General features: G+C 46.0%; 1 protein-coding gene across 1 annotated transcript; it reads right to left on the reverse strand.

Annotated features, from left to right (window-relative positions):
* Positions 1-8,562: 8,562 nt before the first annotated feature.
* Positions 8,563-33,696, reverse strand: ASPHD1 (aspartate beta-hydroxylase domain containing 1). Its single transcript, XM_069244113.1, has 3 exons — positions 31,376-33,696; positions 11,940-12,053; positions 8,563-11,166 (listed from the first exon to the last, which is right to left on the reverse strand). The coding sequence occupies exons 1-3, from the start codon at positions 32,175-32,177 to the stop codon at positions 11,057-11,059; spliced, it is 1,026 nt and encodes a 341-aa protein (XP_069100214.1). The 5' UTR covers positions 32,178-33,696; the 3' UTR covers positions 8,563-11,056.
* Between the last annotated feature and the right edge of the window lie 38,393 nt (positions 33,697-72,089).

Raw genomic sequence — 72,089 nt, forward strand, 5'->3', positions numbered from 1 at the left:
CAAAGTCTACAGGTAGGCACTTCGCAAAAAACACCTCTGTTTTTTTCCAAAATTTAGGATGTGTCCACGTTGCGCTTTGGGGTGTTTCCTGTCGCCGGCGCTAGGCCTACCCACGCAAGTGAGGTATAATTTTTATCGGGAGACTTGGGGGAACGCTGGGTGGAAGGAAATTTGTAGCTCCTCTCAGATTCCAGAACTTTCTGCCACAGAAATGTGAGGAACATGTGTTTTTTTAGCCAAATTTTGAGGTTTGCAAAGGATTCTGGGTAATAGAACCTGGTCCGAGCCCCGCAAGTCACCCCTCCTTGGATTCCCCTAGGTCTCTAGTTTTCAGAAATGCACAGGTTTGATAGGTTTCCCTAGGTCCCGGCTGAGCTAGAGGCCAAAATCTACAGGTAGGCACTTCGCAAAAAACACCTCTATTTTTTTCCAAAATTTAGGATGTGTCCACGTTGCGCTTTGGGGTGTTTCCTGTCGCCGGCGCTAGGCCTACCCACACAAGTGAGGTATCATTTTTATCGGGAGACTTGGGGGAACGCTGGGTGGAAGGAAATTTGTAGCTCCTCTCAGATTCCAGAACTTTCTGCCACAGAAATGTGAGGAACATGTGTTTTTTTAGCCAAATTTTGAGGTTTGCAAAGGATTCTGGGTAACAGAACCTGGTCCGAGCCCCGCAAGTCACCCCTCCTTGGATTCCCCTAGGTCTCTAGTTTTCAGAAATGCACAGGTTTGGTAGGTTTCCCTAGGTGCCGGCTGAGCTAGAGGCCAAAATCTACAGGTAGGCACTTCGCAAAAAACACCTCTGTTTTTTTCCAAAATTTAGGATGTGTCCACGTTGCGCTTTGGGGTGTTTCCTGTCGCCGGCGCTAGGCCTACCCACGCAAGTGAGGTATCATTTTTATCGGGAGACTTGGGGGAACGCTGGGTGGAAGGAAATTTGTAGCTCCTCTCAGATTCCAGAACTTTCTGCCACAGAAATGTGAGGGACATGTGTTTTTTTAGCCAAATTTTGAGGTTTGCAAAGGATTCTGGGTAACAGAACCTGGTCCGAGCCCCGCAAGTCACCCCTCCTTGGATTCCCCTAGGTCTCTAGTTTTCAGAAATGCACAGGTTTGGTAGGTTTCCCTAGGTGCCGGCTGAGCTAGAGGCCAAAATCTACAGGTAGGCACTTCGCAAAAAACACCTCTGTTTTCTCCCAAAATTTAGGATGTGTCCACGTTGCGCTTTGGGGTGTTTCCTGTCGCCGGCGCTAGGCCTACCCACGCAAGTGAGGTATCATTTTTATCGGGAGACTTGGGGGAACGCTGGGTGGAAGGAAATTTGTAGCTCCTCTCAGATTCCAGAACTTTCTGCCACAGAAATGTGAGGAACATGTGTTTTTTTTTTGCCAAATTTTGAGGTTTGCAAAGGATTCTGGGTAACAGAACCTGGTCCGAGCCCCGCAAGTCACCCCTCCTTGGATTCCCCTAGGTCTCTAGTTTTCAGAAATGCACAGGTTTGGTAGGTTTCCCTAGGTGCCGGCTGAGCTAGAGGCCAAAATCTACAGGTAGGCACTTCGCAAAAAACACCTCTGTTTTTTTCCAAAATTTAGGATGTGTCCACGTTGCGCTTTGGGGTGTTTCCTGTCGCCGGCGCTAGGCCTACCCACGCAAGTGAGGTATCATTTTTATCGGGAGACTTGGGGGAACGCTGGGTAGTAGGAAATTTGTAGCTCCTCTCAGATTCCAGAACTTTCTGCCACAGAAATGTGAGGGACATGTGTTTTTTTTAGCCAAATTTTGAGGTTTGCAAAGGATTCTGGGTAACAGAACCTGGTCCGAGCCCCGCAAGTCACCCCTCCTTGGATTCCCCTAGGTCTCTAGTTTTCAGAAATGCACAGGTTTGGTAGGTTTCCCTAGGTGTCGGCTGAGCTAGAGGCCAAAATCTACAGGTAGGCACTTCGCAAAAAACACCTCTGTTTTTTTCCAAAATTTAGGATGTGTCCACGTTGCGCTTTGGGGTGTTTCCTGTCGCCGGCGCTAGGCCTACCCACGCAAGTGAGGTATCATTTTTATCGGGAGACTTGGGGGAACGCTGGGTGGAAGGAAATTTGTAGCTCCTCTCAGATTCCAGAACTTTCTGCCACAGAAATGTGAGGAACATGTGTTTTTTTTAGCCAAATTTTGAGGTTTGCAAAGGATTCTGGGTAACAGAACCTGGTCCGAGCCCCGCAAGTCACCCCTCCTTAGATTCCCCTAGGTCTCTAGTTTTCAGAAATGCACAGGTTTGGTAGGTTTCCCTAGGTGCCGGCTGAGCTAGAGGCCAAAATCTACGGGTAGGCACTTCGCAAAAAACACCTCTGTTTTTTTCCAAAATCTAGGATGTGTCCACGTTGCGCTTTGGGGTGTTTCCTGTCGCCGGCGCTAGGCCTACCCACGCAAGTGAGGTATCATTTTTATCGGGAGACTTGGGGGAACGCTGGGTGGAAGGAAATTTGTAGCTCCTCTCAGATTCCAGAACTTTCTGCCACAGAAATGTGAGGAACATGTGTATTTTTAGCCAAATTTTGAGGTTTGCAAAGGATTCTGGGTAACAGAACCTGGTCCGAGCCCCGCAAGTCACCCCTCCTTGGATTCCCCTAGGTCTCTAGTTTTCAGAAATGCACAGGTTTGGTAGGTTTCCCTAGGTGCCAGCTGAGCTAGAGGCCAAAATCTACAGGTAGGCACTTTGCAAAAAACACCTCTGTTTTCTCCCAAAATTTAGGATGTGTCCACGTTGCGCTTTGGGGTGTTTCCTGTCGCCGGCGCTAGGCCTACCCACGCAAGTGAGGTATCATTTTTATCGGGAGACTTGGGGGAACGCTGGGTGGAAGGAAATTTGTAGCTCCTCTCAGATTCCAGAACTTTCTGCCACAGAAATGTGAGGAACATGTGTTTTTTTAGCCAAATTTTGAGGTTTGCCAAGGATTCTGGGTAACAGAACCTGGTCCGAGCCCCGCAAGTCACCCCTCCTTGGATTCCCCTAGGTCTCTAGTTTTCAGAAATGCACAGGTTTGGTAGGTTTCCCTAGGTGCCGGCTGAGCTAGAGGCCAAAATCTACAGGTAGGCACTTCGCAAAAAACACCTCTGTTTTCTCCCAAAATTTAGGATGTGTCCACGTTGCGCTTTGGGGTGTTTCCTGTCGCCGGCGCTAGGCCTACCCACGCAAGTGAGGTATCATTTTTATCTGGAGACTTGGGGGAACGCTGGGTGGAAGGAAATTTGTAGCTCCTCTCAGATTCCAGAACTTTCTGCCACAGAAATGTGAGGAACATGTGTTTTTTTTAGCCAAATTTTGAGGTTTGCAAAGGATTCTGAGTAACAGAACCTGGTCCGAGCCCCGCAAGTCACCCCTCCTTGGATTCCCCTAGGTCTCTAGTTTTCAGAACTGCACAGGTTTGGTAGGTTTCCCTAGGTGCCGGCTGAGCTAGAGGCCAAAATCTACAGGTAGGCACTTCGCAAAAAACACCTCTGTTTTTTTCCAAAATTTAGGATGTGTCCACGTTGCCCTTTGGGGTGTTTCCTGTCGCCGGCGCTAGGCCTACCCACGCAAGTGAGGTATCATTTTTATCGGGAGACTTAGGGGAACGCTGGGTGGAAGGAAATTTGTAGCTCCTCTCAGATTCCAGAACTTTCTGCCACAGAAATGTGAGGAACATGTGTTTTTTTAGCCAAATTTTGAGGTTTGCAAAGGATTCTGGGTAACAGAACCTGGTCCGAGCCCCGCAAGTCACCCCTCCTTGGATTCCCCTAGGTCTCTAGTTTTCAGAAATGCACAGGTTTGGTAGGTTTCCCTAGGTGCCGGCTGAGCTAGAGGCCAAAATCTACAGGTAGGCACTTCGCAAAAAACACCTCTGTTTTTTTCCAAAATTTAGGATGTGTCCACGTTGCGCTTTGGGGTGTTTCCTGTCGCCGGCGCTAGGCCTACCCACGCAAGTGAGGTATCATTTTTATCGGGAGACTTGGGGGAACGCTGGGTGGAAGGAAATTTGTAGCTCCTCTCAGATTCCAGAACTTTCTGCCACAGAAATGTGAGGAACATGTGTTTTTTTAGCCAAATTTTGAGGTTTGCAAAGGATTCTGGGTAACAGAACCTGGTCCGAGCCCCGCAAGTCACCCCTCCTTGGATTCCCCTAGGTCTCTAGTTTTCAGAAATGCACAGGTTTGGTAGGTTTCCCTAGGTGCCGGCTGAGCTAGAGGCCAAAATCTACAGGTAGGCACTTCGCAAAAAACACCTCTGTTTTCTCCCAAAATTTTGGATGTGTCCACTTTGCGCTTTGGGGCGTTTCCTGTCGCGGGCGCTAGGCCTACCCACAGAAGTGAGGTATCATTTTTATCGGGAGACTTGGGGGAACATAGATTAGCAAAACAAGTGCTATTGCCTCTTGTCTTTCTCTACATTTTTTCCTTCCAAATATAGGAGAGTGTGTAAAAAAGACATCTATTTGAGAAATTCCCTATAATTCACATGCTTGTATGGTCACCCCGGAATTCAGAGATGTGCAAATAACCACTGCTCCTCAGCACCTTATCTTGTGCCCTTTTTGGAAATGCAAAGGTTTTCTTGATAGCAATTTTTTACTCTTTATATTTCAGCAAATGAATTGCTGTATACCCGGTATAGAATGAAAACGCACTGCAGGGTGCAGCTCATTTATTGGCTCTGGGTTCCTCGGGTTCTTGATGAACCTACAAGCCCTATATATCCCCGCAACCAGAGGAGTCCAGCAGACGTAACAGTATATTGCTTTCCATAATCTGACATTGCAGGGAAAAGTTACAGAGTAAAACGTAGAGAAAAATTGATGTTTTTTTCACCTCAATTTCAATATTTTTCTTTTTCAGCTGTTATTTTCTGTAGGAAACCCTTGTAGGATCTACACAAATGACCCCTTGCTGAATTCAGAATTTTGTCCACGTTTCAGAAATGGTTAGGTTTCTGGGATCCAGCATTGGTTTCATGCCCATTCCTGTCACTGACTGGAAGGAGGCTGAAAGCACAAAAAATTGCAAAAATGGGGTGTGCCCCAGTAAAATGCCAAAATTGTGTTGAAAAATTGGGTTTTCTGATTCAAGTCTGCCTGTTCCTGAAAGCTAGGAAGCTGCTGAGTTTAGCACTGCAAACCCTTTGTTGATGCCATTTTCAGGGGGAAATCCACAAGCCTTCTTCTGCAGCCACTTTTTCCAATTTTTTTGAAAAAAACGAAATTTTCACTGTATTTTGGCCAATTTCTTGGCCTCCTTCAAGGGAACCCACAAAGTCTGGGTACCTCTAAAATCCCTAGGATGTTGGAAAAAAAGGACGCAAATTTGGCTTGGTTAGCTTATGTGGACAAAAAGTTATGAGGGCCTAAGCGCGAACTGCCCCAAATAGGCAAAAACAGGCCTGGCACAGGAGGGGGAAAAGGCCCGGCAGCGAAGGGGTTAATGGCTACCGTAGTGATTTATAAGTATAAAAAAGGAAGGTGTAGGCAGGGGCAGCTGCTGCAAGGAAAGGCTGGTGGGGCAGTGTGTGGAGCAGGGGCAGTAATAAAAAAAAAACACACTTACCTGCCGCCTCGGTGCTTGTCTTGCTCCCCTCCTCACCCAATTCATACGCTTCTCTCATGCTGCTACACAGCATGAGAGAAGCACCGCGATTGGCCTTGAGCAGGCTGAAATGCCACTCAGAAGAGAGTGGGTGCCTGCGCTTGGTCGCCACCCGGCAGTGAAATACATCAGGATGGTGCCTCAGGCGGCAGAACAAACTGACATGGGCAATTAGAGTGCACCACTACTCCTCCTCCCTGATGACATGAAGGATGCTGGCCCTGCCCCGAACTCAGCAGGAAAAAAAAAAAATGATAATAATTTATTATCATTTTATTTTTCTGCTGCTTTTTAGCAGTTTGTTGGTGCTCCTCGGCCATAGCCCTGGCTGTAGGCCTGAAAAAAGGCTTTTTTTTCTTGGTCAAAATGCCAGTTTCAAACTGCAGTACAAGCTGCAGTGGCAGGTGTGAGAAATGTTTTAAACGTCTACTTTAGTGGGTGGCACAGTGAGCACTGCTGTTCACTAGTAGCATTTAACTTACATGCCATGGGTACATATGACACCATTTGCTAGGGACATATATGCAAATAAAATACAACAATCAGGTAGATACCAATTTTAACATGTTTAAGGGAGCTAGCACAGGTACATTACCCCTGGTTAGGAGGAAAAAGTGCAGCAAGTCTTGAAGGCCAACAAAAAGCAGAGTGAGCAAAGGATTGCAGAGGAAGGAAAAAAACAGGTGAACCCTGCAGAAAGGGCCAGGTGCAACAGGAACAAAATCATCATTAGTCTATTCTTGGTCAGACTACCTGTCGCAAGGCAACAGTGAACATTAATCCGACATATTACAAACCTTAGGAGTAGTACACCACTCTAAACAGATATGACCAGAAAACGGAAACATTGAAATGATGGATTCAGACCTGTTGCTATACATAGAATTTGGGACGAAAGGTGTGGAATGGGAACGTAACTAACGTGTTGGACAGGTGTCGGTCAAAGGAATATGAAGCACTGGAATAGTAAACTACTAGAGCCTCTGACTGGAGGAAATGGGTGACAAAAAATATAGAGGCTTAATTGTGACACAAAGCCACAGGCACGAAAACTGAAAATGTGGGGCCCTAAATATCTGTCACTTCCCCCTGAGCCACACGCTATAAGTGTTGTGATGTTCATCTGCTTATTATGGGAGAGCGCAAAGCGCTCCGTCCCATGCTGTAATCTCTCTTTGGGCTTCCAACCAGGCCCATGTCACGTCAGTCACTTTCATTGGTTTGTGGGCTTGCCTTTTAAAATCCGCTTGCTTTAATTTGTGAAAGGCATACATACGTCATGCCTTTTCCGGTGTTTAGCCCAACTACACAGCACAGGTAATCTGCTAAAAACATGTGAGGCTCGATGTTTTCAGCATGGTTTCCGGACTACTTTATCTGTTTATTTTCCACGCAGCGCGATCACGCTGCATTTTACATAGCGCCATCGCGCAGTGTTTTTTTTTTCTTTTAATTTGTGTGTCAAGAAAAGTCTGGGTAGAAGTTTACAACGGTAATAGCTCTAACTCGACCTCTAACTCTAAATGCGAGACCTATTGCATTGAAAATGCTTGCTTTATATGCATTGTCTACAAAATCTGAAAAGGTTATAAAAAACAAGGGCAATCAAACCCCCAATATCATATGTCAGGAGGCATTGCATTTAGGTTGGTCAGAATATAAGGGATATCAGTCTCCTGTCTACCTCAGACATTTAGCGCGAGTTATATAATAGCTTCTCGATTAACTTTCAAACAGACTTCTTATTTTATAATTTATCTGCATTGAAATCATAAGATGATTTTCCTTCAAACCCTCACGTAAAGTACCACTGAAGGTGGTCTATTTCGAAAGAATCACTCAAGCAAGAGTATTAAAAAAATATATGTCCTTTATTAGGTTGTTGTGATCCCATTAAAGTGCGAGCATTAGCAAAATATTAAATATATTTCACAATACTTACACCTCAAATGACATTCACTACGACTGCTGCTTACTTCATGCACTTTTCAGATCCCCCTGTAGCCTTCATACCAGATCCTTGACTAGACGCCAGGCTGATTGCGTGAGTTAGCTGCACCAGTTGTCAGCCTAGGGTTCTTCAGCTCGTATTGTCTGCACTAAGACAGGGACGGTAACTAGTATGGGGCTTTTTTATGAGAGGCTTGCACCGCCAGAGCGTCACTTTTTTTGATACTCCGGCAGCGCAAACCTCTCAACCATATTCGTGAGGCCACAGAAAGTCGCTATGCGTGGCTTTGCATGGCCTCATAGATTTGGAGTAAGACAAAGCAGTGCAAGTCGCTCATTACCGTTATTTGCGCCAGTGGGGTGTTCCATGGGTGTAGAGATGGGTTTCCTCACGCAACACTCATGGATTTTGATGCTGCCCCAGATTTACTCAATCACGTAAACCTGGGGCAGCATCAAAGCCTTACGCCTCCACAGAGCAGGCATAAAAAGAAGAAATATTTTCATTTCTCCTCGTTTTTTTTCCTCTTTCCATGTGTGCTGCATTCTGTAGCGCACCCAAAACAAAAACGCCTATCAGGATTGTTTCTGTGCAGGAGGGTGCCCCTTCCTGCACAAAACTATCCTGCATGCAACGCAGACACCCTTGCACCATGGTGCAAGAGTGCCTGTGTTCCCGCTAGGCAGCCAATTGTGCACCAGCGCAGGGGAAAGGGCAGGAACGCACCGAATTTCAAAAACATGGTACATTCCTGCCCTTTACATCGACATAGGGCAGCGCAGCGAGAAGACTTGCGCCGCTGCCCTGCGCCAGTTCCCCATAAACCCGGGCTGTAGGTCTGTCAGGTTCTTCAGGAACATCAAGATGTCTAGGGGCGAAGTTACTGTTTTTGGAACCAGGATGCTTGAGGTAATATTATCCTGGTTCCGCCACGCAACAAGGTTTGTGGGCCCGGGCTGCTTTCTACGCATGGGTTTCGAATCACTTAAATATCAGGTAGCTTTTAAATGTGCTAAATACCTTTATTAAGTTCTGTACACAAAAATGGACATTTATATTTACATATTTGCACCTTCTCACTGTGACACGACTATACCAAGATGTAACTGTTTTCAAGGAGTGTTCCACTCTTCAGAAAATGTTCAAAGTCCTCCCATTATCCTTGTACAAAACCAAACAGTAATACATAAGAACAATTTCTGCCTACCTATTTGAACCCGTTTTTCAAGATAGCTGTTAGCTTATTTCAACAGCAATAATATTAATATGATAATGCATATTTACATTTTACACATCTATTCAGCTTAATAGCCACATTCTGTCTCACATCGTGTTACTTGTGTTATGCTGGCCTCAGACAACTGAGGAATCCGGAACCGGCAACATGACACCAAAATGCGTTTTTCTCTTTTTTTAATCTAACATTTCCTCACACAAATTCAAGGAGCAATGTGAACATCCTCCTGCACACAATGTAACACCATACTGCTGTCTATGCATCATAAATTGGTTGAATGACACTAAAAAAAAAAGAAACATGCAAAAAATCTAAGAGATTGAATATTGATTACTATTGCACAAACACTAGTGATTTGGAAATCTATTTTCTATAATTTATGGAAATTACATAAACTATGGAAGTAATAGTTTTTAACACATAATATAAAAAACACAATCAGTAACATATTTATTATAATCCAATAGAGCATTTACAAAGTTCCAGAATTCCCTAGAAGCACTGAAAGTCCTAATATAATGGTACCTGTACCACATCTGAAGCATAGTACACAGCACCGACGCATTGCTCCGACCTCATCAGTAACCAGTGTTATTTATCACCATTCTAGACAAGGACAGGTACATACTCCTACCTGAACCCCAGTGCAGTCGGTGTGCCATGTGGGCCAAGAAACCTTGCAATACAAGCACAGCCTTTCTGTTTCTTAATGGAAAATGGTCAACATTATTGGGTTAGTTTTTCAAAGTTACTCTACGGAGGCAAAAAGGTCAACGCATTCCAACACTTTTTCGCCTAAGGAACATATATATATATATATATAAAGGCATAGTCTCTATTCTCCACTCTCCCCTTCAAATTGTGCCACACAATATGTTTTGAAGGGTGCATTCTGCATGCTTGTGCGGTGCCAAGAGCACGGGCCTTATATAAATTATTTTTGGCAGTCGTGCCACTCTTCTGCTGTTGCGATGGAGTGTACATACAACCAAGTTATATACATCGGGCCCTATATTTTTGGAGCTCAGAGACTTTTTCATGATGTTTGGAAGGAAAACGAACTGAAAAGGGGGTTGGATGTCCTTGATTTCTCAGTATTAGCTGATGCCTATTTCAAGGGTCCAGAAATCGAGTCGGCAATGCCACTGTCATTGTCCCAGGCCATACAGTGTGAGGTGGTAGAATTCCGCAAGGACCATAAAGACAGTCCAGAATGTGTTATAATTGCTTTAGGGCACAAACTTGAGCTATGGAGAGGTCAGAGAGCATGTCCACAGCAAATACATAATTTGCAAAATAATTATAATAATAATAATAATAATATAATACGTACCAGGGGCCAGTATTTTTCAAAGTGTACTGCCACTGCTGCTTTATATCTGGATTATTGAATGCCAAGATTGCTTAGACTTAATACCCCCTCAAGCCTCTTTCTGACACCACCATGCACTTCTAGTCTCCTCAGCTTACTCTTGCAGGCTCCATTTCATCCCAGCTTTCTTCCTTTGTCACTGTGTCCCACTCTACCTCTTCTGCCCGCTTTCTACCATCTTGCATTTTTTATGCTCTGGGTCAAAGTCTGATTAATGCAAATAATTCCCATTTGCCAAAAACTGAATGCCGGTGCCCACCCCCTGAAATCACCAGCATAAATGAAGCACTGCCTGGGCTGTGATCATGAAGTGCTTTTAGAGAACCCCAAACAAAATGTTCACTTTTCTCCAGAACCTCACCTCCCTCTTCAAACTTCCCATTGATGCACTCACTCAGGGCAAATACCACTTTAGATCTCTGTTGTTATCTCAAAACAAATACTTTCCGGAAAAAAAGCCTCTGTATGAATTTGTCTTCAGAGTTTTTCAGACGTTTAGCAGTCGCAGGTCCACTGTCCACACACACAGGTAGGTAGTGCCACCCTAGCCCAAATGAGTGGTATTTCTGGTCCAAATGAGTGACCTTCTCGGGCCCTATGAGTGCCATAATTTCTACATGTGATGAGCATTCAGGGTCCGAAATCTTAATGAGATTATTCAGAATATGTAACGTGAACCCATCCATGTTCCAGAAGGGTGAGGTTTCACAATGTCCTAAAAAGGATAGTTTTTGAGTACCAGTTGAGGGAGTGTCAGTCTGGAGCAGTAACACTCTGCAGTTATCAGAGCTTTTCTGTGTCATTGTTGTGGTGGGTGATCTGGGCTCGCGATATGTGGTTTATAGTCCTGGTGGTGACAGTGGCTTATTGTTGTCACCATGTAGGCATCTTTACCGTTCTGGTGCAAAGATGAAATCCAGAGCCTGTCGCTCAGGGCCTGCCACATTAGGATGCCATAGGTCCACTATGAACACCACACGCGGACCATCCTCTGTAGTGCCTGAAATAGAAGACAGGGGAGTCAATAGGTAAAGTACACATATCAGACTCTTTCTTTTCTCTGCACCTTTTTCTATTGTGCAGGTTCTGGTTGGCTTCTGCTACCCATGCGGCTGCCTCTGTTCTCCGTTGCAATTCCTGCCGACCATCTGTTGCCTGTCTTTTAGCAACTCCAACCCTACTTTCACCTTCACAGTTCCTCTTGCTGCCCTTACTTTCCCCTCTCATGCCAGTTCCCTTCAGAAGTTAATTCTTTAACTCAGCATTCCCTGGTATCCCTATTAATTCTTTCCCTTAGCAGATCCAGTTCTCACGCCATTTCCCATCTCTTTACCTTCTCCCCCCCAGCAGTTCTAGTTCTCATCATAATTTCCTGCCGCTTCCACAGCAGTTCCTGCGTTCCCTCTGTTTCCCTCTCTATTCCCCGCAGTTCCTTCTCTTCCTCCTTTTTACTTCACTTGCTATTTCTTTCCATCAGAAGTTTCCATTTGCCCTCTCTGTCCTGCCGCACCCCCCCAGCAGTTCTTAGTTATAGATTCCTGCCACTCTCGCTCACCCCCCTAGCAGTTCCTGCTCCCCTACAGTTCCCCAAGCGGTTGCTGCTCTCACTGTTTGTCCGCTGAGCTGCGTGCTCTCCTGGTACTTCCTGCAGTGGTTCCTTCTCTATCTGCATCCCCCTCTCTTTGGCAATTGCTGCTTTGCCTGCTGTTTCCCAATCACCCTGCCCGCTTTTCTGGTCCTGAGCAGCCCCTGCATGCCCCCTTCTCCTTGTACCGTTGTGGGATGTGGTGTGCAGAAAGGAATCGTCCACCAAGAGGCAGTGTCCCTCAGACCAGCACTGCGGCTCCCCTCCGACCACCAGCTCACACCCTGCTGGGACCTTCACTCCTTCAACGGGAAAATGCAAGTAATAACAATACCAGCAACAACAATAACAGTAATAATACTAATAACAACAACAACAATAATAGTAAAACCATGAAGAAGAAGAACAGTAATAATAATACTAATAACAACAACACAACAAAACCAATGATAGTAAAACCATCAATAATAATAATAATAATAATAATAATAATAAGAGTAATAATAATAATACTAATAATAACAACACAACAAAAACAATAATGATAGTAAAACCATCAATAATAATAATAACAGTGATAATAATAATAACAACACAACAACAGTAATAGTACAACCATCAATAACAATAATAATAGCAGTAATAATAACAGCAACAACAATAATAATAATAATACCGTCAATAATAATACCAGTAATGATAATAATAACAACAATATTAGCAACAATAATTGCAGCAATAATACTAATAATAAATATAAAAAGATTATAGTATGCTATTTGCAGATGCTGAGCGCACGAATGTAGAGCATCTTGGTGCTGTGCGGCCACATAACAAGCTTAGACCAATGACAAAAACTTTAACATCTGGTTCTGCCCATCTCTCACCAGTTAAAGTCATGTTGACACTTGTACTGAGAATGCAGGTAATATATTATGTTGTAAGGTATAAAGTACCCCTTCCCAGAGGTTATGGAGACGTTATTTGTTTTCACCCCCACATATTAGGCAGTGAGATGAGAGTCCCCTTCAGACTGGGCTGTGGGTCAGAATGCGTGGTCACCTGCAGGTAGAGTCATGCCTTCTTTCAGGGAACACCAGCAATGCAGTAAATAATCATGCCGCCATAAATGCCTCGTTAACTAGTTCCTCCTTGTATTCACGTCAGGATGAAGAAAAGCCAAGTCATCCTTGATCAGAGTTGAACAGGAGGCTGCAGGCAAGAGGCAGACCTTTTCCAGCTTGCGCTCATGCTCTAGTTCTCAAATTGTATTTGTTTAGCGCTTGTTGTTGGTGCCATAGCCTGGGAGGTGAGGACACAACTGATTACTCGGGATTACTTCCTCATCGTGTCAAGCAAAGTCCTCAAAAATGTTGAAAGACAAGAAGAGATTGGGTGTTATAGAGGCAGCAAGCGAGGGAATTCCGAAGTGCTAGAGCTATCGCAGAAAAGCTAAGGCGAGATCTGCTGAATTTAGGGACAGATAATAATGAATCCATTACTCACGGGTAATCTTCGTTACTCTGAATGAGTCAGAAGCTCCTCGCCCTGGTTTTAACTACTGAGGCATCATCTCGCTGCCAGTGTCCTCCCAGGAGAATAGACAAACGTCCTTTGTTAGATTTTATGATTCCTCATAAAGCCTCGTCCTGTCTTAAGGAGGCACTACAAGCCAGTTAATTGGTGCCATACTAGAGAGGGAGGGTTGGGAAACTAACTGGGATGAGGAGGTTCTGATTGGGAGTTATGAGGATTATTAGTAAGTAATAGATTCGTCCCCTCTTAACCATCGCTCCTCGGTCTGGTCTTCGTATCGAGCATATGGAGAGGCTCCAAAAAATCTGATAAGCTTTCAGAAAAGATTTTATTGGACCACGAACAGAACATCTTTCACACAGAAAAGAAACACACCATGATTACTTCATTGCACTACCTGTGCAAGGAATCAGCATCATTTGTTCAATGTATAACGTGTCACAAACGGGTTGAGAGTGGACCGATTAGCAGCTTTACCAATTTCTTGCAGACACCACCACCGTTTCTGCTAAATATGTGGACACTGCCCTTGTAGGCCCTCTATTCGGGATCCTCAGGAACCTCACACTCAGCAGAGACGTATGCCTGAGAGAGAACCAGCTTCACCCTCCTGCTCAAAGTCGCAGTGCCAGCCATTTCACCCTTATTTGCTGCCCCACGGGCAACAAACTATTAGAGAAGTAGGTCCCTTGTCCTGTTTAGATAAACCACCAAAGCCCTTTTGACATCCAGGGACTCAGTCAAGACCCCTTCTACATTATCTGGTACCACGGGCAACAGAATCTCTTGTGAACAATGAAACTCCTTTTGTATCAAAGCTTGAACCTGAGGTCAGTACTTAAAATTGTTCTATCAAAAAGAAATTTCAAGTATGGGAAAATAATAACCAATGCCACTAGTCCTCGCAATTTATTTGTAGAAGTGATTGCCAACAGAGAAGCTACCTTTCCAAAGACCAGGGCCATATCTTCAGATTCCAGGGCTCAAACGGTTTCTCCTGCAGCCCCTTGGGCACTATGGACAAATGCCATGCAAGTGAGGGACACTCAAGAGTCTAAAATCCAAAGGAAACATTGTATTAACAGTACCAGCTGGCTCTCTAATAGCTTCTAATCGCTATACACTGAGATGATAGCATTGAAGGGGACGGCCCCATCACAAAACAACACCTCAAAAGTCCAAAATAAGAAACTGGTCTCATGAGCTTGGATCAACACCCTTGTCCTTGCACCATTTACTAGTGACAGCTAGCACCCCAAATATTTGGGGGGTGGGGGTCGGGAAGCCTCTCACCAGCAGTGCCTGGTCTATGCCAAAGCTGTCAGTCATGGTTCGCTATGAACATAGTTTATAACGAATCACAACTGCGAACTCTGGCGTTGAGGCTGAAGGCAGAGCAAGTCTTACAGTGCATCAGTGGGTTAAAAAGAATAAAATACAAATGTACTCACCCACTGCATGCACTGGCTCGCCTCCGGTCCTCCTGCTTCGGTCCCTCGGCCCTGGTCTGGTCTGCAGGCTGCAGCAGTTCTCCACACCAACCTGAACGCTGATGTCATGCTGCTGATAATTTTAGCAGCGTAGGAGCAGTGCCAGGATTGGCTGTAGCGGGCTGCCAAGTCAATCCTCCAGGCACTGGAGGCCTGTGCCAGCTCTCCACCAAGCTGTCTTTGACAGCTAAGTGGAGAGGTTTACACTGCGCATGTCAGGCTGGCCGTCGCAAGACGGCCGGCCAAAGTGAGATATGCACTGTAAACTAGTGGAGTGAGCACCACTCCTCTGCTGCCAGGCAGCAGCAGTGCCCCCCCTCCCAAACATGTCTGGGGCTGAGAAAAAGTAAATGTAAAATGGTAATAAATTCATTTTATTACTATTTTATTTTCCCCCTTTTGCAGCACTGGAAGCAAGGGGGCAACGCTCCTGTGCGCTAATGGAGGGGCTGCTGCTGCCATTTACCAAAATGTTTCCAATTCCTAACATATAATACAAGAGTTGATGGTTTCTTACAAGCTTGAATATCAAGAGTGACCTCCGTTGAACAGCCTAAACTCTGCAAAACCTTCTGCTCAGTCTCCAAACAGTGAGATTCAAGTTTTTAAACTGTGAGTGCAACAGCACTGATGACTGCAGGGGAGAGGAGTGAAGTAGATGGTGAAAAAATTGCCCCTTTGCCAACTGACATAATAATGGAAGTCAGGCCCTTCAGGGCCAAAAAGGAGCTACCGGGATCGTCTGCATCTGCTCGCTTCGAACCCTCTGCAACATCCTTGGCAAGAGAGAAATTGGAGGGAATGCAAACAAAAGGCCCACTGCCCCTCTGGAATTACATCACATCCACTGCTCACACCCCTAGATGTCAGGTTTCCAACAAAAATGCAGCAGAAGAGCATTGTTTGGAGAGGCAAACAGGTCTAACCACAGCCTCCCTGACCTCATCACTATTCCCTGAAAAGCCTGCCTACTTTGTGATAGGAGACTGATGTCAGAAAAGATTTCGACTCAACCTGTCTGCTCAAAAGATTTCCACCCCCAGAATATACATTGCTTTCAAATCCAGAAGATGTTGTTTAACCTTGAGAAAATCTACATGCACAGCCTTGCCAACTCTTCGTTTCTTGTGCTGCCTTGTCTCTTTAGATAGGCATTTGAAACGTTATTGTCTGTCCTGGACAAAACTGTAGCTCCATCTATCTGGGGAGCAAAACAATGATGAGCACTCACTAAATTGCCCTTAGCTCCTTCCAGTTTGAGGAGTTTACACTCTCTGCATCTGACCATTCTCCTTTTGCCTCCAACCTATCTAGAGTGGCCCCTCAGTCCCAGGCACTTGCATCTGAAGTAACTACTTTTGGACCTGAACGCTGAAAGAGTACCCCTTCTTTTAGACTTCTTGGATCTAAGCACCAGTGATCCATCAACTCCTGTGAAACTGGGATCAAACATCAACCTTGCACTCCTAAATTATTGGAGAACAATTGTAAAGAAGGTAATAGAACACTGCTTTCAAGTGGTGGGGGAACTAAGGTTGATGTCTTCCAAGACTTCCATGTGTGTCATGTCTTCTATGACACATCACAGCTGTCATGGACGATATCAATCTCTGAACAACTAACCTGTCTGTCTGTTGCCTTGGGAAGTGAAATAATCTGGGTTACCTTTCCTGAAGAGAGAGAATTCTGTTCTGTGGTAAAAACACCCTCCCCCACTGAGTGTCTATTAGTGCTAAAAACATTTTCTTAACTGTTCCAGGAGGAGGCTGGACTGAAAGTTCACTGTAAATCCCAGATCCTTGAGACAGAAGCACACGATCTTCACATCAGACTCCACCTTCGAAAAAAAGAGCCAGAAATCAAGCAGCCATCTAAATGAGGAAACATATGCACCCCCTTCAATTCTGAAAAAGAAACCACTGGTGCAAGTACCTATGTTAACACTATTGGGAAAGATGAGAGTCTGAAGGGGAGTGGTCCGAACTAAAAGTGAATGCCTTAGATTAACCACCTGAGATATTATCGAATCTCCTCTGCTATCTGGATATGAAAGTCTGTGTCCTGCATATCCAAAGGTCACTAAAAAGTAATGTATTGCAAGAATCAGAATTACAAATTGCAGAGTCAAAATCTTGAATGGGGAGCCATTTCAAGTCCAGGACTGGCCTAAATTTCCCCCTGGTTTTGGGACCAAGAAGATTATGGAATAGACCATGGGGGTGAGGAACCTGGACTATGGCTCCCTTTAGGAACATTTCCTGGACGCCCTCCAGCAATGAATACTGTCTTACCCGGTCTATTGGAAGTGGTGAGGATTGGAATCAAGAACCTAGCAGCTGGTTTGCAAACTCTAGAGAGTAACCAATTGTTTACATCTTCCATAACCCACTTGTCTATCACCACATGGCACCGCTGTGGATAAAATCTCTTTAGCTGTGCACCCACTGCCATGTCCATATAGTCCGGATTGTCAGGTTGTGGTTGGGTTTTAGGGTAAAGCACAGCACCCCCTCCCTTCTAACCTTGGGCTCTGTCTCAAAAGGGATACTTTTTAATTCCGATAGCTTAATTTTGCTTCTTCAGAAATAAATATTTATTTTTCCCCTGAAGCATGAAATGGAAAAAAGCAACTTCCTCTTACCCGCCAACTTTTCATCATGTTATTTGAATGAGAATCAAAGAACTTGTCCCCCAAAAATGGAAGATGATGGATTAAAGATGTTTGTGCTTGAACCGCGGAGCCTGATGCTATAGAAGCTGCACACAAAGAGTCAAACATCGTATCTGACAAAATCTGTACCAATAGTTTCATCTTTTCCAATATCTCCGCAGGGTCTTATCAATCCTCTAAACAATCAGATAGTAGTTGAAATCCTATAACATTTCTTGGGAAGCATATGCAACATTTGTTAGCTCCTAGGGCAAAGTATGAGGCTGAATAACTCTTCTTAAAGGCACTCTCAATTTTATGATCCTTAGCATCTGGAAGAGCAGACTCCTCAGAAGCCAAAATTAATTTTGAGATCTTTAAGAAATTAACATAAAAAAAATTCTAAAGGACATCTCTTTGTAAGAAATCTTGGAAAAGAAGACTTCCCCAAGTCCTTTCACTCCTTTAGAACCATAGACTTCACCACCTGAAATAGGTGAATATCTGCCTGTAGAATATTAACTTTCACAAAGATACCTTTTTTCTTCCTGTTGGGGTTTCTCTTGAAATGTTAAATATATCCTATATGGGCTACCACTTCCAGCAACTGATGACTTTACCTATAATTCCCTTTAGAACATCCTCAGAATCCTCATCAGAGTCCACCTTTCGCTGTTTATCGTGAAGCTCAGCAAATGCAGAACCCACTACCTCCTTAATGAGGGATTTCAACTCGCCTCTGGAATTAGAAAGCAGCTCTTCACTCTCTGCCCCATCAGGAGGATCCTGATGACTCTTTTTCTGCGTTCATTTCCTGGCCTCCACTACCCCATGTATTAACTCCTCGATCTGTGTAATATGGGCAATAGTAGCTGGACCTCAACATGTCCCCCATACAGGGTCATATATTATCAATTAACACCCTAATTAAGAGAAGGGATCTATTAAAAAGACTTTTGTAGGCTCTCTCCTACCGCTTCTTACCCATTCCTTTCTATGTTTTTCAGGAATGCGCAGGGCACTGCAAAGAGCAGGACTTAAGGGGGAAAAAAAAACAACATGCAGAAAGAAACAAGAGCAATAATGGGGGAACTCCAGCATGAAATAACTGGTGAGTACAGAAAGTAACTAATGCACTCCACACACTGAGTTCAACAAATAATTTTCAAATTCCACGTAGTAAGGAAACATAGAAACCAAACGAAGTTCAAATCCTTTATGTGTGACGTGATCAATTCTTTCAACTTAGCAGATTCTTTACATAACAGCTGACACATGTTTCATCACAAGTGTGACTTTTTCAAGGGATAAGATCATGGCCCAGCTGTACCCTCAGGCTCCTCAGGAGGGGCATCCTAGGGAGCCGGTGGTGCCAGCAGAGAGGCCAAGGAGACCAGGGGAGGCACCCCGGGTGGCATTTCTCCTGTTGAAAAAGCAAGGTATGGGTCACATGCCTAGGAAGGAAGAGGGTTCAAGTGCAGATGTTGCCCTAGAGGTACCACCAGCCCGGCGGCATGGGTGAAGGGGTAGAGCAGGGTTGCATTTCTGCTGTGATGGTGCCAGCGGCAAAGAATAGCATTATACAGAATAGCAATAGTTGCATGGCAATTGGGGTCATGTCTGCAAGGGGTGCTAGACAGCTTGATTTGGTTGCAAATTTAGCCAGTGTTTTTCTTGGCTTTCAAACCTAGGGATGTTGTCTGTGCCTTTAATGGGAAGGGAGCTTTAGCCGGCATGACTGAAGGCAACAGTGTGGAATGGGCCAGGAGGCTGGTGGCCCATCTTGAATGTGTAGGGGGACAAGGTGTTCAAGCACAGACTGCTGGCACGCCTATGGGGGCAGCCTGTGGGACAGTGCTGGCTGGTCACGTGGAGCAGGAGTCAACAGTAGCTAGTACCTTGCATGCAAGCAGCGTGCAAGGGGGCCCCACCCCCTCCTCAGGAATCAGCACTAACAGGTACGGTGGCACCATTGCTGGGGAATTGAGTTGGGGGATGTGCATTCTGAACACGAGCAGTTGGGCACGGACATGCAGATGGAGGTAAAAGAAAAGATTTGGAAGGGTAGTTCTATTGATATGTGTGAGTTTTTTGCAGATAGATCCAAGCGGGAGGGGAGAAAGTGGTGCAAGGATTACTCCCGATCTAGGGATTGAAGCCATTGGCCGTACAAAAAGAGGGTTGAGGAGACATTGCTGAATAGGATCAAAGGCTTTCCAATCTTCCAAGCAATCATGGCAGGGCATTTCCCGACCTTGGGGGCACAACTGGCATGCTACCAGAATAGGATAGTATGTGTTCACAATGAGTTTTGGGGCTCAGGCTGGGGGGATTATGACAAAGAGTTTGGGAGCATTAAGGCCAGTAGGCCCATGCTGGCATAGGACCAGCTTGATGTCAGCCCCCTGCTGCAGCTTATGAAGCTACAGGTGCTGGAGACTGCTCCTAGTCAGCCATTTGTGCGGGTGCAGGGGCAAGCAGAAGTCCATGAGGGGCGCAAAAAAGGGTTCCTATTGGGATTTCAATAAAAGATCCTGTTAAACATTGTTGTTCCTTCTGCAGCCTGCCTTCCCACCCGGAGTCAAGGTGTTTTAAAAAGTCAAAGGACAAAGACCCTAAAAAGCAGGAATGATCACTCCCTTCTGGTCAAGGGTCCCTTACCAGTTAAGTGGCAGGAAATAGTGTCATGGTTCAATGTCTACATCAACTCAGTGGTGGCACAATCCTTGTATGATGGTTTTAAAGATGGTTTCAGGATCCTGGCAGCAGGATGTGAGGGGGGTCCCATGCTGCAAAAATAACAGTCCCTTAGGGCCAACCAAAGCCTCGCCAGGGCTAAAATGCTGAAGGAGAAAAACTTGGGGAGGGTGTCGGGTCCTTTTCAGTGAGTCCCGCTTGAGACTTTTGTCTGTTCCCCACTGGGGGTAGTCCCAAAGAAAGACCCAGGAGAGTACTGCTTGATCAACAACCTATGTGCACCTGGGGATCAATCTGTGGACAAGCTAATGACGGGACACAATGCTTAGTTAAGTATGTCTTCCTTGATGAGGTGATCAGGATGCTTCAGGAACTGGGGCCAGGAATGCTGCCAGCAAAGGCAGAAATATAATCTAACTTTAGGTTGCTACCCGTACAACCAGATGATTTCCATTTACTGGGCTTCCAATTTGAAGGATCCTTCTGTTTTGACAAGTGACTGCTCATGGGTTGCTTGGTCTCCAGTGCTTAGTTCGAGAAGTTTAGCACCTTCCTTAAAAAGGTATTCCAGGGCCAGCTTTAGTGCTGGTTGTGCCCGTTGCGACAATCTCCTTCTCGGATTTCCTCACTACCACCCAGCAAAAGTGCACCTCATCCATCCATACCCCCTCTCTCACATACATCTCATTTGTTTTAAAGAGCTGGGAAAGGCTGGCTTTACAAATCCACTCAGCTATCCATGTAAAATACAATCCTGTTCTTTGCAGCAGCCATATTAACCTTGTGCACTACTTTATGGCGAGCCAAAACTGCCACTAGACAAAACTCTGACCTCTCTCTCCAGCAGGAACATTAATCACAAGAGTTATCTTGACATTTGTGTTGCTTCCTGAAAGCTGGACCACAAGGAACTTTCAGCAAGTGGTTTTATATCGTAAGTTATTGCTCAACACAGCGCCCCTCCCTGAGGTCAAGGACCCCCTCTAGGGTAGTACCCAGTGCAGCCACACCAGTCGCACTGCCCTAAAGCTGGCCCTGGGATATTCAGACAGAGGTCGGAGCACCAGTGAGTACTGCATTATTTGGACAACTTCCTTTTCTGGGTTCCACTGGTAGGGCAGAGTGTGGTGGGGCTTACGTATTTTCCAGGAATTGACAGGGAGTTTTGGAGTACCCCTGATGCACAGTAAGCCCTGTGGCCCAGGAACAACTATTGAATTCCTGGGGATTGAATTGGACTCTGAGGCAGGTGGATCTAGCCTCCCTCAGGACAAAGACAAGGCCTTTCTTTTCACAGGCATTGGAGGGCTGCTGTGCTGGCAAGAAGGTGACTTTGCATGAGTTACAGGTGGTGGTGGGGCAGCTGGATTTTGCTCTTCACAACAGTCCCATCGGCCACCTATTTTCCCAATCAATTGCCCAGGCCATGCCTGGGCTGAAGTTGAGGCACCACCATACTAGGTTGCCTAGTGAGGTCCGCCAGGATATGAGAATCTGGGAGGCATTATTGAGGGATTTCAGTACTACAGTAGTGTGGCCAAGCCCTTCTAGGACCGGTGATGAGATAGGCTTTTTTACAGGTTCTGCAGGCAGTGAAGGTTTTGGCACCTTTCTGGGTACCTCCTGGTGGCCTCAAAGGTGGCCAAAGGAGTGGGTGGAACCTGGGTTGGTGGTTAATATTCGTTTTCTTGAACGTTTTTCCATTTTGGTGGCCCTCACAATTTGGCCAGGGCAATTCCGCAATCAGTCCACAATATTCTGGTCGAATAACATGACTATGGTTGAATGTATTAATCAACAGGCAGTCAAGTGCAGGATGATCCTGAGCTACTGAAAAAATCGTACTGCTATGTTTAGAACTGAATTTCATTTTTAAAGCTAAATATGCTTCAAGTGTATTGAACAATGTAGCGGATGCTTTGTCTCGATTTAAGATGCAGGCCTTCAGGTACCACCACCCAGAAGCAGTGGAGTTCCCTACACCATTCCCGGACCATCTGTGGCTGCTTGGTGCCCCAGTTTACCAGGCCTTGTGGCTGCCAGCTTAGAGCCAGGATAAGGTGTGCATATGAGGGGGGCATATTTGCACATATCGCAAGTTTCAGGAGGGCGCTGGGGTCGGGTATTGGCTCTCGCCCAAGTCGGTAATAGTCCTTCTGGGGCCCTTGAGAGAGGAGGGGTGAATGGTATCTTAAGCCAGGCGCCATATCACTGCAATATCCTTCCTTGCAAAGATGCTAGGGTACACAGATGGCACAAACACTTTCCTGGTGCAGAGGATGATGAAGTGTTAGCAGCGTTTGAAGGAAGGCAGGTCAGATTCCAGGAATCCCATAAACACTGTAAAATTAGGTGCCATCATGCCCAGCTTAGATGTCATTTGCAAGTCGTATGATGAGGTCTGACTTTTCAGGGCAGCCTTTTCCTTGGCATTTTTTGGGGCATTGGAGGTGGGGGAGCTTGTAGCCAAGAACAGAGGGGAAAGAAGTAGGGGTTAACAGCGGGCAGATACTTAGGGGGTCATTCTGACCCCTGGCGGTCGAACGACTGAAGCACCGCCTACAGGCTGGCGGTGCTTCATTGCCCACAGCCGCGGTCGGAAAACCGGGTCCGGCGGTTTCCCGCCGGATTAGCCCCGGCTGGGCAAATCCTCCATGGCGGCGCTGCAAGCAGCGCCGCCATGGGGATTCCGACCCTCTTCCCGCCAGCCTGTTTCTGGCGGTTTTCACCGCCAGAAACAGGATGGCGGGAACGGGTGTCCTGGGGCCCCTGGGGGCCCCTGCATTGCCCATGCCACTGGCATGGGCAGTGCAGGGGCCCCCTAACAGGGCCCCAGTATGCTTTTCACTGTCTGCTTAGCAGACAGTGAAAAGCGCGACGGGTGCAACTGCACCCGTCGCACACCTGCAACACCGCCGGCTCCATTCGGAGCCGGCTTCAGTGTTGCAAGCCCTTTCCCGCTGGGCCGGCGGGCGCTCCCTTGGCGGGCGCCCGCCGGCCCAGCGGGAAAGTCAGAATGGCCCCTGCGGTCTTCTGACCGCAGAGCGGCCAATTGGCGGTTCCCGCTTGGCGATGACCCCCTTAGTGGCCAAACGGCTCTCTGGCAATCACTATTGCTCAATCAAAGGCCGACCAGATGGGTAGGGGTGACCACATTCTGCTACACAAGGCCCTGAGAAATGGTGTGCTGTCCCCTAAGGAATTTGGAAGCTTTTCTGGCCCACTGGCTGCAAGGAACTGTTGGTCCTCTTTTGATTCAGGAGGAGGGGACACCTTTTACAAGGCTTCAGTTTTCTGTGCTTAGCGGTACCCTGAGGGCTGCAGGGTTGGACCATACGGATTACAGCTCATATTCATTTAGGATTGGGGCAGCCATCGCTGCTGCAGGGATGGGATTTGCAGGGCCAGCAGTACAAAGGACTAGCAGGTGAAAGTCTGACTGCTACAAGCTCTACTTGAGATTGAACCATTTGTTGGTGTTACGCCACTAATTCTTCATTCCTTTTCTGTATTCTCCTGATGACACAGGTGGAAGATATGAGGAGTTGATGCAGCCACTGGATTAAAGAAGTGCTGGTGCTCTTAAATGATGTGTGCAAAGGCTTTCTATTTCACAGGTGACTATGCAGCCAGTGCAAAAGACGCGGGATATCGACTGACATTCTGTGTTCAAGGAGGACTGCAATTGGCCAGCTTGAAGACTGTACTGGACAGCCTCTTGTCCCAGGGGTTTCTGCTCCCAAGGATTATAATTGTGCATCTTGGAGGCAATGATTAGACAGAGCTTGAGAGAAAGGACTTGTTTGAACTGGTTATGAGATTGGTTGGCTCCCCAAAATGTTTTTTCTAAGACTGTGATCACATAGCCCAACATGGTTCCCAGGTTGAACTGGAGAGGTAGTAAGTCGGTCAGAGAACTCAACAACTCTGTTAAGCAGTTGAACAGGAAGGTTGGTAAGTTATCCAGAATTGCTTGGTTGTCTTCTATAAAGCATGGGCGCAAAAAAAGATCACAGTTTTTCTTGTAGGATGGAGTCCACTTGTCTATGGAAGGTCAAGCAATGTTTCTTGTGAAATTCTTGGCATGGTTAGTGCAACATCCACAGTATGGTGAGGGGTCCAGATAGTAGGTGAACTATGCTGGCCTGTGGCAAGTGATGTCATGATTGGTGGGACCATTTAGAGTCAAGGTATGGCATCCTTTTAGACCAAAATTAATATCGGAATCACTTGACCCTCCAAGAGGTACTAGCAGCAAGTCGAAAGGAGGTTGCAGTGGCGTGGGGATTTGAGGCAATCACTGACAGGCGGTCTTTACCTGACAACCACCTGCACAGGAGCAGTTGGTGCAAGCTAGCACAGGCCCTTGGGGGACAAGGAATGTGGTGTAGTGGGTGCCCGAGGTAAGTATCCTAAGGACAGCTGGGCTCCCTGCGCAGGAACTCCCGGTATTGGAGAGTGGTTGGTGGAGTCCTCTCATAAGGAGGGACCCATCCATTGTCCTTTATGGACAAAGGGTTTTAAGAGGAAGGGTCTTGAAACCAGGCATTATTTCATTTGGAATGCTTATGTTTTCTTGGTTGCACAGGAACAAAAACTAGTTATGGTTAGGTAACTCCCATGTACTAGAGACTCTGTTAAGGCTAGGTCTCAATTCTGTAAACAAGTTGCAATTAGTATGGGCTACTGTGCAATAATGTTTAAAATTGTGTTTTTGTGTATATTTATTTATAATAATAAATACGGCTGGGAGTCTTACGACCCCTATCCCAAAAAAGAGATCTGGACTGAGGCTTTCTTATTTGAAGTGGGTATGTTGGGGCAGGTAGGGTTTGGCGGCTTTCAGGGGACATTGGTGACTACCTGCCATACCAATAACTAACCCCCACACCTTACTGGAAACCACACCACAGCAGCTTGTCAACCAAGACGCCAACAAGTTGTCAAGCATGAAGTGCAGTACTGCACTGAGGGACTTTATAGGGAATCATAAAAACTAAGAAAGGACGTAAGTCTATTGTCTTGAAAGGGTGCTGGCAGGGAGGCAATGCCTCAATAGTTAGGACTGGGGTGTGGCGCAATGTTAAGCATGTAATAAACCTGTTACTTACTGATAATCTTCTTTACTTTGAACCATAGTCATTCTTGTCAACCCGTAAGAGGGAAGGGGGCTGTGATGAAGAAGGTGGGAGAAGGGGTCATGAATCTTTCACTTATTGGTAATTCTCATGATAAACAGAACTTTAATTATCACATGGTATGTCATAGGAAAGCATTGGAGAGCGTCATATGGAGTTCAGGCATAGGTAAATTGATGGGCTTCCTTTAACAACTGACCAGTGTGATTGTAGACCAGTTTGAGATGTAAAAAGTATTTGGGAATGCCCAGATACTATGAGCTGGCATCAGCTACCCTGAAGCTCCAGATGACTGATATATTAAGAAATTTACCACTCTTGTTTAGTAAAGGAATGACCTTCCTCAATCATAGAGCTAGCTTACTAGGGCAGGCAATTCAGTCATCTTTCCATACAAATTATAAATGTATATTAATACAACCTGAACTGCCAAGGACACAACAATCTTGGAATCAGGAATAACCACACGTGATTGCACCAAGTACTTCAGACTGGTCATCACAATCCTCAATTTCTTGGATCAAAACTCACACTTGCACCTTTTGGGATGCAAGTAATAGCTGTAATTAGTAATTCTGGACATAGTAATCTTGGTATTGCTTGCGCCTTGCATTCGTGCCCTAAGTGGACAAAATGAAAAACAGCATTATTGCTAGGTAATTAAAAATTTATTTTGCACCAATGGGAATAGGTTTACCAGTTAATGCTGTTACTCATATGATTCGAAGAAATCCTAGCTCTGATTCACTCTCAGTGGACTTGGTAAGTGTATTAGTGCTTCTCTGATATATGGAGATTGCAGGAGGCTGGCCTAGTTTGTAGTGGGTACCTAAGGTACTCACACCTTATACCAGGTCCAGTTATCCCTTATTAGTGAAATGTAGGCAGTGTCTAGCAGCTTAGGCTGTCTTGGGGTAGCTGTAGCAGAGCAGCCAAGGCTGAGCTAGGAGACATGCAAAGCTCTTGCAATACCACTATAGTCACACAGTATTTGTACACAATAAAAGACAATACTCAGTGTTACCAAAAATAAAGGTACTTTATTTTAGTGACACAAGGCCAAAAATATCTTAGAGGCAATACTCCTTCTGTTGGTAAGTATTATATACAATATATACACTAGTAACCAAAATCAGGAAAGGAAACAGTCATAAAATAGTGCAAAGGGTAGGAAATCCAATAGATTGCAATAGGCTTGGGGGCAACACAAACTATATACTAAAATAGTGGAATGTGAATGTTGAATTCCCCCCTAAGCAAGTGTAGTGTGTAGAGGGGCGCTGGGTGTGTAAGAGAACACCAAAGGTATGTAAAGTACCCCACCCCAGATCCTAGAAAGCAGGAGTAAAGTACAGCAAGTTTCCTCAGAACACACTACAAGTCGTGATGAAGAATTATGCAAGAACCAAGGAAGACTGCAAGCAACCAACAATGGATTTCTGGACCTGGAGACCTGTGGAGAGAGGAGACCAAGTTCAGAAGTCGAAGAAGAGTCCAGGAAGAACAGGAGCCCCTGCCCACCTGGAAGAAGGTGCAAAAAAGGGGATTCTCTGGTTGGAAGAAAAGTACAGAAGTGCACCAAATAAGATAGCTGTTCCTGCTTGGTGCAAGAGATGTCCCACATCGAGTTGTTGGATGCATACAGTTTGTGCCACTGGATTCTGCCAACAAGCCTTGGTTCACGCAAGTACATGGTTTGCGTCAAAGAGGAGCTGCCCGGACCCAGGAGGGACCTGGGGATCTAAACCTGGACTGAGGAGACAGAGGGGGCTCTCAGCACTTCAGAGAGCCCTCAGAAGACCAGTCAGCACTCACGGGACTCCCAGGAGATGGGGACAAAGGAGTTGCAAAGTGCGGTCATCGCAGCACTACACAAGAGGATCCCACACCACAGGAGGACAACTCAGAGAGCTGCGCGTCGCAGGATAGAGTGCTGGGGACCTGGGCTACGCTGTGCATGAAGAACTTTTGGAAGAAGTGCACAGAAGCCCAAGGAGCTGCAGAAGACTCTGTGCAAAGGGGTATTGTCGCTGCACGGGGAGGCAAGCTCTTACCTCCACCAAATTTGGACAGCTGGACCTTTGGACAGTCAGGGTCACTTCGGTCCACCACCTATGTTCCAGGGATCACACTTGTCCACAGAAGAGGAGTCCCAGAGTACCGGTTGTCATAGCAGAAAGGTGCCTGCTGAAGCAGGGACATGACTCCATCACTCCACAGGAGATTCCTTCGGTTCTTCTGGTGCAGGGTGAAGACAGGCAGTCTTCAGAGCGTGCACACCTTGGAAACTGTTGCAATTGCTGGCTGGAGCTGAAGTTGCAGGTCACATGAGTCTTCCTGAATACTTTGTTGCAGTTACAGAGGTTCCTGGAGCAGCCTGCAGTTGAACGGTCGGTCAGAAGCTGAAGCATAGGATGCAGAAGAGTACTGGAGGAATCTTGCAAACCGAAATCTGAGGAAACACCCAGAGGATAGACCCTAAATAGCCCTGAGAGGGGGATTGGATACCTACCCAGGTATGCACCTATCAGGAGGGGTCTCTGACGTCACCTGCTGGCACTGGCCACTCAGATGCTCCCAGAGGGTCCCCACACCTTGGAATCCAAGATGGCTAACGCCAGGGACACTCTGGAAGAGCCCTGGGCACCACCCTGGGGTGATGATGGACATGGGAGTGGTCACTCCCCTTTCCCTTGTCCAGTTTCGTGCCAGAGCAGGGACTGGCGGTCCCTGAACCAGTGTAGACTGGATTAAGCAAGGAGGGCACCATTTGTGCCCTTCAAAGCATTTCCAGAGGCTCTGGGAGGATACCCCTCCCATGCCTGTAACACCTATTTCCAATGGGAGAGGGTGTAACACCCCTCTCCTAAAGGAAGTGCATTGTTCTGCCTTCCTGGGATTGAGCTGCTCAATCCCCAGGAGGGCAGAAACCTGTCTGTGGGGTGGCAGCAGCTGGGGCTGCAGTGGACACCTCAGAGAGCTGGGTTGGCAGTACTGGGGCTCCATGGTGGAGTCCCCAAGGTGCATGGAACTTGCCCCCCAATTCCAGATTTGGGTTGGGGGTTCAATTTCACAATCTTAGACACCTCACATGACCATATTCTGAGTTACCATTGTGAAGCTACATATATGTATTGACATATATGCAGTGCACGCTTATAATGGTGTCCCCACACTCACGAGGTCTGGGGAATTGGCCCTGGACAACGTGGGGGCACTTTTGCTAGTGCAAGAGTGCCCTCACACACAGTAACTTTGCACCTAGCCTTCAGTAAATGAAGGTTAGACATATAGGTGACTTATAAGTTACCTGGTGCAGTGAAAAATGGTTGTGAAATAGTGTGTGCACAATTTCACTTGGGCTGCAGTGGCAGTCCTGAAGAAAGGTTTGTATGAGCTCCTTATGGGTGGCAAAAGAAAAGCTGCAGCCCATAAGTATCTCCTGGAACCCCAATGCCCTGGGGACCTAGGTACCATATACTAGGGACTTATCAGGGTGTCCAGTGTGCCAATCAGAATTGCAATGTGGATTCACTAAACTAAAGTGACAAATTTGGTACACAGAGAGAGCATAAGCACTGGAGTTCTGGTCAGCAGAACTCCAGTGACACAGTCAGCATACTGACAACACATATAGGCCACAAACTATGATCCCTGGGGTCCTGACTAGCAGGATCACAGTGAGACAGTAAAAACACACTGACAAACAGGCAAAAATTGGGGGTAACATGCCAAGAAAGATGGTACTTTGCTACACAGATTGATAGGTAATGGAAATGGCAGTACCTTTTCAGTCCCCCAAAACGCCATGGTGTTAACAATGAATAAACCACAAAGCAACACCCAATCAAATTACTGTGGAATTAAGTTTGTTTTCTGAGTCATTTGTCATATTCTTACGTCTTAAATTCGAAAAAAAGGGTGTAAATCTTTCTCCTAATAAACATAGAAAAGATACTAGTGCTTATTATCACTACTACACATGAAAATGCGTGAGCTCATATGTCGAGGATGTCAGTTTGGATTAATGGTGTTAATAAAAGGTTCTGTCAATTACCTTGTTGTCAGAACTGGAATACACTTAAAGATACACTAAGGATACCAGAGAAAACTCACATTGAGGACATTTTTAGAAGTTCACAGAAGGCACTGCTGGTGGAAGCTTACTCTGAGGGCCGTGCTAGAAGAAGTTTCACTGGGCTCACTGTTGGTGGAAGCTCAAACTGCAGGCACTACTGAAGTCTATGAAGAAACTCTTACTGACAGAACAGTTGACAGAGCTCAGTGAGGGCACTTCTGTTGAAAGCTCACAATGAGGGCACTGTTGCCCGCGGTTGCACTGACATTACTGAGAGGCATCTCCCACTCACATGACACTGACAGAGGAGCTCAAAGTTTAAGGGATTTCCAACCCTGTCAAGGCATGTCAGGAACAATGTCACATCAGTATCAGTGACACAGGCGGGGTAATCTCACACTGAGATTTCATACACTACTTAGCATGACACTCCTGGAGAAGGGCCGCACTGCTAAGTTCATAAAGCACTAGGATGGCATTGTTGAGGAGAAGATCGCATTGCAGCTTGTTTTAAACACTTACAAGACCCTTTCAGGAGAAAGCTTGGAGCAACCCTATAAATTCCCAAGTAGGCCATTCAACAAACCCACACTCTACCAAACAAGCACAACAAATGGAGTATCTTCTTGCTCTCCAACTCCAAAAAAATCTCAGTCCTAATCAGTGGTGTGAGGCACCATCCAAACGATACAGTACAAACCCATATAATGCATGCCGGACAATTCTGGAGTCATATGGCACTGACATTACTGTTAATCAGGCCTGGAGTGCCATTTTTTCTCAATGGGCATTTCCTGATGGTCTGGAGCCTTTGGTGGCCGCTTTTAGGGCTGTGGGTCTCCACTGTCACTTTCTCCAGCTTCCCTAGTAATTACAACAGGCACAGAGGGTAAGAGGGGGCTTCAGGTGAAAGGGAGGGGACAGAGAGCGAGGAGAGACGAGAGAGAGATGAGGGAGGAGTAAGGGAGCAGGGCTGGTTTGAACATCAAGGGCTGATTTTGGTTTCCAGTCCGGCCTTGCTGCTAACTGAATGCTCAAAATGACAAGCACTTTTAGAGGAAGCTCCTGGTGAGGAGGGATATGTCACACCGCTTGTCTTTTTTATCCTGCCACACTTACATCAGATGTATGTTGGAATACTGAGTAGAAAAATGTTGGCCTGTCAAAATATTGTCACCTAGATATTGAGTAGCACAATATTGTCAAGTTTATTGTATATAGGTAAGTATAGATGTAACACTACATGTTTGTATCTTGAAGATATATATCTCTCAAGGTACATGTAGGTGGAGTTAAGGCTTGTAAAGCTGAACTGACCATATATAATTAATCTTCACGTTACTGTGGTAGTTGATATTTTGCCATAATTCTTTGTCAGGTTGACAGTAAAAACTCGATATTCTGGTAAAATACCTTGACAAGATATACTGCTGGGGAAATCTTACACTGTGAAAATCCTCTGATTCTCACCATACTGCTGTGGGAAGATGATCCAGATCTGCCAACTCACATGGTGCCACCGTGTGACACACGATATTGGGTCCCATCACACAGTCAACCGGGGAGGAGCCAATGTCACATGGTGGCAGGGAAAACGAGCTAAAAACCACTGTAAAGAGTGTTTTTCAGCTCGTTTTCGGAGGCTCTTAACTGCTGATGTCCATTAATGCGTGTAAAAACACCCCAGGACATTGGCAATAGCCACAGGAAGCTTTTGAGTTTTTTTGTTCGGAGGAGGGGGTTTGGGGCAGGGATGGGGGCAAAAGTGCCTCTTAGGTGCTTCTTGGCACAAGGCCACGCCCCTCCAAGGCCCCGCCCCCTCCCCACACTGTGAAATTTTTGTTGAAGTTAGCAGGTCTGATGATCACACTATGGGAGTATGCTCCTTGCCATAGCCGCTAGCTGAAGAAGGTTATGTGTGCACTTGGGTATGGTTGAGTGACACCCACAGAGAGCACTCACCCTCTTTAAAGATTCCTCCCTTGATTAACCCTTCCCTCTCCGCCTGCCCCCAGGCCTTATACCCTGCTCTCACCTAGGTGGCACCTCACCCTGGCGTTGGTAGGTCCATAGTTGCCCGACAGCACCGTTCCCGGCTGCAGCACAGAGAAGCAGGCATTGCCAAAGATGTTACTGTTCACAAAGGTTCGTAGAGCGCCAAGAAGACGGTATGTTCGTGGGCAACTGCGACAATTGCTTGCCACACACTGCCCCTTGCGGTAGAGGTAGAATGTATGCCAGCCTCCTGTTGGAACTGGATGGGCTGTCCAACCCTTTGGCAGGGCACCACCATTTCCAAAGTCCCATTGTATTTCCTCAAAGTCCTGTGCTACCGCTGGGAAGTTGCGCTCCAGGACCTCTACGTCATGGCGCTGGGCGTCACGCTGGCAGTATGGCGTGGATGGTAGGTCAGGCAAAAAGAAGATCTTGGGTTTCTGGATCGCCTTGTGGTGGTCACTTAAGTAGCGGCTTTGGTCACGCACCCCCTTGTGTACCCTGGTCATGCCTGACCATGAGTAGCGCTTTGCGTAGTCCTGCAAGTTGCGATACAGCTTGCAGTTAAGTCTGGTTGAGCGTGGAGGGCGGTGAACACATGATGGTCTCTGGCATGCCAAGTAGCCACCACTCACATCTGGTTGCTCCTGGCTCTCCCGATTAGCTGATATACGGTCTGGTGGTTGCTCCCGGCCCACCCAGTAGCAGTACCAGACAAAGAGAGCAGCTAGAAGCCCACAGGCTGCCAGGACAGGCTCACTAGGCAAGTGGACACAGGGCACACGTGATAAGAACAGACCCAGTGGGCTCCCTACGTCCCAGTCACCTGGCTTTGGCAGCATCTTCTCCTTTCAGACCGATGCTGGTTAGTTGGTTGAGAGTATTTAGCCAGGGCAGTCTTTGACCTCACTCAGATTGAAACTATAGCGGGTTCTAGATCGTTAGCTCCAGTATCACATGTCTTTTTAGACAACAACGCGGAGACTTCAGTTTTTTACAGGCCAAAGTTGGAACAGCTTCAACACCTTTTGAAGCAACTCTAAAGGCACCTTGAGGCCGATTTTACCAATCTTGAATAATCTTCGATGCTGTTTGGGCCATTGTCCAAAATGCTTTTACATCCTGTTTGTGCCAACCCGGAAAAGGATTCCAAGCCTGCTCATGCCAAGAGTGCAAGTGGCTTTAACACCTTGTGGACAACGCTTCGGGGCAGTTTGGTCAAACTCCATGGCTAATTTTACTCCAAAAGGGCAACGTCTGCAGAGGCTTGGATGCCATTGTGGCCACAGGTTGGGATGGTGCTGGTGATGAGGTGGGTGCTGTATTGATGATACCGGCGGTCTGCAGCTGTTGGTGCCTCTGCTAGCGATGGCGGCAGGGAGGAGACAGGTGGAGTGCTGGTGAAGCAGAAGTGACAGCCATGTCAGGCTCCGCCGGTGGTCGCCATCGCTCCTCGCTCTCGCGCAGTGTCTCTGCTGGGAAGATGGCCGGGCCCCCGGCGCACTGACCACAGCGCTGCTAATCCGTCCGTGGCGGCATCGCCAGTTCGCTCTTTGCCTCTCGCGATCCGTCTTCCGCTGGAGACACCGCCCAGCCAGGATCCGAGCCCTGCGGCAGCACTGACGGCGGCGGGGCTGAATCCGGGCGCGCCGGCTCTGAGGAGCTCCCCTCGTCCTCCTTCGCTGCTGTCGTTCGTTCTCACCCTTCATCCCACTCTCTTTATCTCTGCCGCTCGCCCCCTCTTTCCTCCTCACTTCGCCTTTGTCTCTCCCTCAGTGTCTGTGGCTTTTCTTTCTCGATTTTCCTCTTTAGCTCTTTCTCTAATTTCTTCTTCATTTGTATTTCGCACCGCACTCGTGTTCTCTTGCTCTTTTACCATCTTTCGCCCCTCGGTGTCCTCTTCCTGTTTTCCTCCCTCTTCCTCTGCCCCTCTCTTGTTTTCTTCTCGGGCTTTTCTTCATTACTGAACTGTCTTCCGCCTTTTCTCTTGATCGCCTTGTCCCCAATGTGTTCTGCCCCCTATTTCTCCTCTGTGTTCCTCTTTTCCTACAGGGCTTCTTTCTCTCGCGTACACCTTCCCCAGTTTCTCCCAGGTTCTCTTTCTGTCTCTACCACTTTCTCTACCAACCACTTCACCTTTTTCTTCCCTATCTCCCTCTTTTCTCTTCTCCCTCGCTGCAATATCTTTTCCGTTTCTTTACTTTTTCTGTTTTCTCATCCCTGCTATTCCTCTGCATTCTCGGAATTGTTTACATTCTTTTTTCGCCGTTTCCCTCTTCCACTTCTCTATCTCTCCCACTCCATCCACCTCTTCGCGTCTCTCTCTGCATCTCCTCTCTAACCTTCTCTTCCCTTAGTCTCACTTTTCCTTCCTCTCTCCAGAACCCACTCTCGCCTTCAGGACGCTTCTTGCCCCTTCATTAGTGGTCCACTTCTACTCTACTTATTATGGTCTCCCCTTCTTCCCCCACTTTTCTCCTCCTCATGTGTGCTTACTTTCACCCCTTCCCAATTTCTCTGCCACACACCTTTCTGGCTCATTTTTGTATAGTTTTCTATTTCGCCAGCGAATGTTTCCTTAAACCACATCTTTATAACCCTTTTTGGTTTTCCCTCTTTTCGTTTTAGGCAAGTTTCCATTTTTACTTGTTTTATTTTCACCTCACATCTGATTCTGCGTCCACAAAATGGAACATGCTGGAAAATGTCAAAAGAGGACTGTCTAGAAAAGGCCTTCTCAGCCAAACATTCTAAGTCACCTCTTACAGCTTTTTAAAATTGTGCCTTCTTTTTTTCTCACTCCCTCTTGGTTTTCAACTTGATGACAGATATTTTATCAACAGGAAATGGTCATACCATACCCATCCACCGTCACTCTTTTTTGAGGACAGGCTCTTATCTTTCCTCATTAGACTTTGACACAGAGCACAGAGGAAAACACGAAAGGGAGAAAGAAGGAGGACGGGATAGACGGGAAACAGTAACAAATGGAGAAAGCAGGGAATACACATGAGTGAGATAAAGGAGTCGGGGTGTGGATGGAAAAGGCAGGCGGTTGAATCCAGATCAGACAGCCGTTGTATCCAGAACCTCAACATTCGACAGCATCAGCTGCAGGTTTCAGTGCAAAGCTTCGGGCCCCCACACCTAGGCTTTTACAAATTAAGCACTGCTCTTTTGCAACGTCACCCATGAACCTGAGAGCTAGAGGGCGGGTTTTATGTCAGAATATCAACCCAAAAGTACTGTGCTGCAAAAACAACTCAATAAAAATACTGTCAATAAAACCATCGTGAAGTTAAGTATATTTAGGAAATTATAGATGTGCTATTCTTTACTCTACATCTCCATACCTAGTGGAAATATAGGTCAAGATACATGTATTTGGACTTAAGTAGAGTAAATATGCTTCGCTATATATACTTATCTTCACAAGATTTTTTATGTCAATATTTTTCTTACAGTATATTTTTAGAAAGGTATTTAGGACTTGATATTCTGGTACTATACCTCAGGATGAGAGTCAGTCATTGTCAGTCTCCATAAATCTCTACATTCCGCATTCCATTAGCAACTTCTTAACTGAGCCGCACAACCCAGCTACCTCCCCGGTGCTGCTTTACCTGTTCTCAGATCTGCGGTGAAGCAGTATGGAAGTCGAAGTGAAGTCAAGGTATATCACATCTGCACCTCTGATTTAATGGATTCCCCATATTACCCTAGTAGAAGAACTCAATTGTATTAGTGAGGCTCAAATTGTACTCTGCAGTGTCAATAATGAAGGCATTTAAGAGTGTCAAACCATGAAGCGATTCCAAGGTCTAACCACCCTGGCACCGTCAAATCCTGATTAACTTGCTTATAATACAATAGGTGGCTTAATTGGTTATGTTTCAGTGGTACAGAGAGACCCACAATGGCTTTGCATGATTACATCAGCCATCTAAACGATAATGCTTATGTTAAATTTACGGTGCACACCAGCAATAAGAAAATATGTCTTTTGGACATCAAATGTTATGCCTACGAGCTAAACGTGAATCCAGAATGTGAAGTAGTCCTACGGAGGTCAATTCTGTTCTTTATACATTCTCAAACATCAAAAGGACCGTGTGGAGAATTCATACACATTGAACATAAATGTAGTCACGTGAATGATCTTCTGACCCAAGCCTTTTAGGCTTAAAACACTTCAGAAATGGAGGTAAACAAATTTCATGGTAGGGCCTGGTACCAGAATATCGTAACATAAATATAATCTGGGAGAATTATCCTGGCCTAAATATAAATTACATAACTTTCACCCTTTGGAGTTAATAGTGTATAATGTACATCCAATGTGACAATATTGCTGTAAAGTATATTTAGGACACAATATTTCTGTCATATATTTTTCAAATTCTGATATACAACCCACGTTAGATAAGAAGGCTGAACAAGAACAGTTTACCACCAATAACAAAAACAGGTCCTAAAGTCTTGAGTCTCAGTGTGCAATAGGTTCAGATTTATTTAAAATGTTTGAGAACTAACACAGCAAATTGGCAAAGTTTTACTAATTATAAGACTCATAACCAATATATTTATTAACAAGGTACCTACTACATTTTTGGTACTTTCTAAAGAAGAACCACTTCTCATCTACCTGGTTGCCAAAGACAGTTAATAGAGCACACTGCAGCAACACAGTTACATGATCTCAAGAAGAACATTATGTCAGTACACATCATCCAGTAATACATTTCAGTTTTAAGGGCAGGGGTCATGTGACCTTACTGGTGTTTGGTTCCAAACTTTGAAATTACCACAAGTGAGCCACTGGATCATACACCTTTATTTAATACAAGATGGGTTTATTGAGGAATCTGATTTGCATGTATTCTTTTGCTAATTGATTTAAGTTTTGTGCTAGTGTCTATTTAGTTGTATTAATATTATCAGAACCACCTCCTCCTGTACCTAGGGCCATCCTGCAAATCCCAGTTTGTTTCCAAGATCGTTTTGTGACCGAATTATGACAAATGTCTATTTCCTTATTTGTTTTTTCTAAGTTTAGCCTTGAAAGGGCATCCTTTAGTGAAAATGAGTATGGTGAAACGTATTGGCTACTTCGGGAAAGAGAAACTTTAAATTGTAAGTGCATCCAAATGAATTTAGTAAAATGAAATTTGAATATTGTGTTACTTTGTTATGTCATGAACTAACTCAGTGAAAAGATACTCCTTACATTGGTCCCACACAATAAGTAGGCATTGGGCCAAAACTTCTGTATGCATTCCTGCCATTGGTTTTCCATTCTGTGGTATAATTAAGATTGGCCACCAAAGTACAGACAAAATACTGGTCACAAACCGTTATATACCTGAGTTGAGGAAATAACAGAAGTTAGAAAGTAAGCAAGGTGCCGATACATGATGTATATAAAGCAGCTGTATTGAAACCTGAGCATGTCACCTTTTTTGAATATCTTCATTTGCCTGTATGTTGAAGAACTCAGACTTGTCTGGCCTGTCTAAGTGTTCGCTGTCAGTTTTGAAGAGATTTGGTGCCACAGACCAGGCACCAATCCACGAGGCACCACAGTTGTCATCTCCTTCTTCCAACACAAATCTCTCCATTTACCTGTGTCCTGTCCCACCAAGCACTCAGTCAATTCCTAACCCTCCTTCACGTCAAGCTCCCATCGGATATTAAAGCTGTCCTGCTGATTAATCCATCTCCAGTATCCTGCCCCATCTCAACTGACGTCCAGTTCTGTCACACGCACACCTCTGCCTTTATGCGTTTTGATGTCCATCCACGTTGAAAGAACTAAATTCGATTTTTCTGTCCTAATTTCTCTTTGTTGAGGATTGTGCTAAGGATCCTTTGTCTTTCCCTTCTCTAGGAGTTGGAATGTTACTCCCTTATAAGATATAGACATTTCCATAACACTCTAGAGGGTGTTCTAAATTATCGGCGTCGTAATATTGGCAGCAATGCTATTAAGATAGAACAGTAAATCTATACTTCCCTGTGTATGCTTGTGTTGATGATATTGTGCAAATCGATATTTTGCAATTAATATTGTTGCTGTTCGATATTTTTGTAATCAATAGTTTCACATGCCCCCTACACGATCCCTTCTTTTACTTTGGAAGTTGATAAGTGCGACACTGTAAATTCAAGTGTCCCAGAGCGTGTTATGGTTGGGATGTAAGCTAAGCGCCTTCACTACAACTGGTGTAGTATGTTTATTGTTTTTCCTCATTCATAACATCAGTAAAATTAACAGTGATTATAATACCAATAATAATTATAACAAATGACTGTAAAACGTTAATGCAATAAAAAAAAACATTTCTCAGTTTACGTAAAGTGCTGACGTTATTAGTTACAAGTACAAATTAAATACAATACAAACAACTTTGAATGAATTAAAATGTCTCTGTATTTTGTCAAGAGCATAACACGGGTGACTTGAGTATTATGAAATGTCTTCTATGCGGGTGTTTATTGCAATATCTGCAGGATATCGGAATACAGATCTGAGTAGTGCGGACTGCAAAGAATAATCTGTCCTCTAAGATTGAAATCAGAGCTCTGCCACAGGAATCCATAGTTTATTATTAATAACTTGTTTCCATGCAGCGCTTTGTGCCACACTTCTGCCATCTTGATGCGCTGTAAATAACAGGTGTTACAACTAACCAATTTAATATACTCATTTTACCTCCCTGGTAAGGGTGGACGGCTGAATTGGCCTGGCATGGATTCCACATCTTGACCTGCACACTAAATGACCTCCTTTTAACAATGACCCCATAATTAATTACATAAGACACACCCCTACAAAAGTAACACTATATAAAAGACCCTCACAACCCTCATCACTTCCAGTTTTAGTTGACTCAAGCCCTACGCGATAATACAGTTGACTGGGCCAAACATGGCAGGAGGGCGGGGTTGAATATGGTGAAAACGTACTCGGAATAATACAATTACCGGTAAATAATTGAAACATTACTGCGTATTAACTCCCCATCTTGCCGACTCGTGAGTGGGAGTAGAAGCAGTTTTGAAGAAGGAACGAAAAACAACGTTCTGATTTTTCAGCTCAGATTACCAGGGAATTTTGCACCCATTGCAGATTTTCTAAGGGTTGACAATGAGATGGCAGCTTTTATACAACGGGCTGTAATATTTAATTAATTTTGTATAGCCATGCGTATAGCTGGAAGCTGCTTCCTGACGTCTCTGTAAAAGCCTTTGTAGAGGAACGTATTTACCATAAACCCTGATGAAGATTTATCTTTACGGTGGCTGTAGTCCCAGAAAGACACCGTAATGGCTGTTTGCACCTGCTGCAGAGAGAGACGTGCGTAACCGCAGCTCGTCCTCGTTTCCGCATTTCATCATGTTGAGGTTAAATTGGGGTTAATTCACGTGCGGCAGAATCATTTTTAAACGAGGCGCCATACATATAGAAACAACGGCGTGGCTCCCAGCACAGAGTGGGGATTGATGTGCATTAACAGGGTCGTGTGTGGGCCTGCAATTGAGGAGACGAGGCTCGAGGTGCACTGGCTGAGCTGCTGCGCGCGAGCCCAGAGACTGGAAGAACAGATGCGCAGTGGGCAAATAGGGGCCGCGAAGGTCTCATGACATGTATTTCAGGGGCATCATAAGTCAGGGCAGAGGTGCCGTCCTGGAGTTGTTTTCAAATACTGGAATGGCTTGGGGGAGGGGCAGTGGGGTGTTGGAGACGCTCGTACACCTCGAGAGGCGAGCGCGGGTCCATACTGGGGCTGCAGTTCACGATTGAGGTCACACTGACCGTGTGGGAGGACCCCTGCTTTTCTTTTCCCTCTCCCGTGCTCATTGGCGACTCTCGGCTCCCCGCCCCCTACTGCTGTCACGCTGCCAGTAATGCAATATTGATTTTCCCATCACAGCCCTGCAATGCGAATAGAGGGGAGGAGACAGGAGGTGCGCTGGGAGGGAAGGCGGTAGAGTGAGAGAAAGAGGGATAGAGGGAGGACGGCGGAGAGGAAGGGTCGGAGAAAGAAAGCAGAGGGACTTAACAGTAACGGGAGGGAGGCATGGGGGGTAGAGCGGAGAGAGCAGCGGGGTTGGTTTGTTGGAGTGGAGAGATGCCCCAGACAGAGCAAAGAGGCGAGAGACAGGAGAGTGAGGATTTGACAAGAGGAGGGTGGGGGAGTGGGGGGGGGGGGGGGGGGGGGGGCGTGCATGAAGAGAGGGAGGGCAAAGGAGTGACAGGGATATAGCCCCGGGTACATCGATCTTTCCGACTCGAGCTTGGATGATCAGCGCTGTGCTTCAGGTCACGTGAATGTCTTTCTGGAATTCAATACACCAGATCTGTCTTGTTACTTTTCATACTATGGGTCTGGTCTAAAATTTGGCCATCCGTCCCTCAGGGTGGTGAAGGGCATTAAGTCTTGGATCCCTTGAAGACACTCAAAATCTAGAGATTGACTGCTATGTTTCAGGCTGCTACTCACCAAACTTTTCGGTTTTTCAGAAATAAACACCTAAGTGGTAGTTTGTTTTGAAAAACACACTTCTAACAACCTGACACGCTGGGAGACCCCCCCCCCCCCCCTCCCCCCCCCCGGGGTGTAGAGTAATTGTTTTTTTTCTTTTATGGACTGCCGAGTTTTCCAGGGTGGTCTTAAACAGAAAAGAACATCATCCCTTCTGGTCTAAATAGGGCTGCAGCCCCTACTTCATCAGTATGTCCGTATAGATTACAAACGACATAGTCAGCAGGGACCCCACAGTTGGAAATCTGATGGTCCATCCAATTTATAACAGAGCAGGAGGGCCGATGATTTGATGGAGAGGGTGCTCCACTGTTTGTAGCTGAATACCCTGTTTGGCAAACTCGAAATTGGGCCTTACTTCAGGTTTATACTTGGCAGAGCAATTGCTTAGATGCACAGATCTCACACCAAGGAGCAGACCTATTTGTTCATCAGATGAAACAGCAGAACTACCTATCTCAGACCAGGCATCAAATTTAACTATCGCTCAAATTGCACTGATTTTACAGTCCCCAGCTTCAGACCTTTGAGCTGTTCCTCGAATTACACAGATCCGGCATTCCCAGAGGTCAGATTCGCCTCTTTGTGTTACAAAACCATAAAGCTTCATACAACAGCACAGGCTCATACAACAGAGCTAGCTATACGTCATGTGACACAATGCTACGTGCTCAAGCTGTGACACAATAGAGATGCATTTTAGACCACAAGGAAGTTAGGGGTCTGTCCAGCCCCTCAGCTTAAGGTAACCAGCTCTCCTGAATTTGCAAAACAGTCCTGTTTTTTCACCATCTCCGCCGGCAAATATTTTAAATTTAGCATGTCTTGGTTTTCACTTGTCCTTAATTTGTAAAAATTTACATTTGAGGGGCCCAAGGTCTTTCACCGCAACTGAAAGCATACACAGCCACTGCTGGCATATGGCAGGGAAAGGATTGCTTGCAAGTCTGACAGTTTGGATCAATCCAGGTCACAAGGTGGTGCTCTCTGTCCATTTTCCAGCAACGCCGTCACTAGAGCAATTAACAATACCGGAAACGCCAGCAGAAATTAAGCACTTGTTTTCACAGAGTTGACTAAACACGGAGGAGAATGAGATAGCAAAGCCCAGCAGAAAGCAATTCAGTTAACGCAGATAATACTACATGCGCAAATTGCATTCAATCTCTCTTGGTGTGTTATTTGTCTTTTCTAGGTTGGTGATTGCTGTCAGTTAACTTATTCTGTGCCCTATGGTGGATGCAATATTGTAGTTCTACACCTATGTCTATGGAGGATCTTGACTTTTATTTTTGAAAATCTTGTCACCCTGTCTCTGCCCCCACTTACAAACAAGCAGCACTTCACAAGCAGGAACTACAAAGCGAGACAGGGGGCAACTAATCCTAATCATTAATTTAATGTTAATAATAACATGAATACTGTCTTAAAATAATAACTTGATACAGATAATATTGTGATGCCGCTAAATTTAATATTAAAATCGTTGTAAAATATATAATTTTATGCAGCTGCCTAGCAAGGGTGCCATGGGCCCTAGTGCCTCTATCGCTAACCCTTGTCTAGGTTGTAAAATATACCATAATTGGAGTCAATTGACTTGTCTCATCTCTGGGCCTCAGTGCCACTGCTCTTGCAGCGCTAATGATTGTGATGCTCCCGATTTTTTTGATGTGCCACATAATACAATTATTGGATTTATCGATGATATAGTCTGCATGCTTCATTTACTGTTAATAATGATATCAATATTCCTAAATGATATTGTCAGGGTTCTTCTCCAGGTCCAGTTGCTTTAGGAAGTGCCTTACTCTACAGATACTACTGCTTGTAAGTGTTAGCTAAGAAAACTCCCTCGGTTTGTTGGCTGTTCCGAGGTAGCTCAGTAGTTGTGGCAGGAGTAGTCAAAGCCCAATCAGAGGGGCTGTGAAGTCTGGTTCAGATAATGCATCTAAGACTTCCAGTTTTCTTAAAGTAAGTCCATACAGAAGACCATCTATTTCTCTGTCCATATTTATTTTAATACAAGTAAAATACGGAAAATAAATCTTCGTTTAAGAGATCTTTGACACTGGGTTGCATATTTACAATGCCCCTGCAGCACAATAACACCGCCTGAGTGTCACCTTTTGGATGCTCCGGCAGCACAGTGTGCCCGCACATATTTACAAGGCTACGTAAAGCTAGCTTGCGTGATGTTTCACAGCCTTGTTAATATGGCCACTCTCACACATAACTCTCAGCACACATAAAAGGAGAAAAACACCATTAATGATTGTTCATGTGGAGGAAAATGTCCCTTCCTGCACACAAACAATCATCCCTTCAACACAGGCACCCTTGCACCATGGTGCAAGGGTGCCTGCATTGGTGCTAGGCAGCCAATTGTGCTCCAGCTCAGAGGAAAGTACAGGGATGCTTCTTATTGCTGTAAATACACTGCATCCCTGCAGTTTCCTAATGGAGCAGCACGGCATAGCAAGCTGGCTTGTGGCGCCACGCTGCGTCGTTTTCTTGTTAATATGGGCCTGTGTATCATGTTTCCTAGGCCAGTGGCAGTACAAATTACACATAGGGGAACTTAAAAGAAGGGGGGAACTTTGCCTTCTGAAGCTCAAACAGTTGTCTATATGCTAGTGTATTTAAATGCTAACTTCATATGAATGTATTGTATATTAGTGATGCATTATATATAGCTTCTTAAGCACTAAATGTCATGAGTTATCCAAATGCAAATGCCCCTTTATCAGTGAAATAAATGTGGAAATATGCTAGTTTTAGGTAGATTTTTCATCAAATTAATAATAAATATGGAATAATACGGATAAAAAGAGCAAAAAATAAATATCAATAATTACAGACAGAAATGCCTAACAATAAATAACAGAAATGTCTAAAAAATAAATATTATAAAACTAGGAGCCTTAAATCTAATACATCATCTCACTTGATAAAGGCCAGAGGCGAGAAGGATATTGTGATTAAAATAAGGAACAACAGTGAAAACCAGATTGGTGTGACACCACAAGCCAATGTTCAAGGAGTTGCCTGCAATGTCATTTTTTGTTGGATTGGATCAGACAATCAAAGTCCATATTCAGCACACCTAGCACTTGCTCATTGTCCAAAATGTGTGAAGGGATACATTTTCCCCTCATTTAATATGATACATGTTCATGAAACTTAAGCGAAGTTACCAATATTATGCAAAATGCACTGGGTCGGTATCTCATGTGAAAATTCAGTTCAGAGATACACCTCGCTTATAAAAGTCCTGCATGATATCCATGGAGACTGGCTCAAGCAAAATGTCTCAGTATCAATGTCACCATTCCCACAAGGCACGAGAAATAAATCAAACCGTATCATCTAGAATTAAGCATGATTACATTTGCTTAGTAAAAAGTCATCTGGGCCCATCCCGATGAGGGCCTTATGGGGTTGTACGAGTTCTATTTGAAACTCTACTTCATTCCACCACATGTTCAAGATCAGCTACAGGTGACAGGATGAAGGCACAACTCCAGTCATCATGCACAACATCAAAACACTCCCTGCATAGGCTTCACCTTCCAACCTAGCACAAACCATTTAGTAGCATGCTATTGATTAAGCAAAGTCCATCATTGCCTCATCAGGACTATAAAGTGTTGTATAAATACAATGCATTGTCAGTTGTATCTTATTGTTTAAGAAATATGACACTAAAGGATCTTGCAGGGTATATACAAAAAGGACTGCTAGTGCCTACATGTTTAATTAGCCTATTTTACTTCCACAGGGGTGACGGAAGACAGTTTATTGTGGTCTCTACAAGTATCACCCACCTCATAATATTTTAGTGGCTTGAAAACTGGATATCTAGTTATGTAAGTGTCAGAACCTGTTGGAGGCCATGGAGCAAGCAGGAGTCAACTGTAGGGATGTGGGCCTTTCACCAGTGATGTCCTCTGGAAGCCATCTACTATCGCATAGAAGGCTATGCACCAAGTATATCCTGTCTGCACTTGACTGTCAGGGTAGGGATGGCGGGCTTTCAAATGCTGCTCAAAGAGTTAGTGTTGGTGGCTGGTGCAAGAGCTCAGAACTCAAACAGCTAAGCTACAGAGACAATAAATGCTGCTCAGCCCAGTGATTTTTTTAATAGAAACAATTTATTACGCACCAAAACGTAACACAAAGTATTGTTTTTTTTGTGTTTAATATTTGTTTATTAGTTAATAAAAACCATAATCCCGTTCTAAGCACATCACATATTAAAATTGATAAAACATATATAAATAACATACTCTAATACCATAAATAATGAAAATCCTCAGGGTCCTGTTCAGATACTAGCCATGAAAGAATGCATTAAATCTAAAAGTGCTTCTGTGCCTAAAATGTAAAGTGCAAAAATTCTTGATATGGCGGGTTACTTATCTCCTTGGTAGTTCGTCATAACTGTAAGGTGCATATGAAAATAAAGTACCAGGTGCAAAAATGCATGCGTCACACTTTTGGTTTAGCGGAACAGGGGACTAGTGAGTCTTTTACCGCTGGCAAGTCGCCATGATAACAACCCACTATTTGGGGTACTCTCTCTGTAGGGCCCTCACAACCTCCCCTCTATCATTTTACACACAGCAGGGAACTTGCCACTGTGTACGTCCCCGGGGCTCGTCAACATTGGCTTCTATGATCCTAGTTTAGGATGTGTAGACACAATGTTTCCCTCATGGAGCCCATCATCACTTACTTCCACGAGTCCTGGTTGAGACATGCCAATGTTGTTAGCAAGTTCTTTAAAAATGTCCAGGAATTGCACTTGCCGGATATTGAGCATCGTGTCCCTAGGATCCAGTTATTTGAGTTCTGCCAATCTGCATATTGTTATCCCTATCACCCTAAATTCCATCCTCAACAAGGACCTCCACTGTTAATTAAATGGCTGGGCAGATACAGAGAACATGCAGCAACGTCTCATTTGACTGGTGACACCAGCGACATCACGTATCCCTGCTAGGGTCATTTTCTTGCCATTTTGGTGCAATGTCTAAAGTAAGTAGGTCTCCTATTCTTAATCATAGAAACTTTAGCTTGACCTTCAGAGAGTATGGTGCTTTCAAAAGTGGCTGGGCCTTTTGAGTGTCATAGGAGTTTAGCACTAACCATCAATAAGGACCCTTGGCTACTGCTTCTTTGTCTTCTACCTAGCTTTGCAACGTAATACTTGTATTTAGTAACCTCTTGAACTCTTGTGTCCTTGTAGCGAGGCTTCAAAGGTCACCCAATCCAAGCATTTCTATGCTCTCTTCCATGAACTTTTTGTATAAACCTTTTCCTATTTTGAGGTTAATTTAATTCCAGACCAGGTTGGTCAGAGTGCCCTTTACAGCAGATCTCAGTTTGTGGCAGCATTTTTTAAATGCTCCAGGCCTAGTGAGCGACTGTTTTATTGGTGAAAACTCCAACGTAACTTGAGCTGGTGATACAGATTTCAGCAGTTGGAATACTTGCTTGTATGCTTTTACCACCATTTTGTCCAGTGGGGTAGCATCAGCTCCCCTCATCACTTCACCTCCATAGGAGAGGGTGGGAATCAACTTAGCCTTCATTATTTCAGCCAGTGCCTGGAGGTTATGACCTTGAATTGTTTTTGCCAGTTTCATATATACATAGGTCAATTCCAGAGCATTTTCCTTAATATTTTCTCTTTGGGGGACATATGTGGCGCTGGAGTCTTTCTTGTCTTCCAGGTAGAGGTACGCCCAAGTTTCCTCAATTAATGCTCCATTTAGGCAACATTTATGCTGATTCAGGATCCAGGTGTTTAACAAGACCACCTTTGTTTTCTTTAGGTTGATTTCAAGCCCTTTCTTTAGGTTGATTTCAAGCCCTTCAAGTGATCAATCAGTCTTTGCAGACCTATCCTGGTGTTGCTGAGAAGGAGCAGGCCATCTGCATGCAGGACGTTCGGCAGCGATGAGCCACCAAGGCTGGGGGCATGTGATGCCAACTCATCAAGAGCTGGTGAAAGATCTGAAATGTACAGATTGAAAAGAAAGGGGCAAGATTACACCCCTGCCTTAAGCCAGTCAAGGATTTTACTTCTCTTGGCAGGTATGAGTCATCGCCTACCTTAATTTTGACTCATGTGTCTGCATAGAGCATCTCCACTGCCTTTAAAAGGTTATCAGGAAATCCCCATCTGCAAAGCTCTGCCCATAGCTTACCATTTAGGACACAGCCAAATGCAGCTTTAAAATTTGCAAAGCACAGATACAGCAGTGTGTGAGGTATTTTCGCACCATCATTACACCAAATGGATAGGAGCAGAGAGTTTGGCTCAGGGAAAGAACCAGGACCCCATGCTGTCTCCCCAAAGTCGGAACCATATACACAAGAAGTATGGGGTGTGATCTGGGAACTAATGGCAAAGAAATTGCCCTGGACCCTTTAATCTCAGACTTTGAGACTTGTTAGTGTGCCAAATGTAGCTGTGCGGGGGGAAATGAATTTTCCTTTACGGACTAGGTGGTCTCACACACTATATAGTGTCTTGCTTCATCATATGACCACCTAGCCCCATCTGGGTAGGACAGTGCCACCTGGACGGACTCAACCTCATTGTTAAAAGATATCGGAGGGAGCGCTGAGATTAAAGTTATCTGAATAAACAAGGGATCCAGTTGTGCTACAGAAAGTATAAAAGCTCAACCACGTGGGGCCTATTTCTGCTGGGCTAATTGCCCCAGGTCTATGGGAGGAGGAGTGTCCCCTTACAGTCACACATACTCCAAAGGGAGGCGCCCTCGTAAGCACCTATTCCGTTCCCCTCCTCGACCGCTCAAGCGGTTAAGCTTTACACAGGTAGGCTCTCCTCTTTATTATTATAAGAGCACCTCCTAATGAGGTAGCCCTACAATACACCTTCCCTCTACACTTGCATATTTAGTGCATACATTTAGGGATCCTAGGCCCTGAAGAATGCCCCTAGACCCCATTTGGCTCTTGGTAGTGGGCAGAAACATGTTGGCCATTAATTAATAAATAGGTGACCCTTCCAGCCATTATCCTCAATAGGCGTCCCATCACTTGTTTTTAGTCTCACCAGCAGTCACCACGAATAAAGGTGTACTATCAAACAGGTGACCGACTAGGTGGTTTTATACTTTCGGTAGCACAACTGGATCCCTTGTTTATCCAGATAGCTTTAATCTCAGTACACCCTCTGAGTTCTTTTAACGGTGAGGTTGAGTCCGTCCGGTGGCATTGTCCTACCCAGACGGGGCTAGGTGGTCATATGATGAAGCAAGACACTATATAGCGTGAGAGACCACCTAACCCGTAAAGGAAAATTCCTTTCCCCCCAGCACAGCTACATTTGGAACACTAACAAGTCACAAAGTCTGAGATTAAATGGTCCAGGGTAATTTCTTCGCCATTGGTTCCAAAATCACATCCCATACTTCTTGTGTATAAGGTATTTTTTGCACGACTGAGTATAAGGCCCACTCCCATAAGGTTAGTTAGTGTTCCTTGTTTTTTGTAAAGCCAGTTTGGTTTAAAGGCAGCCTGTTTATGTCTTGCACCCACGCTTCTAGATCTTGGAGCAGTAGTGTTGAAAATAGTTTGAGGTGTACATCCAAAAGAGCTATTAAGCAGTAGTTACTTGGAGAGGAGGCAGCTCTCCCTTTGAAGATTAGATGTATTATTGGACCTTTCCAGCTTCCCGGAGGATCATGTTAAATATTATAGTTAGAAAGTTTGCCCACTGTGAAGTTTTTTGTTTGAAGATGGCCTAAGGGACCGGATTTCTCAAACATTTTGGTCACTACTCTAGTAAAATCCAGTATACACATGGTTTTAATATGGGCACTACAGGCTTACAATCACACAGAATATGACTAGGCAAATTTATGGCATAGGTGCAAGCTCACAAATGCATGTGCGCACAATCTCCCTGGTTTAGTACCCTTTAGGACAGGTCAGTCGTGTCCTACTATTAAAAAGTTATTTCAGTCTATAATGAGTAAAGAAGAAAATACTTATTCAGTTTAGTGGTAGACACGCAATCAACATTTTAGTACACTTGGTTGGGTTACCCAACGTTTTGGGCCCTTGGTAATCTTGAACACGAGGCCCACAGACAACAGCAGTGCAAGTGGTCCTGCTGAATTCACAGCAGCAGCATGAGTGGCAGGCTTGCCTTCTGTTCCTGATGTGCGTATAGAGGTGAAGGAGCTACAGCAAAGCAGCAACACAAGCACAGAAGTCCCACTGCACTAACAACAAAGAGTTCCCCACTGCTGGCACATATCCACCAATTGTGATGTCAGCTCCTGGAAGAGTAGCGCATACCAGTCCACTCTTCCCGGGGCGTTGCAACTTCATGGTCGTGCTGCTGTCCATGCTGTCAGGCTGTCAGTTACGCAGGCATCTGAGGAATGGCCAGGTAACTTACATAGAGGCCAGGAAACCCACTCTCAGACTTGGGTTATCACCGGTTACAGTCCACTGTTCTGGACTGTCTTAAACACTGAGATCATTAACTGGGCTTTATCTTGAATATTTGTTTCCGTACCTGACTTTCTGAGGGATGGAACTCTTTGCCATCTCTCAGAAGGTCAGAGAGGCAGGCCCATGGCTCTCCCACCAAGATTGCACAGACTTGAGAAGATGTCTGCTTACCTCTGGAAGTCAGGCTGTCAAGGACACAAGGCCTGGATCTCAGTAGACCTTGAGTACTCTGCACATATTCCCTCCGTTGGTCTTGAAAAGACTGGAAACAGAATCCCGTTGGTGAGTTTGGATCTCTCTCCATAAATTATTTTGCAGACAGGGAATGTTAATTGCACTGTCAGTGTTCTGCAATGTGTTTTAAGTAGTTCTGTTTCAAAAGTGGACTCCCTTCTGCAGAGCCAATAGTCTTTTTTTTTTAATTGATGGCTCTCACAGAAGGTAGCAACGCTGTTGTTTCCAAACTGGAGCACCCAAAACATAAGCACAATGAATGTGACAACACTGCACCTGACTCCCATCAGCCTTCCATGGTCGCATTCTAAGAAGAGACAAAGGGGAAGGCCCTGCCTAGAAGACTGCCTTAACACAATAAAAGGGACTCTTCTACCTACCCATTCACACCATTAGACAAATTGCAGTACTCAGGAAGGTCCGTAGACCTTTGCTAACAAACAACACTGCTGCATTTCTGAAGCAGCCCTATCTGACATCCTCTCAAACGTTGGTGTCTTAGGCTGTATTCTTCTGCTCTGGGATGCGAAAAATACACCATCGCTCTCTGGGGAAGCTCTGCTATGGCCTCCACCTTCCGCTCTGTTTTACTGGGGGCATTCAAAATGGATCAACTTATCTCTGCAAAGACACACTTACAATGACCATGGAGTCCTGCTACCAGTTGCCATACATTCAGCACGCACAAGACACGCACATGGGGATGTCAGCGCAGGATCTAGGCATTATTTCAAGAAAAATGTTACTTGAGTGGGGTTGTAGGCACCACACTAATACTTAAACAGGAAAAAGATCTGTTTAGTATTATCAATATTATCAATTTGCAATGCAATGGGTCTCATGTTTGCTCGAGTTAGAGCTATTAGCGTTGTAAATTCCTAACTGGACGTTTCTTGCACATAAACTGAAAATGAAAAGTAAAACAGTTAATATTAGCAAGCCAATTCAAAACGCCACGGCTGCCATGAGCATGAGCGCAAAGGACAGACACAAAAGGAAAAAAAAGTTTGCTCGCAGTCAAACGTATTGACAAACATGCAATTATCCATGTAACAGGGTTGATGGCCAAGGTGGTAACAAAACCGCCCCAAGAAGGGACAAACGTAAAGCATTTACCAATGATCACAAATGATTTTTGAAAGGCAAGCCCATGAACAAGTGATGGTGATGGGCGTGTGGTGGGCGTGGCTAAAAGACCACAAATAGATTACAACAGGCCAGAGCGCTTGCGTGCTCGACTTAAAAAGGTATGCTCGCACTACTCCTTAAGGGAAATCTACAACAGTGTCTCAACAGGTATTATTTGCAACCACAATTTGAAACATAATGAATAAGAATACCATAGGAGAGTACTCATGGTATTGTTTACGACTATATTATTACATTTCAAGACAAAAAGAAATATAGCAGCATCAGCATTCTCAAAAGTAAGTGACATGAGCAACACAACGTGAACACAAAGTGCTTGTGAATCAGTGCTCATGAACGGTGCATGTGAAACACAACAAGAAGCAAAATAGAGTGGTGCATGGGCTAGAAAAATATATACATATCCAATTTTAATACATGGGGCAGATGTTTTAAAAAACTGATTGATGAACCACATGTAATAGATAAAGAGAGGCCCAATTTAGCTGTGTCAGATGTTAATGTTTCGACCCTATATATTTTAGGATCAACATCAGGACAGTAAAATGTAGAGAATGCAGTGCTGCCAAAGAGAAAGAGAGAAAAGAGTTAGCTAAAAGAATAGAACTGGGCGAAAATAGTAAAGAGGGTGTCTCTAAAGTCTACCAACCTTGAGGATAACCCAGAAAAGGTTCTCTTGGGGGCAATTAATCAATCCAAACACCAGAATCAATCAATAAATTATTCCTGAGGCATCTGGTAAATAAGAGAAACCATGTGGTTGTATGACAAAGCACACAGTCCTGTTTACTTAAAAATAAACATAAATATACAATATAAAATTGGAAGCTATTAGTAAACATATTGTGCTAATTCTACCAAGGATCACCAAAAGAATCAGGTGAAACTCACCTCCAAAGGTGCTTCCCGAGTCTAAATAAAAATACCCATTGTAGACCGTGGGTGCCACGTACACAAATCAAGTACCTGGGCATTTCAAACCAAAAGAAAAGATATGTAAGAGTTAAGACTTGTGTGGACCCACCGAGTTAAGTGGTCCCATTAGGGATATTATGCTTATCTCTTTTCAAATAATGAAATAGTGCAATGATTGAGACTCAATACTATGCGTAGTCAAAAGGTACAGAAAGCAATTAGAATAGCAAATGAATCACTGGTAACTAAGGAAACACAACCTTGAACCTAGATTTAACAAAGAGACGTTATCCATGTATAATGCCATATAGAACAAATCAAGATAGAATGGCCACTCACCTCAGTTGAGTATATCCGGAGGAGAGAACCACCTTAACTGGCCACAAACGCCTAACTGAGACGCCGTACAGAGCGTCTTTTTCAAGACAAAGACCTGCATGCATAACTAAAAAGACTAGTCTGCCTCCCTTTGAGGGCACTGTAGGAAGCTGGCTCTTTATATAGTGGACCTAAATGAAGTACACTGTACAAAGAGTCCAAGAAATTACCAGAGACATCACAGAGGTACAAATGACATCCCAAATGCTCTGTTATTCGATAGTGTGGTCGAGCAGTTAGGCATATCAAAGGGTTGTTCTAAGCATTTAAGGCACACACTCATGCAGTAAGAAAGCCGATACCAATTTATAAAAATAACATGTACTTTTATAAACTTTGATACCAAGATCACCAAAATCAGGTCAGCACTTCTCGAGATATGGATTTATACAGTTTTTAGAAATTGACAGTGCAATGTTTGGCTGCAGTAATGTTATCCTATGGTAGGAAACATCCATTACATTCAGATACTTCACATTGACTTACAAGATTGTTCTTCAGGACTTAAGGTGAGTATGGAGCAGGGTCCAAGGCTACACCAGCAGGTCACCTTAGGGGACTCTGGTGAGTCCAGGTGCAGAGGTGTTATACGTCATCGGGTGACCTATTCACTTCAATGAGGAACGGTCTGGTCTCAAAGTTGCTGCAGGGATGGACTCAAAGGTCAGTCTAGGGGAACCCATGGGGTCGACCCTTGAGGTCCTTGGGCCTGTGGGGATACCGTCGGCCCACTTCTCCTCTGGCTTTGGGGCACAGGTGCAGTGGTGTTTCCTGGCATTGGGTCTGGTGCTGGAGGTTCTCACAGTTCCAGGGGGGCCTGCAGAAACAGTCTGCAGGCATGGACTGGGGGTCCAGTCTGACCAAGCCAACCAGTGGGCTCAGGTCTCACTAGGCTGCGATACGTGGGGACACCCTTAGTTCTCTTCTCCTCGGTCTGACACGGACAGGTGCAGGGGTGTCCTGAGGCTTTGGGTTTATGTCTCCTGGTCACTCGCAGTTGCAGGGGAGTCTGCAGAAACAGAATGTAGATGCTGTCTAAAAGTCCAAAGTGGGCAAACTCAGGGTGGGCTTAGTTTCTGGAGGGCCTGGGGACCACACTGACACCTTTGGCCCACTTCAGCTTGTACTAGGCGGCTCGGGAGCAGTGTTGATGTCTGACATCGGGTTTTTGGTAGTCCTGGTTCTCAGAGATCTCTCTTGGGTGCCTGTGGGTGCAGGGGAGCAGCTCCTCTACTCCAAAGAAGTTCTTCCTGGTGATTTGCAAAGCTCTGGCAGCTCTCCCAGTTTCTTGGAGGCTGCAGTGGCAGGACAGGTCAGTTGCTCCTCAAGGGTCGGGTGCAGCAGGCAAGCCAGCAGGGTTGGCACCAAGTCGGTCATGCTCCTCGGTTCTCAGGTTCAGCAGGCTTCTCGTCCACTCCTTCTTTTGGGTTCTGCAGAGATGTGAGGCTCCGGTATCAGCGGGTTCCCTAAATACTCAATTTAGGGGGCGTTAAGGAGAGTGAAGGGTAGTAGCCAATGGGCTACTTACCCCTAGGGTCACCATGCCCCCTAGATGACCACTTCCTGTGGGAAGCAGGCATCACCCTGTCCAGAGTTCCTGACTTCTACTGCACACAAGATGGCAGAATTTCCTAAGTTGTGTCCACTTCAGGCTGGTCACCCTAGTGGTGTTCCCAGTCTGGAAATGTAACACACCTCCTACGTAGCTAATTGTCCCACCTGTCCAGGTGCCAAATGGACTCTGGGTCAGGGGGGTTGGCATCGTCCTCTGAGGAAGGCCAGATCTGCATATTAAAGTACTAAAGGCAGTGGGCTTCTTTGAAGCTCCCTGCCCTGGAATGCAGATCATCCTGTGGGGAGGGGTGTGGAACACCCTAGACCAGACAGGTTTTTGTTTCTGTCCTCCAGAGAGTGAAGGCTCTCACCCTGGGGGGGCAGATTTTTGTCTGTTGGTGGCAGACTGGCCAGAACAGGCCAGTGAGCTCACCAGCAGTTGGTAGGTTTTCAGGGGGCACCTCTAAGGTGCCCTGTGGATGCACGTATTAATAAAGTAATCACTGGAATCAGTGAGGGTTTGTTAATGTCAGATGTTTGATACCAAACATCCCTATCTTTAGAGAAGCCACCATGTAGCTGGGGAACTCGTATTGATCAGTGTCCAGCACATGTATTTAAAATAGCTTCACTGCACACTTACTATGCCTAAGAATTGACAAAGACATAGTAGGGGCATATTTGCTTATGCATATATGTCCTCACTTGCAATATAATGCACCCAGCCTCTGCTGAAAGTCCTGCTGTAGGGGTGACTTACAAATGTTACAAGCAGTGTTTAGAATGCATGGCATACAAGTGTGTGCCATGTTGTGTTTTCACCTTTAGGGAGCACCTCATCACGTAGCCTGCAATGGCAGTCTGCATGAGGTGGTGCTGGGTCCCTTAGAGTGGCACGAGTTGTTCTGCAGCTCTTAGGGGCCCTCTTCAGTGCCCATGCCCTAGGTACCAGGGGTACCATTTATTAGGGACTTACAGAGGCGCTAAAGGGCATGGCCACTTGAGGCTCAAGTGACCAGGTGTCTTGTTTTGGGAAAGGAACACTGGGACTGTGGAACTGGTTAGCAGGAACCCAGTACACGTCAGTCATAGTTGCATCAAAAAATCTAGGCAAAAAGTGGGGGTGGTGAGGGAACTGCAAACAGGACCCAGGTTCCTACACGCAGATTATCTGTGCGTCGGAGGGACTCGCTGGATCTTAATAGGGACCTTATCCCACAGAAGGAATTATGAATCACACATAGCTCAAAAGGCAGGCCCGGGAACCTCAATAGGTATAACTGTCTACTTTAGCGCCCAAGTACAAAACAGAAAGAAGACAAGAAAGGAAAAATTAGGAAATAGGAAAATAACCCCATAAAATCACTTGCAATAGTGAAACCACATAACATATCAACAACAGATTCTAGTCTAAGTGAAACCAATCCTAGTGCTGGCACAAACAGTGATTAGTATTATCCATAACAAAATCAAAACGATTATCATAATCATTAAAGATCATTTACACATTCCATTGTTCAGAATCATTGGTCACATAAAGCATGATACGTTGGGTGGACTCGCTCAGTCACTCAATACATAGAACACTCCTGTCCAAGGAGAGAACCCTCCGATCAGAAACTGGACACAAACATATGTGTAAAATATGGGATATCATGATGTAGTTCTCAAAAGAAGACCGTCAACATTGTCATTCAAAATCCTACAAGCAGAAATGAACGGGCATAGCAAGACCGTCCATAATAAAACGCCATGTAGAGAGGTCATCAAGATCCTTCGGAAGGCCGCATTATTCCATTCATTCAAAGTGTTAAGGACGTTGTTCACTGAGTCACATGGAAAAATCCGATGACGCTCACAACGCTGCAGCAGCTGGGCCAGATCACCGCCGCGGAGGGAGAGACGGTTGATCAATTATTTGCATAATGAAGTCCCTTTCAGCAGGGTCATTCGTCAGAAAATGGGAGACTGGTGGTGCAGTTTCCTCTTTAGAACGAATTCTGCTTTCATGCTGGACGATTCGGGTCTTGACCATCTGCGTGGTTTGTCCTGTGTACAGCAAATCACAAGTTCAGCGAATGGCATAGCTGGCATTGCTTGTGCGGCAATTACTGAACTGCTTCAGGGGGTATAGCTGTGTTGCCAACCTAAAGTCCTTTACGTTTACAGTTTGAGGACATACAGTACAGTTCTGACATTTGAAATGACCAGTTATCAGTGGCAAACCCCAGGTAGTGGTGATGGATTGGTTGATGTTATTTTAAGGGGTCCAGGTAACTGCTTGCACAAAGTGATCACCTAAATTGCTACCTCTCTCACCACTGCTTAAAGCATATATCCCTGGACATGGATGATAGTCCCATTTGACTAGACAGTCTGCTTGGTGCGCTCCTCCAGAACTCGGAGCCAGGCCCTTGGCCTTATGGTCAGACAAAAGGCCAATGCCTCAGCAGGCACACAGGATCATCTTGTGTGCTGGGCGAAAAATATCAGGATACCAGATAACTTACAGCTAGGGTCAAGCAGGGCAGGGGAGGTAGGTCAGAACTAATATGTAGGCAAAGCACAGTTCCTCAAGACGAGGCTTTAATTAGCAGACAATGGATGCCATACTTGAACATTATACATGCGTTTTTGTGTCGACCCTTTAGAACCTGTGGACCTGAGTTCTAATAGGCCTTTGTTAGTGATGTGGAGATCGAAGGAGCAGTCTTTCTATCCTGAGAGGGCAGATGGGGGTTATGTCTTCTCACCCAGGATGACATAAAGCCTACTAGACATCAGGGTGTTTAGGGACATACTTCTTGAAAAGGGTGTGAGAGGCCCATCCAGGCACAGAGCAATGCCCCACCCTGAAGGGGACAATATAGCTTTTCTGCCCACCCTGGAAAGCAGGCTGGGGGTTTGCCCAAAATCTGCCTCCCAGGGATGTGCATAGAAAGGCCAAAAAACATCACAAGTTTTATGGGCATTTTTTTTTGCATAGCTCGGGTCATCGTCCTATACTTTAGTGGGTCACCGAAGCAGACAATACAGTCTTTCTGCTTGCCCTTCCATGGGAGACAAGTCGGGGGGTTTCCTCCAGTCTGCCCACACTGGGAGGGTAGAAAGCCTATTAGACACTACGTACCTTTTTTGTGAAAAAAAGGGTTGGGGACAGCACACCGTGATTTACATCTATGTCCCTACCCCAAAGAAGGCAATAAACTCTTTCTGCCTCCTAGGAGGCATATTGGGTGGGAGTGGGGGGTGGGGGGTCTTTCCGAATGAAAGCGTTGGGGCAGCTCACCCTGGAATTGTGCTATGCCCCTACCCCAAAAGGGGCAATACAGCATTTCTGGCCTCCCAGGTGATTTGTCACTGATATATTATCCTTCAGGGATAGAAAGCCCACTAAACACCAGGGAGTTTAAGGGCAATATTTATTTGATGGAGTAGGGAAGCCTCACCTGGAATAAGGCCATTTCCCCACCCCAAACTGGGTCAGACCGTCTTTCAGTCCCCATGGGAGGCAGGTTGGGGGTTTGCCTCCAGTCTGCCCCCCTTGGGGTAGAAAGCTTCATAAGCACTAGTAATTTTGTGGTTGGTGATTTTGGATGGGGTGGGGCTGGCCCTTCCTGGCTTAGGACCATATTTCCACCCGAAAGGGACCAATACAACCTCTCTGCAGCCCCTTGGAGGCAGGCCGGGGAGTTTAGCGCTTAATCTGCCCCTGTGGGAGGAGGAGAGGGTAGTATGTCCCCTAGACACTAGGGTAAATCTTTTTTTAAATACATGAGTGGAAGCAGGCCCTCTCTGGAACAGAGCCAAGCTCCTACCCCACATAGAGCAATGTAGTCTTTTACCTCACCCCCTCCTGGAGGTTGGTTGGGTGGTTTGTGTCCAATATAACCTCCATGAGATACAAAGCCAACTAGACACCAGGGATTATTTTTTTAAAATAGAAATAGGTGGAGTTGGCCAACACTGGCATAAGGCCACCTCCCACCCCAGAGGGGGTACTACAGTGTTTTTGCCTCCCATGGTGGTAGTTTTGTTTCCCCCCACAATCAGCCTCCAAGGGAGATAGAAAGTCCACTAGACACCAGGTGATTTTGTTTTTAAATAAAGAGGTAGGGATAGCCCACAGTGGTATAGAACCATGCCCTCACCCCAAAGGGAAACCCACCCTGGCACAGGGCCATTTCCCATCCCAAAGGGGGCAATGCAGTCTTTATGCTGCCACTTGAGGCAGGTTTGGGATTTGCCCTCAATCTGTGCCCACCCCCACCTCCTGAGGTGGGAAAGTTTGGTTACAAAGCCCATTACACACCAGGGATTTTCTTTTTATTAAAAATAGAAAGAGGTGGTGTGGCCACTGGCGTAGGGCTCTGCCCACCCACCCCCCGACATCCATGTGCCCCCCCCTGTGATATAAGGCCCTGTAAACAACAGTGATTTTATAGTCACAGATGATGGATAGGGTGACAGAGGATGACTAGGGTGTGGCAATCGAGTCTTTCTACACTCCTGAGGAGGCAAGTTGGGAGCTTATGTCCCCAGTCTGCCTCTGGGGAGGTAGTAAGCCCACTAAACACCAGGGAAATCATTTTTTATTTAAGAAAAGGGTTGGGGTGACAATCTCTGGGATAGGGCCCAAACCCCTGAGGGAGAAATACAGTCTTTCTGCCCCCTCATGAGGCAGTTTGGGGAGTTTGCCCCCAGTCTTCCCCCAAGGAGGTAGAAATCTCACTAGACACTAACAGTTTTTTTTTAAAGTAAGAGGTGGGGCAGCCAACCACGCTATTGGACCATGCGCTAACTTCAAAGGGGACAATACAGGTTTAATCCCCCTCCCAGAAGGCACTTTGGGGGTATTTGACCTCAATCTGCCCTGTTGGGGGACATGGTAGAAAGCCTACAAGACATCAGGAAATTTAAAAACAAAATGGGGTGGGTGTGGCCCACCCTGGTACAGGGCCGTGTCTCCACCCCAAAGAGGACAATACAGCCTTCCTTCCCCTACTGGAAGGGACGGTGGGGTGTTTGCCCCAATCTGCCCACACAAGGGGGTTTAAAACCCATTAGATACAGAGGATTTTAGGGGCAAATATTTTGGAAAAGGTGAGGGCATTCCATCCTGACATAGAGCCCTGCTCTTACCCCACAGGATGCAATGCCCCACCCACTAGATGCCAGGTTATTTGTTAAAGAAATAATGGAGTGAGGTCCTGCCTATCCTGACATTATGCTACACTCCACCACTAAAGCCTCAACAACATTTCTGCTCCATTGGGGACTAAAGCATCCCCATCCCAATGGATAGCAATTCTATTCTTCTGGGTGAATTTTCTTACATTTGGGGTTGCGGGTGGGGCTAAATCCTAATTTCCTTTCACTTACCATGCTGAATGGTTGCTCTATTCAAGCTCAGGGTCAGCTGGAAAACAGGAAAACCTACTAAACAAGACAGTTCTGAAAACTATACAAACAAGAGCGTCCGGGGTGGTGTGACTTGGAACAAATCAAAACAAGGCCTTGTGAAGTCTATATGGGCTCCTCAAGGTCGCTAGTTTTTTACTCTCCTGCCAAAGTGGCTATGCCTAGCCATGCAAGTGGGGTACCATTTTTATCGGGAAAAATGTGAGAATAATAGGTGTTGGAATTTTGTTAATCCTGCAGCTTCCGGGAACTTTCTCCCACACAAATGTGGTGAAAATGGGTATTTGCAAGGTCTTTTGGTTAAAAAACATATTGGGATCCACACAAGTAACACCACCATGAACTGCCCTAGATATCTGATTTTAAAAAATCTCAAGTTTTGGTAGGTACCCCCTGAGCTAGGGCCCAAATTCTGCAGTTACTCAAATTGCAAAAAAGGGTGGATGTCTCCAAGTAATTCTTTGGAGTGTTTTGTGTCACTGGCTTGTGAGACACTGTTGTGTAAAGTAAAGGGTTTGGCGCACGCCTGTCACTTATCATTTGTTGGCTTGCATGGCACTCTTCTTTACAGCTTTGTAATTTGTCACTGCAGGGCAAGCATAATTTCCATTCCTCTCTGTGGAACAGGAACCAAGCACTGATTGACTTAACTCAATCAGTGCCCGTCCACTACTCCCGATATGATTAAGGTACTATTTTATTCTATTTAACTTCTAGTGCCATGCAAATAGAAAGCTTGTGGCCTGCAAAAACGTGCCCAGCAGGACAAACAAATTGCCCCAATCCACCCCACTCCAATCCGCCCCAATACAATCCACCCCAATCTTTCCCACCTCAACCAGCAACAATCCAAACCACTCATCCCAATCCAACTCAACCCAGTCCTCCTAAACCAGCCCAATCTAATATGCCCCACTGCAATTTGCCGCACCCCAATCCAAAACAATCTGCACCACTTCAAAACAATCTGCTTCATTCAAATCCAAAACAATATGACCCACTTCAATCCAAAAGAAAGTGCCCTACCCCTATCTCCCCATTCCAATTTGCCCAGCTCCAATTCAAAAACAATCTGTCCCACTCCAATCCAAAACAATCTGCCCCACTCCAATCTGCCCAATCCAAATCATTCTGCCCCACTGCAGTCTGCTGAGCTCCAATCTTTAACAATCTGTTCCACCCCAAACTGTCCCACTGCAATCCAAATCAATCAGCCCCACTCCAATCCAGAACATGCTGCCCACTTCTGTCTGCCCCACTCCAATCTACCATCACTTTAATCCAAAATAATCTGCCCCACTCCAATCCAAAACAATCCAGTCCAATCCAAAACAATCTATCCTACTCCAATATGCCCCACTTTAATCCAAAACAATCCGCCCCATTCCAATCCGCCCCACTCCAATTTGCCCTACTCCAATCCAAAACAATCTGTCCCACTGCAATTCACCCCATTCCAATCTCCACCACTTCAGTCTAAAAGAATATGCCCCATTCCTATCCAATCCCCCCCTCTCCAATCCAATCATCCTCACTCCATCCCAGTTCACCCCACTCCATTCCACCGCACTCGCATCTAATCCACCCCACTCCCATCCAATTCACCCCTCTCCAATCCAGTCCAATCCACTCCAAACCAATCCAATCCACCACTCCAATCTGCCCCACTGCAATCCAAAACAAGGTGCCCCACTCCAATCCAAAACAATCTGCCCCACTCCAATGTGCCTCACTCCAATCAACCCCACTTTAATCCAAAACAATCTGCCCCACTCCAGTCCGTCCCGCTCCAATCTGCCCCACATCAATCCAAAACAGTCTGTCCCACTCCAATCTTCCTCACTCCAGTCTGCCCCACTCGAATCCAAAACAATCTGTCCCACTCCAATCCACCCCACTCCAATCTGCCTCACTTTAATCCAAAACAATCTGCCCCATTCCAATCTGTCCCACTCCAATCCCCCAATCCAATCCAAAACAATCTACCCACTCCAATTCACCCCACCCCAGCCTGCCCCAATCCAATCCAAGACAATCTGTATCACTACAATCTACCCCATTCCAATCTTCACCACTCCATTACAGAAGAATACACCCACTCCAATCCAATCCACCTCACCCCAACCCAATCCACCACACTCCATCCCAGTTCACCCCACTCCACTCCGCTCATATCTAATCCACTCCAACCTGCTCCCATCCAATCCACCCCACACCAACCCAGTCCACCCCAATCTAATCCACCCCATTCCAAACCATTTCACCCCACCCCAATCAAATACACTTGCACGTTCCCAGTTCACCCCACTTCCATCCAATCCACCCAACTCCCATCAAATTCAAGCCAATCCATCCAATCCAATCAATCCCACTCGAATTCAATCCACCCCACTCCAACCCAAGACAATCTTCCCACTCCAATCTGCCCCGCTCCAATCCAAAACAATCTGCCCACTCCCATCAAAAACAATCAGCCCAACTCCAATCCAGAACAATCTGTCCCACTCCAATCTACCCCACTCCAGTCCATTTCAATCTGTCAGACTCCAATCTGCCCTCTTTAATACAAAACAATGTGTCCCACTCCAGCCTGCCCCACTCCAACCTGCCACACCCCAACCTGCCCCAGTCCAATCCCCAATAAAACCACTCCAATCGAAACCAATCTGTGCCACTCCAGTTTGCCCCACTCCAATCCAACCCACCCCACCCCACCCCAATCCACCCCATTCCATCATAATTCACCCCACTCCAATCCACCCTACTAAAAAGCAGTCCACCCCACACAATCCAGTCCACCCACACCAATCCAATGCACACAAATTCAGCCCAGTCCAATCTACCCCACTCAAATTAAATGCACTTTACCCAAATCCACTCCTGTCCAATCTACCCCATTCTAATCCACCCCACTCCAATCGATCCCACCCCAGTCCAACCCACCCCAATCCATTACAACCAAATCCACCTCACTCCAACCCAATCCACCTCACTCCAACCAAGTTCACCGCTACCTAATCCACCTCACTTCAATCCAGTTCATCCACACTACCCCAATCCATCCCACTCCATTGCAATCCACCACACTCCAATCCACCCCATCTCAATCCAATCCAATCAACCCCACCCCAGTCCAATCCACCACACCCAACCAATCCACCTCAATCCCATCCACACAGCCCTAACCACCCCAACCCTCTCTAATCCACCCCACTCAATTCAGTCCACCTCAATCTCATCCTCTCCACTCCCATCCACCCCAATCCGATCCAACCCACTCCTGTCTACCCCACTCCAGTTCACCCCCACACTACACCACTCCAATCCAGTTCACCACACACCAGTCCAGTTTACGCCAATCAAATCCAATTCACCTCACCTCACATCAATCCAATCCACCTCACCTAATTGCAATCCACCTCACTCCAATCCACCACACTCCAATCCAATCCTCCCAAATCCAAGCCAATCTACCCCACCCCACTCCAATCAGTCCACCCCCTCCAGTCCACCTCACCCCAATCCACACCACTCCATTTCAATCCAATCCATCCCACTCTACTCCAATCCACCTCACCCCACTCCCATACAATAAAACTCACACCAACCCAGTCCACCCAGTCCAATCCACCCCACCCCAATCTAATCTAATCCACCTCACTCCGTCCCAGTTCACCCCACTCCATTCCACACCACTCCCATCCTATTCACCCCACTCCAGTCCAATCCACCCCACTCCAATGTGCCCCATTCCAGTCTACCCAACTGCAATCCAAAGCAATCTGCCCTAATCCAATCCAAAACAATCTTCCCCACTCCATTCCGCCTCACTCCAATCTACCCCACTTTAATCCAAAACAATTTTCCCCACTTCAGTCCTCCCTACTCCCATCTGCCCTACTCCAATCCAAAGCAATCTGTCCCACTCCAATCTGCCTCACTTCAGCCGATCTCACTCAAATCCAGAACAATCTGTCCCACTCCAATCCTCCCAATCCAATCCAAAACAATCTGCCCACTTCAATCCGCCCCTCTCCTATCTGCCCCACTTTAATCCAATGCAATCTTCCCCATTCCAATGTGCCCCATTCCAGTCCACCCCAATCCAATCCAAAACAATCTGCCCCATTCCAATTTGCTCCACTCCAATCCAACCCACCTCACCCCAATCCACCCAACTCCATCATAATTCACCCCACTCCAATCCACCCCACTACAAAGCAGTCTGCCCCACATCAATCTAGTTCACCCACACCAATCCAATGCACAAAAATCCAGCCCAGTCCAATCTACCCCACTTCAGTTAAATGTACCTCACCCCAATCCACTCCACCCCACTCCAATAGATCCCACTGCACCCCACTCCACTCCAGTTCAACCCACCCCAATCAAATACAACCTAAACAAATCCACCCACTCCTATCCACCTCACTCCAACGAACTCCAAAGCTACATAATCCACCTCACTTCAACACATTTCATCCACACCACCACAATCCATTCCACTCCAATACAATCCACTTTAATCCACCCCACTCCAGTCCAGTCCACATTAATCTACCCTATTCCAGTCTAATCCACACCCTTCCAAACCACCTTAATCTGCCCTACTCCAATCAGTCCACCCCTCTCCAATCAATCCACCCCACACCAATCCAATCCATCCCCCTCCAATCCAACCTACTTCAATTCAATCCACCCCACTCCAGTCCAATTCAGCACAATCCACCCCACTCCAATCCACCCCATCCAAATCCAATCCGATCAACCCCACTCCAGTCCAATCCACCACACTCAACCCAATCCACCCAATCCATTCCAATCCACCTGACCCTAACCCACTCATCCCACTCTAATCCACCCCAGTCCAATCCACCACACTTAACCCAATCCACCCAATTCAATCCACCTGACTTTAACCCACTCACCCCGGGGTAATCCACCACACTCAATCCAATCCACCTCACTCACATCCACTCGACTCCCATCCACCCCACCCCACCCCAATTCGTTCCTCCAATCCGATCCACCCTAATCTGATGCACCCCACTCCAGTCTACCCCACTCCAGTCCACCCCACCCTACTCCACTCCAAACCAATTCACCACACACTGATTCAATTTACCCCACTCAAATATAATTCACCTCACGTCAATCCAATCCACCTCACCTCAATGCAATCCAATCCACCCCACTCCAATCCAGTCCTCCCCATTACAACCCACTCCTCTCCATTCTAATCCACCCCACTCTAATCCACCCTAATACAAGCTGCTGCACTGAAATGCAGAACAATCTGCCCACTCCAATCCGCCCCACTCCAATCTGGCCCACTCCAATCCAAAACAATCTGCCCCACTTCAATCCAAAACAAGCTTCCCCACTCCAATACATTTCAATCTTCCCCACCCTAATCTGCTCCACTGCCATCCAATCCACCCCACTCCCATCAAATCCACTGCACACCAAACTAATCCACCCCAATCTAATCCAATCCACCCTACCCCACTCTGCCCCAGTTCACCCCACTCCATTCCATCCCACTCCCATCCTATTCACCCATTTCAATCAAATCCACCCTACTTCAGTATGCCCCATTCCAATCTACCCCACTGCAATCCAAAACAATCTGCCCCAAACCAATCCAAAACAATCTGCCCCACTCTAGTCCGCCCCACTCCAGTCTGCCCCACTCCAATCCAAAACAATCTGTCCCACTCCAATCTGCCCCAATATAATCCAAAGCAATCTGCCCATTCCAGTGCGCCCCACTCCAATCTGCCCCAGCCAATCCAAAACAATCTGCTCACTTCGATTCGCCCCACTCCAGTCTGCTCCACACCAATCCAAAACAATCTGCCCCACTCCAATCACTCCACTCCACTCCAATCTGCTCCAATTTAATCCAAAACAATCTGCCTCATTTCAGTACGCCCCAATCCAATCCAAAACAATCTGCCCACTTCAATTTGCCCCATTCAGATCTGCCCCACTCCAATCCCAAATAATCTGTCCCACTGCAATCTGCCCAATTACAATCTTCACCACTCTAATCCAAATGAATACACCCGACTCCAATCTAGTCCACCTCAACCCAATCCAATCCAATCCACCCCACTCCATCCTGATTCACCTCACTCCACTGCACTCCCATCTAATCCACTCCACTCCCGTCCAGTCCACCCCACACCAACCCATTCACCCCAATCCACCCCACTCCAATCCAGTCCATCACAACCCACCCCAATCCGCCCACTCCATCCCAGTTCACCCCCTCCATTCCAGCCTACTCCCACGCCCATCCACCCAACTCCAATCCAATCAACCCCACTCCAATCTGCCCACTCCAGTCTACCCCACTCTAATCCAAAACAATCTGTTCCACTCCAATCCAAACAATCTGCCCCATTCCGATCCACCCCACTCTAATCCACCTCAATCTAACCCACAACAATCTGCCCACTCCATTTCGCCCCACTCAGGTCTTCCCCACTCCAGTTCAAAACAATCTGTCCCACTACAATCCACCCCATTCCAATCTCCACCACTACAGTCAAAAAGAATCCACCCCACTCCAATCCAATCCACCTCACCCCAATTCAATCCACCCCACTCCATGCCTGTTCACCCCACTCCACTCCCATCCAGTCCTAACCACCCCACCTCACCCCAATCCGATCCACTTCACCCCACCCCAATCCAACCCAATCCACACCACTCCACCCCAGTTCACCACACCACACTCCACTCCATTCCACCCCACCCAACTCCCATCCAATCCACCCCGCTCCACTCCAGTTCACCACACTGCAATCTGCCCCACTCCAATACAGAACAATCTGCCCCACTCCATTAAAATTTGCCCCACTCCAATCTGCCTCGCTCCAGTCTGCTCCACTCCAATCTGCCCCACTCATATCTACCCTCACTTTAATCCAAAACAATATGCCCCACACCAACCTGCGGCACTCTAACCTGCCAGACCCCAACCTGCCCCAGTCCAATACCAAACAACCCACTCCAATCCAAAACAATCAGCCCTACTCCAATTTGCCCCACTCCAATCCAACCCACCACACTCCAATTCACTCCACACCATCCCAATTCAGCCCTCTCCAATCCACCACAACCCACCCCACTGCAATCCAGTCCACACCAATCCAATCCACCCAAACCAATCTAATCCTCCCAAATCAAGCCCAGTCCAATCTACCCCACTCCAGTCCAATGCACCTCACCCCAATCCAATTCGCCTTACCCATTCCATTCAAGGCCAATCCACCCCACTCCACCCCAACCCACCCCACTCCAATCCATCCCACTCCACTCCAATCCACCCCAATCCAATCTAATCCTCCCAAATCAAGCCCAGTCCAATCTACCCCACTCCAGTCCAATGCACCTCACCCCAATCCAATTCGCCTTACCCATTCCATTCAAGGCCAATCCACCCCACTCCACCCCAACCCACCCCACTCCAATCCATCCCACTCCACTCCAATCCACCCCAATCCAATCCAACTCAATCCATCCACTCCAATCCACCCCACTCCAATCAAGTTGACTGCTAACTAATTCACCTCACTCCAATCCAATCCACCCACACCACCCCAATACAATCCACTTTAATCCGCCCCACTCAAGTCCAATCCAGTCCTCATTAATCTACCCTAGTCCAGTCCAATCCACCCCACTCAACTCCAAACCACCTTAATTTGCCCTTCCCCAACCCGGTCCACCCCTCTCCATTCAATCCACCCCACACCAGTTCAGTCCACCCCACTCCAATCCAATCCAACCCACTTCAGTAAAATCCACCCCACTCCAATCCAATCCACCCCACCCCAGTCCAATCCACCACAATCTACCGCTATCCAATCCACCCAATCCATTCCAATCCAATCAACCCCAATCCAATCCACCACACTCAAGCCAATCCACCCCAATCCAATCCACTCCACTCTACTGTATCCCACCCATCCCACTCAATCCAATCCACCACAATCTCATCCACTCCACCCCATCCCATCCAATACAATCCGATATACCTCAATCTGATCCACCCCACTCCAGTCTACCCCATTCCAGTCCACCCCACCCACACCAATCCAATTCACCTCACTCAACTCCAACTCACCCCATGTCAGTCCAATCCACCTCACCTCAATGCAATCCACACCACTCCAATCCACCACACTTCAATCCACCCCACCCCAGTCTAATCACATCTACCCACTCCAATCCAGTTCACTCCCTCCAGTCCACCTTACCCCAATCCACCCTTCCCCATTTCAATCCATTCCACTCCAATCCTATCCACCCACTCTACTCCAATCCAACCCACTGTACCCCAGTCACCCTAGTCTAATCCACACAGCCTACACCACTCCAATCCACCCCAGTCCAATCCAAACCACCCCACTCCCATCCAATCCACCCCACACCAACCCAGTCCACCCCACACAATCCAAACCACCCCACTCTAATCCACACTAATAGAAGATGCCCCACTCCAATCCAGAACAATCTGCCCCACTCAAATCTGCCCCGCTGCAATCCAAAACAGTCTGCACCACACCAATCTGCCCCACTTCAATCCAAAACAACTTGCTGCACTCCAATCCATTTCAATATTCCACACTCCAATCCGCTCCACTTTCTTCCAAAACAATCTGCCCCACTCCAACCTGCCTCACTCCAACCTGCCGCAATCCAATCCCAAATAACCCACTCTGTTCCAAACCAATCTGCATTACTGCAATCCACCGACTCCAACCCAATCCACTTCACCCCACCACAATCCACCCCACACCAATCCACTCCACTCCAATCCAGCCCAGTCCTATCTTTCCCACTGTAATCCAATACACCTCACCTCAATCCAATACACCCTACCCCAATCCACTCCAGTCCAATCTGCCCCACTCCAATCCACTTCACCCCACTCCAATCCACCCCACTCTAATTCATCCCACCCCACTCCAATCCACCCACTCCATCCCACCCCACTACAATCCAACCCAATCCATCCACTCCAATCCACCCCACTCCAATCCATCCCACTCCACCCCACTCCAGTCCAACCCAATCCACCCAATCCATCCCACCCCACTCCAATCCAACCCAATCCATCCACTCCAATCCACCCCACTCCAAGTTAAGTGATACCCAATCCACCTCACTCCAATCCAATCCACACACACCACCCTAATCCATCCCACTCCAAAACAATCAACTTTAATCCACCCAACTCCAGTCCAATCCACCACACTCCAGCCACCTTAATCTGACACACTCCAGTCAATCCACCCATCTCCAATCAATCCACCCCACACCAATCCAATCTACCTCACTCCAGTCTAATCCACTCTACTCCAATTTACCCCCGAACCAGTCCACCACACTCAATGCAATCCAACCAAACCCCAATCCAACCTACCTGATCCAACCCACCCTACTCAATCCAGTTTACCTCACTCCAGTCCACTCTACCCACTGTAATCCACCCCACCCCAATCAAATACACACCACTCTAGTCCACCCCACCCCACTCCAACCCAATTCACCCTACGCCAATCCAACCCACCTCACATGAATGCAATCTACCCCACCCCAATCCACCACAGACCATCTCAATCCACTCCACTCCACCCCACTCCAATCCACCCCACTCCATTTCAATTCACCCCACTCCAATCCTCCCCACTCCAATTCATCCCACTCCAATCCACCCGCTCCAAACCAATTCACCTCACTCGACTCTAATCCACCCCACTCTACCCACTTCAATCCACTCTACCCTGTCAGTTCAGTTCAGCCCACCCCACTCCAATTGCGTCCATCCAGCCTACCCCACTGCAATCCAATCTATCCAATCTAATCCACCACAATACATTCCACTCACCCCTCCCCAATCCAGTCCACCCCACCACATCCCAGTTCAGTCCACCCCACTTCAATCCAATCCATCCATCCAACCCCACTCCAGTCCATCCCACCTCAATGCAATCCACCCCAGCCAAAGACAGTCAGCCCCAATAAAATCCACCCCATCCAATCCAACACATCCCACTCCAATCCACCCAACCCAACTCCTATCCAGTCCATCCCACTGCAGCCCACCTCACCCCTATCCAATTGACCTCACCCCATTTCAATCCACCCAACTCCAATCCACTCCACTCACTCCATTTCAATCCTCCCCACTCCAAACCAAATCGACCCTGTTCCAGTCCACCCCACTCTACCCCAATCCAACCCACCCCACTACCTCAATCCACTCCAGCCCACTCCACCGTTTTCTAATCCACTCCATGACACTCTGCCACTGAACCACTGAACTCTACTCCCCTTTACTCAACTATACAACACTCTACTACCCCTATTCCACTCTGCGACACTCCAACAAATCCACTCTACGACACTCTACTCCCCACCCCAACTCCAACACTCCATGCCACTACCTTTTAGCCATGCTGAACACTGTTGGGCCCCAGGTTCTCATTATCCTAATGAGACTACTGGATTCAGGCGGCAGAATCGCCTGTACTGCGGGGGACTGATTCTGAACGAACCTGTACCATGTGACACCTTTCGACCTAATCCGGGTTTATTCTGCCTAACTAGCAGTGCCTCATCTCCACTCAAGAGCAGGGATGATTAGGGAAACCCGGCGAATGACATAAATGACTCCTCAGGGGAATTGTGGTCACTCAGATCTCATCCTTTTCTCTCAGTTACGTTAGTCTCACATATGCAAGGACAATCAGAGGCAGAGTAAAGTCCATAAGGTTTTAATGAAGTAACTGCATCTTAGATAATAAAGCATGTATTGCAATAACTAGGATGATGAATCACAATAAGATTAAACTTGTGAAACGGAGAGTAAAACACAAGAAAAATGCTACAATATTGTCACTAGAGTTTGTAGAGATAGTTCCTACCTGGGCTATGTTAGAGCACAGCATGTTAAGCTCTAATTCTGCCCTTCAGGTTCCCCCTGGGAATACATCATCCCCATACCTGAGCAAGAGGCCTGTAGTCTACATAAGCAGCTGTAGCGAAGCAATCAGCATACAGTTGTGGTCATCTGGCTGGAATCTTCCTCTAACGTACATGGGTCAAAGTAGTATTTTTATAATAAAACATCTGATGTTCTAAGAAAGTGTAGTGTGGCCATTTTAAAATTCCTAGCGTGGCGTACGTGACATCCCAAATAAAGCTGTAAGACCTTTGTTGTGACATCTGTCAACAAATTAAAGTTTCTACAGCTAAGCGCCCGCCGCAGACACCGCTCTTAATATCCAAAAGACCATTACAATGTGTGTACTTGGATCATTGTGGTCCACTAACACCAGATAGTGCATATAAATATATACTAGTCGCTGTTGATTCTTGCTCCAAATTTGTGTGGGTATGGCCACAGCACTCGGCTGACGCTCGGACTGTTATTAAAGATTTGCGAGTCTTTGTCGGTATATATGCAGTTGCGGTGTTCCATTCGGACCAGGGCCCTGCTTTTGCCTCAAGGGCATTCAGCGACGCCATGGCTTTGTTGGGGGTCCAGCTTCAGTACTCGCCTCCATTTCATCCTGAGGGAAATTCTGTCGTGGAGCGGTTGAACTGCGATTTAAAGCAATCCTTAACAGCCAGGGTCTTAGGTACGGGTCGTAGTTGGCTAACCCACCTGTTAGGAGTTCAGAGAGCACTCAATAACCTGCCTATAAGGTCCCTGGGGGGTCGTACTTCATATGAGTGCCTGTTCGGAACACAAATGTTTGTTCTGGATCTTGATGGTCCTGGTGTGGAGGCGGCAGAAACGCCTTTTGACATAAATGATTGTGTCACTGCTTTACAGGAATTGCACCTGTTCCGTGAAGATAACTCTTCTAACAGTGCCGCCTCCACATGAATTAAGGATCTGCCAGTAACACCTACCGGCTGGATTCCCAGAGTTGGGGATCTTGTGCGTGAAAAGGTCGCAGTGAAAAAAGATTTTGGCCCTTCTCATCAAGCGCCAGTCCCTGTATTGAGAATACACGGAACGAGAACTGTTATTTTACCACCGTTGCCAGGTGCCAAAGAAAATCGCTTTGTTTCTATTGACAATGTCAAGTTACAACATGTGGCCGATTCTACACAGCAGACCAGGAGGAATGTCCAGTAGTTCCCGAATCCCTCTCACTACTGGGGAAGATGTTCCGCTTCAAGTTATCTATACCAACACTGTTGCCTCTCCGAGCATGGGGAGGGTGGATGATGATCTCGCATTGGTTCCACTGTCAACAAATAACTTAGACACCTTTGACCAAGTCATCATGACTACTGACGTGACGGTTGGTGCGATCTACAGTGCGCCACGGCGCGCAACACCAACTCCTCCGTTGGATGCGGCGATGCCTTTTACACAAACTGCCTATGGTGACTTGGCCGATGAGCTATCAGACTCGTTTGCCTCATTGAGTACTGACCTGTCAGGTCTACGTAAGCTGATATGTTGGCTTCAAGATACATATTTTGTTTTTCCATGGAACTATCTATGGCTCTTATTGACTATGCTAGCATTTTTTCTTTGGATTGGGTTTGTCATTACCTTTTTTCTGTTGATACATGGTCATTTTCTTCCTGAGAGATCAGCGGTTGAACAAGTGGAGGAGGTGTTGAAACCACATTTTTCATCAAATAGGGTCCAAAGAGACTTGTCTTCTGTGAACATGTATGCGATACCAATTCTGGATGGGATTGTGTGGGATAAAGTGATGTTTGATATATACGGTCCCACTGAGATAATTCAAATACTGTATGTCCTAAAGTTATCTATGAATGATATGGTAATACCAGGCATTGTTTCTGATGATTGGGATGTGAAAACAGTGGATTCAATGATGACAAAATTGCAATATTACACTGTTTATGAAAATGAAGATGTTTACCAGTTTAAAGACAATTATGGTGACATGTTTTGCTATATTTATTATGGGCACCATTTCATCCACAAAGCAAGTAGTCCAAAATCAATATTTGACTATACACAATGGGAACATTGCCCGACTCCCCCTAAAGGGAGTTCCAAAACTTATTTTCATAAATTTACGTATTTTTCTGGGCATCATCAAACGAGTGCTAAGTCATATTATTTTCGATTAACGCCATCTAAAGATAAACAAATGTTGTTGACTAATACGAAATTCATATATTCGGATTCCTTTGTTTCCAGGCTGTCAATTGAAGGTTATGAATATTGGTCAAAAAATTTTGATTTGTAAAGTGTTTGGGGAACAAAACATTGGCAAACTAGGGGTAGAGAAACATTGTTTAGAGCATGTCTCATTCCCGTCCAAATGATAGTTTTGAATGAAACAGTACAACAGACTAGCTGTTTAGGCTTAGCCACGATCAAAGAATTGAACATGCCTAGTATACCTGTCCCTGAAAAAATTAACAATTGGCAGAAATACGTCAATGCCACTTTTAGTGAACTTACGGAATGGGTCCAGAAAGGTACATTTAACACTTCATTGAGACTTCTAGGTGGGTGGTTATTGTGGCTCATAGACACCAACGAGTGTCATCAATGTTTTGTCATCTCCTCGGGGGGTTTCCGGACAAGTAGGTCAGACCCTCGCTATATATCGCCAGAACATGCTGACATAATTACTACATATAGTGTGGGAAAATTGTGCCAACAATGGTTAAAATCATCCTTGCTAGATGCAGTTAAGACACATCTCACTCTCCTGTCTAATAACACTGACTTACAGGATTTTTTGTCAGGCCCGAAGACACTACGTAGGAAGCGTTTCTTGTATGAAGTATACAATGAGATATGGAAACTTTCCCAACAAGAGGCTGCAGCACGGTTAAGGCAGATAGATCAGGAAAATTTGAAAGAGGCATTAGCTGTTGTGGATAATGGAATTCACACTTTATCCGACCGGATATATACGATTAACAACATTGTTTCTTCTGCTATAGACATTATACGATCTGATATGTCTTTTTTATATCATGGACAGAGTCAGACCAGGTCCATTATGCAGTTGGGCTGGACACTTC

Source organism: Pleurodeles waltl, chromosome 7 (genome assembly GCF_031143425.1).
Source record: "Pleurodeles waltl isolate 20211129_DDA chromosome 7, aPleWal1.hap1.20221129, whole genome shotgun sequence".
NCBI classification, from domain to species: Eukaryota; Metazoa; Chordata; class Amphibia; order Caudata; family Salamandridae; genus Pleurodeles; species Pleurodeles waltl.

Excerpts from the sequence above, each read along its gene's own strand:
- ASPHD1 (XM_069244113.1), bottom strand. The coding sequence starts at position 32,177 with ATGCTGCCAAAGCCAGGTGACTGGGACGTAGGGAGCCCACTGGGTCTG. Across the intron at positions 12,054-31,375 it reads CAGGGTGAGGTGCCACCTAG|GAGTGAAGGTCCCAGCAGGG; the intron begins GTGAGAGCAGGG and ends TTCCCGTTGAAG. Across the intron at positions 11,167-11,939 it reads GCACACCACATCCCACAACG|GCACTACAGAGGATGGTCCG; the intron begins GTACAAGGAGAA and ends CTTCTATTTCAG.